General features: G+C 33.1%; 8 protein-coding genes and 1 pseudogene across 20 annotated transcripts in view; 6 read left to right on the plus strand and 3 right to left on the minus strand.

The window, feature by feature from the left end:
- The window catches only part of LOC114415686 (U-box domain-containing protein 62-like), a 5,636-nt gene extending 4,312 nt beyond the window's left edge, over positions 1–1,324 (plus strand). For both annotated transcript variants that reach the window (XR_003667392.1, XM_028380494.1), the window contains exons 7-8: positions 80–150; positions 935–1,324. Coding sequence is in view for 1 of the 2 variants with exons in the window: in XM_028380494.1 (XP_028236295.1) it covers positions 80–150; positions 935–1,058 (195 nt within the window). In the remaining variant the exon portion in view is untranslated. The remainder of the gene's footprint in view (positions 1–79; positions 151–934) is intronic.
- A 4,127-nt stretch (positions 1,325–5,451) lies between these two features.
- LOC114415687 lies at positions 5,452–6,582 on the minus strand. The gene has a single exon (XM_028380495.1). The coding sequence runs from the start codon at positions 6,419–6,421 to the stop codon at positions 5,675–5,677; it is 747 nt and encodes a 248-aa protein (XP_028236296.1). The 5' UTR covers positions 6,422–6,582; the 3' UTR covers positions 5,452–5,674.
- Positions 6,583–12,290: 5,708 nt separating this feature from the next.
- On the plus strand, positions 12,291–14,268 carry LOC114415689 (probable chalcone--flavonone isomerase 3). The gene is made up of 5 exons (XM_028380496.1): positions 12,291–12,609; positions 12,734–12,817; positions 13,093–13,248; positions 13,558–13,784; positions 13,873–14,268. Coding segments are annotated over exons 1-5 (630 nt in total). The 5' UTR covers positions 12,291–12,608; the 3' UTR covers positions 14,035–14,268.
- Positions 14,269–17,047: 2,779 nt separating this feature from the next.
- Positions 17,048–18,864, minus strand: LOC114415690 (RING-H2 finger protein ATL74-like). Of its 2 annotated transcripts, none has more exons than XM_028380498.1 (2): positions 18,648–18,864; positions 17,048–18,194 (listed from the first exon to the last, which is right to left on the minus strand). In XM_028380498.1, exon 2 carries the CDS (start codon positions 17,961–17,963, stop codon positions 17,367–17,369), a length of 597 nt encoding a protein of 198 aa, XP_028236299.1. In that variant the 5' UTR covers positions 17,964–18,194; positions 18,648–18,864; the 3' UTR covers positions 17,048–17,366. The 2 variants fall into 2 exon arrangements, with proteins under 2 accessions (XP_028236299.1, XP_028236298.1); XM_028380497.1 differs by having other exon boundaries at positions 18,330–18,864.
- A 3,124-nt stretch (positions 18,865–21,988) lies between these two features.
- On the plus strand, positions 21,989–26,589 carry LOC114415691 (annotated as a pseudogene). The gene is made up of 4 exons (XR_003667393.1): positions 21,989–23,000; positions 24,871–24,955; positions 25,349–25,511; positions 25,627–26,589. The product of XR_003667393.1 is annotated as a bZIP transcription factor 18-like (transcript).
- A 6,098-nt stretch (positions 26,590–32,687) lies between these two features.
- Positions 32,688–34,555, plus strand: LOC114415692 (expansin-A8-like). Its single transcript, XM_028380500.1, has 3 exons — positions 32,688–32,916; positions 33,261–33,573; positions 33,896–34,555. Exons 1-3 carry the CDS (start codon positions 32,781–32,783, stop codon positions 34,197–34,199), a joined length of 753 nt encoding a protein of 250 aa, XP_028236301.1. The 5' UTR covers positions 32,688–32,780; the 3' UTR covers positions 34,200–34,555.
- A 2,348-nt stretch (positions 34,556–36,903) lies between these two features.
- LOC114415693 (mini-chromosome maintenance complex-binding protein-like) lies at positions 36,904–41,406 on the minus strand. Its single transcript, XM_028380501.1, has 14 exons — positions 41,190–41,406; positions 40,982–41,095; positions 40,755–40,862; positions 40,522–40,644; positions 40,196–40,240; positions 39,786–39,905; positions 39,495–39,650; positions 39,246–39,320; positions 38,998–39,111; positions 38,612–38,814; positions 38,391–38,526; positions 37,947–38,174; positions 37,531–37,598; positions 36,904–37,419 (listed from the first exon to the last, which is right to left on the minus strand). The coding sequence occupies exons 1-14, from the start codon at positions 41,355–41,357 to the stop codon at positions 37,308–37,310; spliced, it is 1,770 nt and encodes a 589-aa protein (XP_028236302.1). The 5' UTR covers positions 41,358–41,406; the 3' UTR covers positions 36,904–37,307.
- A 6,055-nt stretch (positions 41,407–47,461) lies between these two features.
- Positions 47,462–69,273, plus strand: LOC114415694 (exosome complex exonuclease RRP44 homolog A-like). Of its 10 annotated transcripts, none has more exons than XR_003667395.1 (26): positions 47,463–47,850; positions 47,928–48,065; positions 48,151–48,308; positions 48,504–48,559; positions 48,696–48,818; positions 48,970–49,100; positions 49,182–49,422; positions 49,870–50,026; positions 57,512–57,752; positions 58,713–58,869; positions 60,109–60,177; positions 61,268–61,393; positions 61,495–61,547; positions 62,118–62,224; positions 62,692–62,746; positions 62,866–62,965; positions 64,520–64,631; positions 66,689–66,809; positions 67,030–67,089; positions 67,163–67,268; positions 67,351–67,446; positions 67,737–67,818; positions 67,908–67,973; positions 68,172–68,369; positions 68,478–68,569; positions 68,956–69,273. XR_003667395.1 is itself a non-coding variant. In XM_028380503.1 (25 exons), the coding sequence occupies exons 1-24, from the start codon at positions 47,797–47,799 to the stop codon at positions 68,365–68,367; spliced, it is 2,805 nt and encodes a 934-aa protein (XP_028236304.1). In that variant the 5' UTR covers positions 47,463–47,796; the 3' UTR covers positions 68,368–68,369; positions 68,478–68,834. The 10 variants fall into 10 exon arrangements, 6 of the variants coding, with proteins under 6 accessions (XP_028236304.1, XP_028236305.1, XP_028236303.1 ...); XR_003667396.1 differs by having other exon boundaries at positions 68,497–68,569; XR_003667394.1 differs by having other exon boundaries at positions 68,172–68,391; positions 68,956–69,168.
- Positions 69,274–70,904: 1,631 nt separating this feature from the next.
- The window catches only part of LOC114414101 (transcription factor MYB1R1-like), a 1,896-nt gene continuing 1,467 nt past the window's right edge, over positions 70,905–71,333 (plus strand). The window contains exon 1 of the mRNA XM_028378453.1: positions 70,905–71,333. This exon is cut by the window's right edge and continues 164 nt beyond it. Coding sequence (XP_028234254.1) covers positions 71,085–71,333 — 249 coding nt within the window. The 5' untranslated portion in view covers positions 70,905–71,084.

A 71,333-nucleotide genomic window follows, 5' to 3' on the forward strand; every position in this document is an offset into this window, starting at 1 on the left:
GTATGAGCTGGCTCGATTTTACTTACAAGTGTTTTTACCTTTTTCTGAAAAGGAAATAATTAGAGAAAAAATGGTTCAGGGAAATAAAAGGACACCACAACGCTTTGTTGGGCGCGAAGCTATTGTTACAACGCAATGCCTGAATGGATGGTTAGTGACTATATATTTTTTTCCTCAAGCAGTTAATATCAAATCTTTGTTTGCTATGTTAATTTAGTATTTCTTAATATATAACATGTTAATCTATTCATTGTTTCATAAAACTGACCAAATATAATCTAGTGGAAGTGAGTTTTGTTGTTATCAATATTATAAATAATTTCTGATGAAATATTAAGTCATTATATATAAAAACTGGGGTGGCCATGGGTTGGTTTGGGTTTAGGAGATATTCTGATCCAAGCTGATTAATATTGATCGGTTTGATATTTTTTTTAGAATATTGCAACCTGATCCGAACCAACTTAAATGTGATCAGGTTGGTTTGTATTGGGCCATTGGACCACCTAATGAAAAAATAAGGAAAAATAAAAAAAAATAATAGAGAAAAAATTGAAAATCATAATAAAATTAATGGATGATATTATAAGTGAGAATTATAAAATTACATAACATAAAAAATTTCTAAAATAGTATGAGTTTGTGTTGGGTCGGATTTTACATGTTCAAATCCGATACCCAAACTGATGTCATCGGGTTCGTTATTTTAAATCCATACCGAACTGATTATTTGAACTAACAAGAATTATTTTCTTTGGTTTGGTTTGGATTGGACCGGACCCATGGCCACCCCTAAATTAACAAGTGCTAGATATAACAATATATTTCCCATGATTCCAATTGATAATTTAAGTATGGTTGACGTTTTTATTATTTTACTTTCAAGGAAATACGGAAAACTTGCTTCTGTTGTTAACAAAAGACTTGTCTACAGGTATGTGGTGAAGACATTGGACAATGCAGAAAGTGTAAAGTTGCAGTATAGATCCCTTGCAAAGGTTATGGATGATCCTTCAAAACCTGCTGCCTCCAGCAAGATGCCACCAAATTGGCTTTAGATCTGATTCTGCAGCACACCGTCATCAAATATTTCTACACCAAGCTGCTGCCTCGTGATTTTTAGCGTTCAATCGCTGACATACCAACAAAGATTTTTCTTTGTAATTCCATTGTTGTATTCCTTGCGAGAAAACTCTGCTAGCTGAGTTTGTAAATATGGAAACCTTACCATGCTTTGCGCTAGTCCATTTTAGTATCTGCGTAATCATTTTGTTATAGATACACTGACAGAATATATATTCTCTTCCTTTTTTTTTTTTTTTTATCTACGTGAACAGATATATAAGTTGTTTTTTTTGTGAATACAATATAAGTTGTTTATCATAAATTTAAAAATAGTTATTTATTACAATTTAAAATAAATATTTATCTTGTGCCTTTCACAAGCTAATATATTAGTCATCTATATTTATAATTCTTGTAATAAAAATTATTAAATGTGCTTCCTATTTCTCTATGTATATATCAAATACTAGGTTAATTTATTTAAATTTATTTGTTGAAATAAATATTTATTTTAATGAAGTAAGTAGTTTTTTTTAGTGTATTTGTCTAAATTATTTTTATTTTAAAAAAATAGTTTTATGTTTATTTTAAAAAGGAAATTCTATTTGTTTCTTAAAAAAATCTTATATAAAAAATAATTATTTTAAAATTGTTTTTTCAAGTTTTAAAATGTAGTTTTCATCTTCTTATCTCATCAAATTTATGATTTTAATTGACATTTCATTCTTAAGAAGTTCATGATTTTAATTTTTTATTTTTTAATTGAGATATTTTATTTCTTATTTTTTAAAAATTTATAATTATAATTCTTATAGCCAATTTCAAATGTTAATTTATATATTCGATTAATATATGTCTATTTATTATTTACATGACAAATGATTTTTAAAAATTATTTAATTGTTAGCGAGTTTAATTTATTAATTTTTTTTAAAGTACATAATCAAGTTTAAAAAAAAAGAGATTAAAATCACAGATTTTATAATAAGTGTGAAACAAATATTTCAATTAAAAAATAAAGGGACAAAAATTAAAATTAAAATTAAAATTAAAACAGGAAAGAAACAAAAATTACATTTCAGCTTATATTAAAATAACTTATATATACTTATCTTATTTCACTTTTATCCCAATTTTATATCATATTTTATTTATCATTATCGGTCATATAAAGTTTATCGAATTAAATCTTTAGACTCTCTTTGTATATTAAATATTGTATATTAAAATAACTTATCATATTGTTACTTTATTCTACTATTATTTCATTCTTATAGCCTATTTTATCTTATCATGACCCAGCTCCATGCTGAATTCAAATTTTAACTCAATGATATATTTTGAGTTTTTGACTATATCAAATACTACTACTGTATAGTAAAATAACTTACCATACTCTTATCTTAGTTATCTTATTCTTACATAAGAGATATCAAATTATTCTAAGAATAAGAATGACTCTCGAGAGTAATTCTAAGTTATATATTATTTTATCTTAGCATGATTCATTGAATGATATGTTCTGACTCATTTGACCGGCGAGTGTTACAACTTTTATCTATGTTAGTATCCTACCCCGTGATATTGGGGATATTTTTATCTTTATATTTAAAATATAGTAAAAATCATTATAATATAAATCATTTTTAAGTGGCATATTTTGGTATGGTGTTATGGTTTGAAGAAAACAGTTTTGGAGTCTCTTTAAGAGATGGGAAAAATTGAACCTTCGTTCTTCTAATAAGGAATTTGTCCATTTCTCAACTTTAAAATGGAATTCTTAATTAGTAAGGAGTCAGCAATTGAGCATTAAGATTCAGAGCAAGCGTCATAATGAATTAAAAGTGAGGGGAAAAACTGCAGAGCGGATCTGCTGATGACATTTCGTGTTCAAGACAAAATGCAAATCATATCATATGCAAGAAGGCCTGAATGATATCATATCAGCCTTAAGAAATTGAACCTGACAGATAAAGACAAGCGATCAATAAAGCACATTCAGAGTGTTTATTGCAAAAGGGGCACCGGAAGTTTATTTCTTTGTTTTCATCCTGAAACCATACATGTTACATAATTTGCCTTTTTTGAGAAACTGGAAATTGGAATATGAACTTAAATATCGTGTTCGATTTTTACCATGTGTAAAATTCTCTTGAATCAATAATAACTAATAGGAAAAGCTTAAAAGATAATCTGGTTTCGAGGACCAATGCCTCCAGAAGGGAAGAATAAGGAAGTAATAGCTGAATTTGATTCATAATGCTGTTGTTATTACATTGTAGTGTATATATACTAATCCTACATAACGGATTTTGTCTTTTGTGTTATAAAATATCAGAATTAGTTATTCTTGTCTCCTTGGCCATCAGCAACAATCTCTCAGCATCAATTCCTAAGGTAAGCAGGCCTTGCAAACTTCCTCTTGGTTTGTCTTGCTAGTTGCACCTCTCTGTCTGCTTGTTCTGCACCATTCTCTGCTAATTGCACCTCTATATCTGTATCTGCTGTGCTATCAATAACTGAAAATTGCGAGCAGAATTATTCTCTCACAATCTCTTAGGTCCCATATATGATACTTCTAGCTCTATTATGTTCTCCTTGTGGGAAGCTCAACCTCCCCAACTAGCTTTATCGCTTTCGGCTGATGCTTCCTGGGTCCTGTTTGCCAGGCCTTAGTTCGTTGTTTTAGTTTTCTGACTGATAAATTTTTTTTGAAAACGCACAAAACGTAAGTTTAATTTTAAATAATTGAATGGTAATATTACTTTCTTAGCTTATTGAATCGAATTTGAAATTAAAATAATTGAATGATAAAATTAAAAACTTTATGAAATCAAAATCAGATAACTTAATCTTTTTACTTTCTTTTTAAAATCCATTAACCCAATCTGCATTCGGTAGGAAAATCATAACCTTCCTCTCCAATTAACATCTTTGGTAAGGCAAGCAGATCACCCAATATTTTATTGTGCCACAAATGTCAACACTACTTACCTTTCAAGTTGATTTTGGGAAAAAGAGTAAAGGAAGAGATGTTATTAGAATCGAACAAAATTAATAACTAACATTTTTTTATATTAAAAAAATGTTTTATTATATATTTAACTTTTATAATTTTTAAACTTATCATTTTTAGTCTTTATAATTAAATGAATTTTTTAGTTTCAAAAGTTTATATTTTAATTATAAAAAAAATTTATCAGTAAATTTTTTAACTCCGTTATAAATTTTTTTTGAAATTAAAATATAAATTTCAAACTAAAAATCTACTTATTAAATATAAAGATTAAAATGAATAAATTTTGAAATATAAGAACTAAATAGGTAATTAAACCTAAAAAAAACTACTTTTAAAAAATAATCGATCATTTCACATTTAGAAAGTGTATGCATCCTTAGTAAAATGAAAGAAAAAAGAAAAAAACAAATCAATGTGAAGCATATGCACAGTGAGGTGCCGTGATACAGAATAACAACAATATTTTAGGAGGTTGACACCCTAATTAATTTAACTATCAATATCATCATTATCACGTTTGCCATCATAATTCATAAATAACTATTATAAATAGCATCATTGAAATGAGACCAGATTCCTTGTTGCTGTTCAATAACAATTAACAAGGGAGGGCCTTGTAAGGAAAATATAGAATTAATTTATTTTAAATATAACCAGTAAATTGCACAACTTTTCATGGTGCTTTGAACATATGTTAATTATTCCATCAATGCATGACACCAAAGCAACTTAAAAATATCTCAAGCCTTATATTTCTATTAGGAGATACACAATTATTCTTTAAACAGAAACAAAGCAAACATACGGCAAATGATCATCCAATATTTATTTGAGTTGAATGCATATGCATTTATAATATAAAATAGTTTTATAAAATTATTCAATAAAAAAAAGTCGCCAGGAATATTCGCTCTATAGTGCGTACCCTCTACAGAGACCCAATATACTACCATTGCACTACCACAGAACAACATCTATTTAATCTTCTTGAATTGGATCTCCTAATTCCCATTAACCAAATGATTAAACAAACCAACAAATAATGATCAATAAAATAAGATCCACAGGAAAAAAAATACATATCTAGCAAAAACTCCTTCATTAGTTGTGATCAAATGAAGAACAAAATCACATGATCATATATTCACTCTGTAGTGTGTGTACAGAGCCCTAGCAATACTATCATTGCACTACCATGGAACAACATCTATTCAATCTTGAATTAACCGAATGATTAAATGAACCAAACAATGATAAATAAAATAAGATCAACTAGCTACAGGTAGCACCAAAAAATGCATACACTAGTAAGAACCCCTTCATTACTTGTGATCAAATGAAGACCAAATAATAAAATTCAATAAAAGTAAACCCTTCAAGAAACGGGGCAAGGCAGCCTTGATTGATAGTAATGCAAAATAATAATAATATTTGACAGTTTGAAGAAGACGAACTTCCCTTAAAAGGTATTTCACTCTGTACATTTTCACAGTCGAAAATCTATTGGCTATAATAATTGCAACAACCGTGGCACCAAAAAAAAATTACTCAATGAGAAAAAAATGTACAATATTGAATATTTTCATTGATTCATTTATAGTTATTCCACTGGCACTGGCTCTGCAAAAGCCAACAATTTTTTAGCTGCGACTGCACCGTTTCCCTGAAGTCCTTCACTTTCACCAAACAAAAATGGGTCGAACAAATCCCCATTCCCGAACCGGGTCCTGACCCGACCCGAACGGTCTTTAAAAGATAACAAACCGGGCCGCACCCGACGCCCTTCCCCTGAACCACCACCCCCCACGCCCTCGTCGTCCTCTCTCCGCCGCCATCCTCCGCCGTGTCTCCGTCCAACTCCTCCACGAATATGACTCCCTCCGGCACCGGCGTCTCACCGGATTCCCAGCGCTCCTTTACCGCCGGCCAGTCCTCCACCACCATCCTCTTCTCCGTCGTCATCGTCGCCGATTTGGGAAAAACCTGCACCAGCAGAGGCGCTTCTTTCAAATTCTTCACGATCTCCACCACCGACTCTCTCATCCACCTGTCCAGCCTCTCCTGTCCCTCAACAGCGTCGTTTTTGGCTCCTCCATCGCGTTTCCCGAACAGCTCCATTGCCATCATCATCGGAGTGGTAGTCTCTTGCTCCTTCGCCGTGGCCGTGGTCATCACCGCCGTGGCCGTGGCCATCGCCGCCGTGATCCTCCCCACCCTCGCCGTCGAGCGCCCCATAGCGAGGGAGCACGGCGGCTGAAGAACCGAACCACACCGCTGCTTTGGGATCCCTAATTTGGCGTTGTTTCCACCGCAAGCAATTCCCAGAGACGACGCCATCAGGATAAAGATGGCCGGAGAAGGAAGCAAGAAAGGAGAACACTCGGGAGAAAGGAAAACGATAATAAAATAAGCGAAAGGGTTTTTGTGAAGAATGGGGTAAAGAAAGATTGAATAAGAAGCATATATATGGATCACGATTGAAGGTTCAAAATCAAAACTCCAATTTCACCAACGTTATTTCCCTTGCTTCAGGAGCAATAACTGTGTTCCTCTGTGGTTCAGTGTATTATATATTTTACTAAATGACAAGTTCTGATTTTCTGATTTGTGATGGCTTTGTTAAGTGGAATGAGATTGATGCTTTTTCATGTGAGGGTGTATTTAATAGTGTGTTCCGCGATGTACTGGAATGGGTCTAGGAGTGGCACGAGGCAGGGTTGCATGGGAACGTGGCCTAATGGGTTCCTCCACGAGGCTTACATGCGACGCGCGTGAAATGGAAAAGTCCGAAAGTGAGAATTTCTGATGGCCACACGTTGTGATTACTTTTGATCAGAATGGACGGTGGAGATAGAATTGGGGGCAAAAGAGTAATAAAGCGCGAGTGGGGAGGATTCGGTGAAGAGAATCCCACACGAAAAGTGCATGGATTGCGAAGGCGGGCACACAGGGAGCGTTCGCTTTGCGAAAAGCTTGGCCAATAGAGTGCAACGTCGATGCCACGTCGGAATCCTTATTCCACGTCAGCGTTTCGCGGATTTTAAAACGAGAAAAACGTATGCAAGCAACGTGTGCGCCATTATTGTTTGCGTGTTTTTTTAATTGACTACACAATCATTACGAAACAGGATCTAACTAACTCTGTTACGGATAGATATTTGACTTGAATGCAACCGTTTCTAAGCAAGATAACATAACAGCAACAAAGATAAATATTTCAACCTTTTATAGAATAGCAATAAGATTTATTCAGTTTGCCATAATATATATAATAAACTGATGCATACTACTAATTTATAGTACTAGTTTAGATGGATGGCATGAGGAAAATCTATTTATTATCGTCTTTTAGCTTATTTTAAGGTTAGTTTTTATCTATTCATTTTTAAAAACATGGAGCGATATGATATTTGAAAATATAAAAACGAAGCAAAGGATGATGTTAAAGGTTTATTTATGCTTTTTTAATATAAAAAATTATTTGTGAATTTAATTTTCATATATTTTTAATGTAAATTTTTTAACTGTCAATAAATTAAAAATGATCTTACTGGTTTCTTTTTGAATAATTATAAGAAAGAGATATTCAAATCAGTGTAGAATCCAAATCAAAACTAATTTGATCAATTGTGTTTGATTTTAAATATTTTAGTTATGATAAAGGTGGTAAAGCAAGTCAATGTCAATCCCTCTAAAGTCAGGAGGGGGGTGGGTTTGTTGGTTAACCAAAAAAAACTAATTGAAAAAAGGTTGACAAGTTAACCCGGTAGAAGGATGAACTAATGAGTCATGAAATGAAAGGTTGACCTTCCAAAATTCATCTAAAAGAATTCAAAATGAAAAAGAAATGTTGGGAGAATATTAAAAAAATAATTTCATTGTTTTTAAATCGTTACTCATTTTATTATACATACATATACATATTATTATTTTTTATTTATAAAAATATACTTTTAAATATATATGACTTAAACACGTGTGGGTGGGTTAAACATTTCAACCTAACAAGTTCGTAACTCCGCATATTCCACCTCACCTTCAACATGTCAAGTTAGCATGTTAGGATGGATTAAATTATCTAACTTGTTCAGTCATTTTAAATGAATTAGGACTTGGGCAGGTTATCTAATGAGTTCAACTTGTTTTGTGACTCCTAAAAATTGAGAAAAATGAGTAGGGGTTATTTAACTATTTTTTTTTAAAAAAAAACAACAACTCATATAATAGAGAATAACGTTTTTATTTACAAGGGGACCAACAAGACTTTCAAACCTATATTGATTATTGAAGAATTTTTTATATGCATACGTAAAACGTGCGTTTGAACATTCCCAAATTATCGTTGTTTAATTTATCCAATTATATTTTGAACAATTTCTTAATAATTAACTTGACTTTTACTAAGTTTTAAATAGTCAGCTCATTTTCGAAAAAAAAAATGTCAGCTCAAACTTTGTCTTTTGATCACTTCACTTTCTATTGCCTCAAAGTTGCAGTGCGAGATAGAGAGAAGAAAGAAAGAAACGCAGTGACGTTGTGTGTGTGTGTGTGTATTCGGTGAGATTGTGAGAATAAAAATGTTGTGGGAGTAAAATAGAGGGCAAATGTGGAAGCATGGAGACAAGTTAAGGGAAATTACCTTGATTGTAGATGGCTGGGTATAAAAGATTGGGTTTAGTCCCACATTAGATTAATTAGTAGTAGCTAATTCTTTGCCTATTTAAACATAAAATTTTAAAATTGATTTATTATTTATTATATTACATATTATTTAATATTTTATGTTATTTGTATTTTTTATTTTTTAAGATGTGATTCGCTTCTACATGACATAGAATAATTGATTGCAAGGCCCAAAGGCAACAACAGAAAGATATTTATTTCCTGCACACACTCTACAGCTCCCATTAGGGACTTGAATCTTGCATTTCCCAAGTTGAATCTGCATACCTTATTATTTAGTAAAAATACAATAATACTTTTAATGAATTTTTCAGTTCTAAAAACTTTTGGAATGACCTTTTCATAAGTAAAAAATGCTTCCTAAATGATTGTTTGGGAAGTATTTTTGCTTATGGAAAAATCATTTCATAAGCATCTTTTTTACATTCAGAGCAGTATTTCCAAAAGTGTATTTTATATATTCTAAAAAGGGGTTGTATAAATCATTATTGTGCTTATAGAAAGACCATTTTAAAAGTAACAAATGTAATTCGGAGTAGTCTTTTGAAAAGTGTATTTTGTATCTTTTGGAAAGGGCATTTTAGAAAACACTACCGAAAGCAAAAATTGCAATCTAGAATAGCCTTTTTGGAAGTGCATTTTGTATTTTCTAGAATGGTTGTTCCAAAAGCACTATTTTTGTTTATGGAAAAGGTATTCCATAAGAATTTTCCTTCCAAAAAGGTCATTTCATAAGAGTATTTATATCCTTATGAACGTTTGTTCTAGAAACAGATCCAAATCTTAAAATTAGAACGTCAACTTCGAGAAGAAGAGCTGAGTTGAGTCAAGAAGAAAAGAAGAACTGAAAAGGGGAGGGTCTGAACTTGTGTTGACTACGAGAGAAAGAAGAGGTAGAAGGGAAGCAGAGGATGAAAAGAAGATAGAAGGGGTAGGTTGGGGTTTTTAAAATACTGGGAGGTGCAGGATGCAACAAGGGAGGTGCAAAATTCAATTGTCCTCCCATTATAGTGAGCTTTTCCAAATGGACTTTTTAAGATACAATGGAAGGTACATGATATAATAATAAGAGTGTAAGATACAATAGTCCAACAGGAAAAGCTAATAATAAAACGAGGCCTCGAACTTTGGGTGGAGTTTTGGGCCTCCGGTGTTAAATGGGAAAGAAAGCTCAAAACTCAAGATGGTTGTTTTCTTTCGAAATACTTTTTTATTTTTACTGATCACACAATCTTTATTTTTTTATTACTCCAAAATCGTCTTTATCAAATGAAATAGGCTACTTAATGTTTCTTTTAAAAAATAAAATCTGCAATCAAATTTGGGTGAAGTTGGGGTATTCCTCCATTGGAAGCCAGTGATTAATCTTAAAAATACTAAAATCTATTTAAGGGATTAACATTTTTTCAGTAAATATTTTTCTATATCTAGAAACTTAAGATTGAATCCTTAACAAATAGTTAATGAATAATGTTATCAGTCATATATGTTATATTATGTTGATGAATTAATTAAATAATAGTAATAATTTAAAAGAAAATAAAATAACATTCCAATCTTTGATTTTTTTTTCAAATGATACATTTCAATCTCTAAGAAGAGTAAACTAAGAAATTAACAGTGTGCTTGTTTTTGCGTTAGAAACCTTCTAAACGGACGTTCAAAGAGAAACAAGAATTTATTATTGAGTAAAATACTAAATTAGTCCCTAACTTTTAGATGCGTTGTCAATTTGGTCCCTAAGATTTAAAAAATATTAAAATGATTATCGACTTTACATTTCGTTTGTCACGTTAGTCCCCTGCCGTTAGTAGTCTCCTAACACCGTTAATAAATGTGTGTGATGTGACACGTTAAATGTCACCTGGATGCACACGTGGCAAACGTAATTGGAAAATAAGCAATGTCACGTCATAGGAACTAATATGACATAATTTTAAATGTTATATTAGAAGATGAAGAGCCAATTTTTGTATATAGTGTCAAATTGATCCCAAATAATTTTCAGTCTAATTGAAAATGTGATGAATTCTCTCTCACCATTTTCTACTTATGATTACATGATAAAATTAAAAATACCACCACCACAAACCCTACAACTACACCATATATTAACATCCTAACTTCTGTTTGCAGAATCTCTGGTCTCAATCTTAGACCAAAGTCTGGTATTGGTTCTATTCTATCTATTTCAGTTGCACCAACATCAATGTCTTCATCAACCCACGAAAAGAAATTACATTGATATGCATAACACAAAATATTCATGTTCAATCTTGCACAAAAATTAGAATACAAAAAACATCATTAATATTACTTACTTGTGGTAATGGACAGACATAAAATAGTCTTCCATTATTCCCGATCGTCCTTGTTGTTCGAATGATAGCTCTTCTATGACAATAACAAAAATGATTTGACGTTTTAACATTTTGGGGAAAAAGATGATCACTTAAATTATGTCATTTTAGTTCCTTTAATATCAATTTAGTCCATTTTTACGTGACAAGTAGAAAAAACTGATGTGGAAGTTCCACGTGTGCGTTTAGGTGCCACATTACACATTTACTAACGGTGTTAAGAGACTACTAACGACAGAGACTAACGTGACAAACGGAATGTAAAGTCGATGATCATTTTGACATTTTTTAAATCTCAGGAACCAAATTGACAACGACTCCGTGAGAGACTAATTTAATACTTTACTCATTTATTATTTTTCACAAAACTGTGTTTTGAAATGTGTGCCCATATTTGTTGAAGCAAAATATAAGATCATAGGATGTTCGTGAACGAAGATATTGAATGTAGAATTGCTCTTCCCAAGTCCCACCAACAATTCGTTTACGAAGTTAGGTAAGACAGGGCAGATGGCTGGATTGAAGAAGCTAGTGCAGTTGTTAATAAATGTATAACCATTTTTTTTGCTTTCTTGTTCTTTTGGAAATGTTAAACAGGGGTATATAGCTAAAGGATTTGACGGTAATCAGGGGAAAATGAGACATGGATTCATTGAAGGCAACATAGTAGTAGTAGTTTCTTGTTTTTGCACTCACCAACCCAACTTGTTCCCATTTCATTCATTGTGTTATTATTATTTGATTCGAGTGTTTGCATTTTAGGGCCATGATAATGCAAAAATAATGGAGTAGAAGAGTACAAAATTGAGCAGGACAAAATACACTTGTTTATAGATGGGTTGGTACAATGAACGGTGGCGCTCGTGCCACCTACCGCATGGGTGGCCTAGGCACTTCCCATGTAGTCAAAGGCATCGAAATTGACTGGAAAATAACACGTGTCAACATTCTTCAACTCAACTATTTCAACTTAGGTCATTTTATAATTTTTATTTCTTGGACAAATCTAATTTTACACCATAATTTTTTTTGTACGTTATGTCATTAATTGGAAGCCCTCTAAAGCAAATGGTATATATATATATATATATATATATATATATATATATATATATATATATATTCAGGAAAATAAAATAATAATATTCACTTGCTTCTGGCATGCCACTGTAAGATTAAACACTTGAGAGATTCATATTCCTGGTCTTACTATGAACTATGATGTGATGTTCAGATAAAAGGTTTAGGTAGTAGCCAACCTTAACAAATGAAAAGAAGTTAGCAATTGATAAAACTCACAGGTGCATCAACTTGCTCTACCTACCCACCTTATTTTCGGCCTTGTCAGGAACAAAGGGTCTAAATAAATAGCCTTACATAACGACTCTAATTAACTCACCCTTTTTGTAAAAACCTCTCTCAGAGTTTGCTCACCCCTACTCTTCTTCCAGTCTCTATCTCAATCTCCATCAAATTTAACTAGTAAGATCTCTCTCTTTCTCTCCCTCAATCCAATTAGTTGCCAACTGTTCTTTATTGATTTTAGTCTCTAATTAGGTGCTTATATCTAAGAGAAATATTGTTTGTTTTGTGAATTTAATTTCAGTGGCTACTGAAGAGGTTTTGGTTGATGAAATCACTTACCCTACCAAGATCACTACTACCAAGCCCCTATCTTTGCTTGGCCATGGTAAGTTGCTTAAACTAGGTTCCTACCGGCTCTTCCAATTTCTTTCTTAATTTTTTTTTGAAGATGGGATGAGGTATGGATTTTTTAGTGTTCCTGTATGCTAATGTTTCCATCCAAGTTAAAAATTGAAGTAATAAACTTAAGGCAGCTAGGGATCTAGATCATGGACTTGCAATTTTTGTTCCAACGAATATTATAACTACTGGGGTATTTGCTATGATTTGATTCATTAATGAGTAACAAGTTGACACAACTTGATTTCCTTGTTTGACCAGGAATCACCGACATGGAGATTCACTTCATCCATGTGAAATTCTATTCAATCGGGGTTTATTTGGAGCCAGAAGTAGTAGGCCACTTGGACCAGTTCAAAGGAAAATCTGCAAAGGAGCTGGAAGATAATGAAGAGTTCTTCAATGCTCTCATTTCTGGTAAGTTGTGATCCATAGTAGCCCTAAATACTGTCAAATATCTCTTTAATCAGAACCCATATCTATTCATTAATTGGTATCAATGGACTAATAATGATATAGTAATATAATTTAATCGGCATGCCCCCATCAATATAGTTTTTTTTTTTACACTATCAATTAATCAGAAGTCATTACAAACTTATGAAACAGTTTGTAATTAAATGACAGTGTAATAAATCTTAACACCGTTAGTGCATGTATTAATTTGTTCATAATTACATACTACTAAGTGCTAAGTTATTGAATGAGCAATGTATTTATGTACAGCCCCGGTGGAGAAGTTTATTAGACTTGTGGTGATCAAAGAGATCAAGGGTGCACAGTATGGGGTTCAGATTGAGACTGCGGTGAGGGATAGGTTGGCAGCTGAGGACAAATATGAGGAGGAAGAAGAAGAAGCTTTGGAAAAAGTTATTGAATTTTTCCAGTCCAAGTACTTCAAGAAACTTTCAGTGATCACATACCATTTCCCAGCAAATTCTGCCACTGCTGAGGTAAAGTAGCAGCATCAGCTTATTGCTGATTACATTGGAATTAACTTAAGAAAATGGCTTAATTGTTTATTGTGCTTATTGTGTGCAGATTGTGGTATCTTTGGAGGGGAAAGAAGACTCCAAGTATGTGATAGAGAATGCCAATGTGGTAGAGGCCATCAAGAAATGGTACCTTGGTGGCTCAAGTGCGGTTTCTTCCTCAACCATTCAATCTCTGGCTAGCACTTTCTCGCAGGAGTTGTCCAAGTGAACATAACTTTGTATGGTGTAATAATCTTGGGGTCTGTGTTTTGTGTTGCTAAGTTGCAGTAATTGGAATTTTTCTCCACACAATGTTTTGCGGATTTCTGCTTTTGAACTTTTCGGAATAATGTTAATCTTGTGACTTGCCAAATTCTTAAGTGCTCTTTGTATGGTTATTCTTCATGCTGTTGGAACACATACATAATAAATCAACGCCCACACTACAAGTTTGAGTTTTTTACTTTTGATGGTGAATACATTTTTTTAGAGGGAAACAGAGATAACTTTATTGCTAAAAAGGGCAAGTTTATGCACAAGATGTGCCCAACCTCACCCCACACAAAAATACATGAAACAAGTTCAAATAAAGCCCAAAAGAAATAAAAGAACAAAAAAAAAAGCCTAAACCCCGCAATTTGTGACATATACGCACACAGCCCAGCCGTTGCTTCCTGCACTTCACAAGTTGCTACTTGTACTCTTTCTGGAATATTTGTTTGACCTTTCGGATTGATTATTCCGAAAGTCAAAACAGGAAGTACATTCTGGAATATAATTTTACCTTCTGGATTGATCATTTCATAAGCCAAAAAGAAAGTGCAGGAAGCAATAGGCTACGCTCACAGGGCACACAGCCAGGAAAAAATACCGTAAAAAAGCCGCCACACTTCTACAATAGAGCCACAAAATCGCATCAGGGACTAAACATGCTAGAGGTCCATGCTATAAGATCAGACAATTGCTTCGTGCACTCTAGTATTTTCTAACTGGACCTCCTTGTTTTTAAATATCCCAAAACTGCCCTCCATGAAACCTCTGTCTGCCCTTCCTTCCTTCCTTGATTTTTAACTTAAGCATTGAAATCTTTGGGTGTTGTCACTACCTCCTTAAACTACCTTAATATGAAACAATGAAAATCATCTACTAGCTTCCATCCGACCTCGGTCAAGAGCCGCCGCCGCGTAAACACTACATCAAAATAAAAGATAAGTTTAATTATTAATTTGATCATTTTATTTATTTAGAATGTTCAATTAAGTCATTTTGTTTCCAAAAGTTTCAATTCTTTGTTTTTTAAAAATCTCTCAATGTTGTCCTTTGTTTCTTTAAAATGTTTCAAGGTGATTCTTTTCATCCAATTGAGGTTGACGATGTTAAATTAGAAATTTTGATGCAAAGAATCACATTAAGACATTTAAAAAAAAGAAGTTAAAGAATCATGTTGAAACATTTTAAAAAATAAAGGACATGATTGAAATTTTGGAACACAAAGTTTAATTGAACATTTTAAATAAATAAAGGGGCCAAATTGATAATTAAACTTTAAAAAATATTTTTTTCTTCTATTCCACTTGAGAAACCCAACTTTCTAATATATCGTAAAGAAAATATATGTCATCTTTATGTAGTGCGGAAGAGTAAAAAGGTACATCACACAACAATATAGTAGTATTAACTATAAAATATATTAGTTTATATTTTTTCAATTTCCAAATCGAAAACATGGGGTCAAGGAGCAGTTAATTTTCTAATTGGAGGCGCTCGTTTCTTCAGGGATAGTCTTGCATTTCAGCATTTGTATAAAAAAAAGAGAAAGTGTTTCAGTCTCAATGTTGCACTTCAGAAGCAAAAAAAGTCCCAATCTTGCACTTAACTTCACACATATGCAAACAAATATTACCTTCGGGTGCAAGTGCAACTGTCTTAGTCATGTAAATAGTTTAATTACCTACTTAATGCATTTGTAGCTATACAAATTGTGTGCTTAGTGGACCAACACGGTTAATCCAGCCGTAGGCCATAGGAGCAAGGGCTAAGAACGGAAGGAAACAAAGGAAAGCTTGCAAAAAATGAAAAAAAAAAAAGAAAAAGAGAGAAGTTATCCAATAATCTTCAAGTTGAAGGAAAAAGAATATAGTTAAAAAAAGCGCACTTATTAATTCATTATCAAACGGGAACGAGAGGAGGGGAAGAGAAACGATGGTGAGTGGTCCATCTTTGAATAATGCCTTAAAAAAAATGTCAATTTCAAGCTGCAGAGTATCCTCAATTCCCATTCATTGATTGCAATCCACGGGTAGTGCTGAATGAATGTTTATTTTCAAAATGTGGGCTTAAGAAGAAGCCCACAAAGGATATTTAGAGGAGATGAAGAAAGAAAAGATTGAGATTCCATTATGTGACCAGAAGAAGAATCATGATTAGATGGTGTTTTATATGCTCTTGTACTCAAATTGCCCTTCAAATCAAACATGGAAAGGAAAAAGACTAATTGGGCAAAATTAAGTCTCCCTTATCTAATGACTAACTTGGCCAATGGTTCTCTTTTCTTCTCTTGAATCCTGACTCATGAAATGGATGTTGTACTTGGAAGAATGTTGGTGTATGGAAGCTTGACTAGATAAGTAAAGTGAAAAGAAAAGAGGTGTTTCTCTCTATGCCTTGTGAATTGTGATCTACATTAAAATGGACAGAAGAGAAATTTTGAACTTTCTTTTTTAAATATCAAATGTAAAGTAACTTCGAAAGGTGTAACAACTAATCTATCTATGCAAACACTTTGAATAATAATTGAATAGAGAGTCTGGCACATGCCTCCCACGTGGAAAGATATAAGTTCTCACTTCTGTTTTTATGCTTATTGCTTATTGACAAGTTTTTTATTTAGATTTGAATCAGATTTCCAACTCTGTCTTTTTGAGGTGCTTATTCAGGACTTGGTTTAATCTCTGTACTAATTAAGGTTATTTCGATTGAAATATTTTGGACCATGTGATTTTCCCTTTATCAAAGAATATGAGACTCACATGGAAGGGGAAAAGAGCAATGGTGTTTGCTTTGACATGCAGAGCAAATAAATGATCTTTCATGGGATGTCTGATTGAAGGTAGATTTTTTTTCTCCTCTACTTTATGGAGACAATGCCATCCTAGTATCCAAGTTTGATCTAGTCATTCATTAACAAGATTTTTTTTTCTCTTCTATTTTCTGGAAATAATGCCATTGATCCAATCCGAGTATCCAACAAGTTGTGCATCACTTGCTTTTCAATCTATTTACACACAACAAGCATTCAAGATTGATGAGCACTATTTCTCATTTCGGGAAAACATGCAAAAACACAGAATGGTCTATGAAACCATAATCCAAACATGCACTATTCCCACACTAATATCTACCTCAAATATCTTAAAAAATTTCATACAATTACACAAATGCAAGTTAAACAAGAGAAGAAAAAAAAAGTTCCAAACTCAAGGCTAAAAACTCTCTAGTCTCCATTTGTTCATCCATTCCTTCTTTCTAGTGAACTCTGAGGGCGGAGGGTTAAGTTTGCAATTAGCCAATCACTTCCACAGCCACATATAAAGACTCATGTTGATGTCTTCCTCCCAAGGCATTCCCTACATGATGACTGGTTCCTGCAGCTACAGCTACAGCTCCAGAAATAGTTGGATGCTCAAGCAAAGATTGTCTGCAATTAGGACAAGAGGAGTGTGAGAGGAGCCATGTATCTATGCACCTTACATGGAATCCATGGTTACATTTTGGCAACACTCTAACTTTCTCCCCATCCACAAACTCCCCAAGGCAAATTGGACAGTCTGTGGCTGCAATACTAGCACTACCTGAACCATAAACAACTATAGGGATCTGATGCAATGCACTCTTCTTTAGGCCTTTCGCCACCAAGCGTGCCGCGGTCTCCTCCGGTGTCTCGAAAGCAAACCTGCGGCTGCATCTTAGAGCACATCTCACAATTGAGTTGAGCCCCAAAGCACATATAAGTGCACAAAGCAACGCGGCCAAGATAATCACCATGTTGGTATCAAAATTTGCATCACCAGTGAAAGTCTCTCTTGTTCTATTCATGCTGCTTGGTGCAGGTGAGCTTGAATTTGTATCAACAAGCAACAAGCGGTGGTGAAGAGTCATTATCTTGTGTCAACCACTTCAAAAACACTTACAATTCCAATTTTCAAGCTTAGAATTCTTGTACCCTTTTGATGTAAGATGAAGCACCTAGCTCTGCTGCTTGAAAAGCTTGGAGAAATGAGTTTGGAAATTTAGAAGCAAATAGACCCACATAGAGGCTTGAATCATCTTCTGGCTTGTGAAAACTCAAAACCTTTCTGTGATGTAACACTTCTTGCACTGGATGGTTACCTGAGTGTTGTTGAGGACAGAAGAATTTTGACGCTTGTCAGAGAAGTGTACTCCTACTGAAGCAAGCAAGAAAAGTTCTGAATTTTAAAAAGTTTTTTTCTTCTTAGCAATAAGAATTAGGGTAAGGACCTAAACCTTTTTGAGTTATGGCAATATCTGTCAGGAATCCCACTAGATAAAGGCTCTCAAAGAAGCATTTTTTGGTTACAAGGGAAAAGGGAACCAACCACAGATGGGGTGGTGAACACTGAATTCTGAATAGTATCTGAGACTTTGGAGGATGAAAAATGAAAACCAACACAAAAACTTTGTTTATAGATAGTTTAGATACTATTATAGTACTATAGAAGCACACAAGCTCAATCTCTGACTCTCAAATTCACATAATAGGCCAAAGCCATCATCATGCAAACCGTGACTATGTAGGCTGCAGAAGATTTTAATTGGTCTTACCAGCTTGTGAATTGTGATGTTTTCCCAACAGGAGTGGTTGGAGTTTTTTCTTCACACTATTGAGAGCACTAAATATGAGATTCAAAATTTGTGGCAAAATACGTTGTGTGGATATTATTATGTGGTGTTGTTTTGTCTTGGAGTGGTTTGTAGTGTTGAGGAGCTGCAGAAGAAGCAACTGGGACATAGATATTATGTTAGGAAGTGAAAGCAAGACAGCTTCTTTCTTGTCCCCTTGCATTTATTGTTTATTGCAAAAGAGGTACTATATGTATATGACATGCAGATAATAATAATAATAATAATAATAATGATTTTAATCTTAGAATCGGGATAGCGGGGGAAAAAGCGGTTGGGAATTTTGATTATGGTACCTGAATTGATCCATCCTAATCAAAAATTAGCTTATTTAAAGAAGCACTTATTCTCAGCACTAAATCCTTCCCCCACTCACCATTAATTTAAAGTTGAACCAATCTGTTGCCTTCGTTTGTTATGTTTTCTCATCCAACGTTCAGTGTTAGGTTGAGATTTAGTAGTACTGCTGATTATGGGGCCTTTAATTATGAGTTGTGGTGTATCAACGTACGATAAGAATAAAGTAAAGATAATTAAAATATGAAACTTGTTATATATTATGTTTTTAAATTTAATAAAGAAGATATTGTTGAAAAAAAATCTGATAAAGTATAAGGAAAATATATACTTGTAGTCAGAAAATAAGTATAAATTATTAAGGAAAAATGTAAGAGTATTAATAATTATAATATAATTGACAAAAAAATTATGATTATCACCTAATTTAGAATAAACATTTCATATTTAACATAATTTACAATATAATATTTAAATTTATGTTTTAAATAAAAATTTTGCATTTTTCATTTTATCATAAATAAAGTCTAATAATAACTTTTAGAGTAAATTGTACTCACACCCCCTGTATTTTTCTCAAATTACATTTGATATTCTTTCTTTTTTTTACATTACTTTTACTCTCTTTATGTTAATCGTTAATTAACGTCAATTGAAATATGTAAGTAGAAAAAATTATCCTACCATCTTTTGTTACACTCACAACCCTTGTGTTTTTCTCAAATTACACCAAATACTTCTCTCTCTTTTTTACATTACTTCTACTTTCCTTCTCTTAACGTTGTTAAATAATGTCAATTAAAATATGTGAGTAGACAAAATTGTCTTAATATTTTTGTTAAATATTTAATAGCAAATTAACAATTGATCCTCTGAATGGACCTTTCTTAAGCCAATAATAGTTTTCCTTTAATATTTGACTCTTACTTTATTGTTGTTAACACTGGAAGAAGATGTGATTTTTGATTGAGACATTATATTAAACACCTAGCCATAAAAAATAAATTTTAAAAAAAGGAATTAAAAACACAAATGCAAGAGCAAAAAACTAAAATTTGAAGTAAATGACCATATTCAATCAATAGACATTATTGGGAACACGTCCAACAAAAAAATAACAACCAAACAATCCAACACACACAAAAAATTGAACTAAAAAAAGAAGAAGAATGAAGGGTGTTAACACATAGTGTCATGTTTTTTATGGAGTTAAGAGGAAGAAGATAAAAGTATTTTAGATATAAATTTTCATTAAAAGTTATCTGACCAACATGTGCCTACTTTCTATTAAATTATTAAACAGTGTTTAGGAAGGAGGGAATATGGGTATAATGTGAGCTAAACAATTCAACGATTTTTGATAGGGTGCAATTTGAAAAAAATATAGGGAGTACGAGTGTGAGGAAGAAGATAAGTGGTGTATTTTAGATTTAAATTTTCATTAAAAGTTATATGATTAACATACATCTATTTTCTATTAAATTATTAAATAGTGTTTAGGAAAGAAGAAATCTTTATAACTAAACAATTAAGGAGTTTTTTTTAGGGTGTAAAAAAAGAGAAATGTCAAATGCAATTTTAAAAAAATATAAAAGATACAAATGTAATTTAGTCTAACTTTTAACTTACATATAAGTATATATGTCAAGAAAATAAAAAATATTTATTATATTAAAAAAATATCCTTTTAGTTCCTATATTTTTCATTAAACATGATCAAGGTTCATACACTTTTCATATTAATAGATTTGGTTCTCAATTTTTTTTTTAAAAAAATAGTCCTTCTTCCGTAGGAATTCATTGTATTTTTTCAAAGTTAAGAAGGATTAAATTCATATCACTTTTTTAAAAATTGAGAAACAAATTCACCAATATAAAAATACAAGAACCTTGGTCACATTTGGCTAAAAGTATACGTGACTAAAAAAAACCCACTTTACCCTTTAAAAAATATTTAACATTTATTTTTAAGTGTTTAAAAGTATGTATTTAATAAAAATTAACTTATGTACAAAATAAACAAAATAAAAAGGTATAAATTAAATTTGTAAATGATTGATTGTTGAAGAAAATTGCAATCTTAAAACTTAGAAAAATATTTTTAGCATTTTTTAAGTTTATATATTTTGAGAAAGAAGAAAAGGGTAGGAAAAGAAAAATAATAGATGTAATAAGTAAGCTATGGTAAAGAAACAAAGAGATGAAATTTATTAAGCATTTAGGAAAGAAAAAAAAATTATAAATAATGATTTTGAGAATTTAAAAATCATTAATGATGCAAGTAAATATGATGTCAATTATTATCAAATGATAAAGTCGAAATCCACATGATAAAAAACATAATTTACATAATAAAATTGTGAAACAAATTCTTTTATAAATAATGTATCAATACATCCTATTAATATTTATTATTTTTTTTATCATATCATATCACTTGTTATCCATACACTTTTTTCTCTCTCTCTTTTTATCTAAGTGTTGAACAGAATCTGACATCTATCAATTTTTTCGAACAATGTTATATGTTGTTTCGACAAGAATGTTATATGGCCAGTTAAAACTGCTTTCGATTAGTCCATTATTAACCCAAGAAGCTTAAAAGCTGAGATCAGTTTGGCTTGTTATCTGTATTGAATGCAGTTTAGATTAAATTTTGTTATTCTTATCTTAAATCCATAAATAGCAAACACCACACAGTACGCCATTAATTTATGGGAGTGTTTGATATTTATAGTTTCTTAGAGCATACTTATCTTCGGCAATAATGCATTATTATGTGTTAATACCAAAGACAAGTTTGATGGGCTAAAGAAACTCCTTTGTTGTGTTTTATCAAAGTAATTAAATAAATAATCCCCAAATCAGATAGGGACATGTCTATATCACGGTGAGGAGGGTGTCTATGGCAAATCCACAATGAAGCTTAGCAAGTATGGTATTCGAAAGAGTGGGCACATGGGAGAGGTAATGTGGTTCAGATTTCTACATCAAGGGCCATTCTCACCCCCCCAATGGCAAAGCAAAAGGGCCACAAGTGTTCCTCATCATTCTCAGAGAGTGCCACATGTCCCTTGGATTGACTTTACCCCATACACAAGTTCCATCATTGCCAGCAGCAATATATTCTCTCTCGGCTACTTTACCAAATTCAATTGTTAGCCTCTCTCTCACACAATCGTGTCACGGGAAATTTGAGTCTAGATAGATATACATAGTTGTATAGCTTGTGTAATTGACAATTTAGCATACTAATCTAATAGTTAAAATTTCTCATTTATATATATATATATATCGAAACCATTAATTTATTAGAGAAATATTAGACTTTAGACCGAATTGAAACGACCCAATGACAAATCGAAATCATGAAAAATTAAGAGGGATGAAAAGGAAAACAATAGGGCGGGTGGTAAACACCACTACAAAATCTGACGGACAAACGATAACACCAGCGATAACAGAACATAGAGAGGGGATGGAAACGGAGCGGTGACCGGTTTAAACCCATTGCATGATCGGAAGCTCACTCTCATTCCCCCCCTAAACCAAAACGATGTCGTTCTCTCACCACCGTCGATCTCAATCCGAGATGCATTTCCGCATCCCCAACGACTTCGACCTCGAGGTGGATCTCTCTCCGCCGCATCATTTCCAAGATCCGGTCCCGTTCCATACCCCAATCTCCGCATCTGGAAACCCGTCGCTCCGGTCACCGGAGAAGCAACTCCCCCGACGCCTCTTCCTCCTCGTTGGTCGACGCCATTGATGCCGAGAAGGCCTTGTCCCCCTATAAGCTCGCTCAATTGTGGACCGTTGATCCCAAACGAGCCAAGAGGTACGTACGTTTCCGCATCATCATCATGATATATCGTTTCCTTGCATTCTCAAATTAACCTTTTCGATTGAATGGTGCGTGTGATTCAATCTCTTCAAACGGAAGCAACCGCTCTTTCCGCTCAATTAAGTCTTTTCCAGGTTCATATCTGCATTGCTTCATTCATAAGGCATCACGTTGTTCAACAAATGTTATTAGCTGCATTGTGTCTAATTTAGGGTGTGTTTCGGGATACAACTTTATTTTGATAGAGTTTCATTTATATTCACTATTGTGAGTATACATTTTATTACACTGACATCCAATTCACTATATGGTCACAACTCACATCATCTTATATGACGTGACAATAAGATGAATTCTTGTTGGAAGCTTATTATGTGAAAAAAAAAAATTACACTAATGGGGCTTATGAATCAAACTCTATTCAATAAGCTTTTATCACATGAGAGCTTATGTCATATATTCGACCAACCAACATGGTGTGACTTAGTTGACAGATAACTTTGTCTTTTAAGCATGTGGTCATGGGTTTGATACTCGGGTCTGTGTGTATGGAAAACATCTGCTGGGAGATATCAAACCCTTAGATGAATCCTAGTATTTCAAATTATTAACCCTTCATTTCCGCCTGGGGTACACTGAATTCAACCAAAAATATATATTTGACCACATATAGAATATTATTTTGATAATTTAAAAAGAAGTTATGATTCTCAAACTATTTTCATAAGCTCAAATAAGCTTCCCATAAGTTCTTCAAAACGTCCCCTTAGTTGTTTCTAGTGATACATGTACTTTTCTTGGTTGTCCTCCTGTTTTGTTTTTGGAATTTATTGTATTTTTAAGATGTTAGTATTATTATGCATAGAAGAAAGGCTTACATATTTGCATGCGAAAGAACTCTTAGATCTTGTAGTCAATATGTAATGCTTGAAAAGTCATACTCCCTTTCTTTAAAGTCAGGGAAGGAGAGAATCAATGCAAATAATTACTGATTACTGTGCCATGAGAAATGCTAGGGCTCTCTCCGCATGTGAAATGCATACAGGACCTATTAAATGTCGATTAGAGTGTGTATTTATCATTCTTGTGTTATTTATTATTCCAGTATCCCACATTCAGTTATATATATGTCACATCACTGATCACACATTCGCATCTACATGGTAGCTAGCTGTTCACACCTAGTTTTATTGCCTCGTGCAGGAATTTGGTTGCCTGCACTCCAGATACAAACTGCATGTGGTGCAGTTTGTATTTGGACAGTATAAATATACTTAAGATTATTCATGGATGTGGAACTAAATAATTTGGATGAATGAGATCATGTCTATTTTGTAAAAAAACATAGACAATCTTGATCCCCTCATACATATGCAAGGCGTTTGGTTGTAATGTTCACTAAGCATTGTTCTATACGTGCGTATATGAGGAATGCTAACTACACTCTTTTATACTCGCCTTTTGTCACTTTTTTTTGGGTGAAATGTCACATGGGTAAAGAGTATGTTGCCTAGTATTTCTTATATATATATATATATATATATATATATATATATATATATATATATATATATATATATATATATATATATATATATATATATATATATATACATATATAAGATACCTCTTGTATTTTTTCAAATTGAAACACAAGGCTTTTAGATGTCTATTCTACATCCTGTCTCATCAACATGATTGTCTTGTAATATTACAGGATGCGATTCCTATAGGATTTTCTTTATTTGCTTGCTTTGAAGTTTGAATAGGCTGCCTTTTGCCAATGTCAGGAATAGTAACCTACCCTATTTTTTTTCTGGTGATTTTTTCTTTGCAAATTGGTTTACTTTTGATTCTTGAGGCGACTTTTTCTTTAAATAAAGATTCCTTTGTTTCCTGTATTGCACTTTGTTTCCAATTCATTAAATTAAATTGGATATATGGAATGGCGGCATTCATATTATTCTACCTGAGACTTATTCTTTCTGAAACATCTTTTTTCAGAGAGATACAACTGGTCTGACTACTGAAAATACGGAGTTGAAGCTTAGGTTACAAGGCATGGAACAACAAGCTAACTTATGTGATGGTACGTTTCAACCATAGTAAATCTACAGATTTTAGTCACTGTACATGTTTATCTTTGACATCAGTTACATATATCTTGATTATCTTTGATATCAGTTGCATTACATATATCCTGAGAAATTTTGCTGGTTTTTGCTTCAGCAGGAGTGGAATTATTTACCTAGAGGGAAGTTATTGGAAATTGTTTTCAACTTTTGATGCTTTTCTAAATGTCATTTTATAATTGTTAGACTGCATCATTCCAGAAGACGAATTGGTCCTTGTGATCAATAGCCTACTAGTAGTGTTTCTATTTTGTTAAACTTTCAGCTAATATATTGTTATTTACAACTCATTTCCATGACTTCAACCCTCCTGTCTCAAAAAATTATAAAATATACGGCTCTAAATGAAGCACTGAAGAACGAAGTTGATAGGCTCAAGATTGCAACTGGAGAGATAGTAATGCATACCGATGCCTATGGTTTGGGACTGCATCCACTTACATATTCTCAAGCTCCATTCTTCTCACATCAGTCACAACATGGGCAGAGAGAACTTCAGGCCATGAAAATGTGGTAGTTGCATTCACTCTCATCTAATGTGCCTACTTCCCATGAGCCTCTGTTTGATCTAGACATTCCCTATGATTTGTCAGAAATGTTGTCAAGTGAATCCATCGGCCAATTTCAGGGACTGGACATAGGCAACGGGGTTTCTCATAATCTGATGCCAGATTGTCCATCCATTTGTGTTAATAATATCAACAATGCCTTTTGATGCAAATTAGACTGACCAACATGTCACCAGCCTTTTTATTGGAGTGTTCATAGACTGACATGAGTGAGACCTAAAGGTATTGATTTTATTTTTTTTTCTATTTAATTAAGTGCAAATTTGGATTAGTTCATCTTGAAAAAATAACTTTTGCATTTTTTAAAGGAAAAAAAGTATTTATCACCCCAAAAATAAGTTGAAACAATAAATTTCACATCTTGTGTGGCTTGGTTAGGCTTAAATTAATTTATGTAGATAAAAATGTGAGAGGTTTTTTCAAGTTATATAATCCATTCTGGTCCATTTTTTACATTACTGGGAGAATTTGTACTTAATTGCACCTTCCATGCACACAACTTTTTTTACTTCAGTCTGTGTGTACACGTTTTTTGCACTTAAGACAGACTAGCAGGTGTTTCTGACAGTTCTCATTTTCTACCATGTTGCGCAAAGAACCATTTGTCATCAACTTTAATTGCAACTATTCATTCATATGGACATGGTGTGCCATGGATGGACCATCATATTTATATTTTTGTGGAAACATAAGTTAGACCTGTTTTGTTGGTTTACTCTCCTGTCAATTTTAAAGAAGCCATTTGAATGAGGGCCTCAAATGTCCACAGAGTTTACTAGTTTGGTATCGTGTTAGGCGAGAAATAAATGGCAAGCACTTCTAGTTATCATGGTCCCTTCTATCTTCTCTGTTGTCTTTACTGTTAGTTTTTCATTTTAATTTTCCCCTTCTCAGGCATTTTATGTGGCAAGTTTGCTGATAAGATTGCAGAAAGAGTTGTATATTGTTAAAATTATCTACATTTTGAAAATTAGATTGGTCATTGAATCACTGGAAAATATGTAGTTCATTTGTTTGTTTTAGTTGAATTATTGATAACTAAGTATAAATATCTTAAAAGTTGCATAATATATTAAGTAATAAATTAACACTAAATCCTTAAAAAGGTGAGATTTTATATTCATCTTATTATATATTTTGTATGATAAAAAGAAGTCAATAGCAACTAGCAAGTGGTTGAATAATTTGTAAATGAACTTTATGTAGTATACTTTTGTTGCTTGGCATTGGGTCTTAATTGACTGCAAAATGTTTATTTGAATAAAAAAATAACAAAAAATAAAATAAAACAGTTGATTTAATTTAGTTTTTCATCATCAATTTTGTATCAATTTTCAACAGATTCTAAATCAACCGGTTTTTCGGTTTAAGTACATCGAAAATCTAATTAGTTCTTCAATTTTCTGGTCGAATTGACCGATCGGAATCGTATTTTAAAAAAAAAAAGATTTATTCAAAGAGATATGAACTAAAGTTACAAAACAAGGAAAAAAATAAATTTTGCGCGATATATTTCTGAGTCAAGTCAATGACCGCTAACGTATTTGGAAACCACTTTTATAAGGTAAATGATAACTTTTTTTTTAAAACAAATCTCTACATGAGTAAATAAAAATAATTAGTCTTTTTTTATAGTAAATTGAACTAAATACACTTTTTTTATTTATAGTTTTAAGACAGACAATATATTTGTTTGGTTTTTTTTCGGAGAAAAAAATGAACTCTCTGACCACTCGAGTTAAGACATAGTTACCATATAATCACAAATAAAAAACTTTAAAAAAATAACAACACAATACTTTCAGTAAGAAAAAAAAAACTTATTAGTCAGAAATAAACAAAGTCATTTATTAGTCCAATACTATTAGGCCTAATTGGACAATCGTAGACACAATGTCCTGTACGAGTTTAGAATCTTTCGACCCCACACCAATGTCCATGCAGTCGCATAACATGTGATTCGATATGTAATTCATCAACAACTTGCAACACAAATCATAAGATTCATCCTAGAGACACTTTACATTCGCAAACACTAACTTGAGCATTAGAGTATGTCCAGGTACATCATCAAAGTTCTAGTCATGCAGACTACAGGGAATTTTGCTTGAATATTCTGCCCTAGACTGGTTTTGAACAAGTATAATACATTCTCAATGTGGTACTTAAACTACAAGACTCTTTCATCTAATAAACAAGTCTTTTGAATTGGGTTCTTTGTATGTGCTCAAGTCATAAATCATAACATAGTCTTAAGTAAAAAATGATCAGAAAGGGATGCTTGAAATAGAATTATTGCCATGTAATCATCATTGCCAGAGAAATGAAAAAGTTATAATGTAAATTTTGAACGAGAGATAATTCTATATTCAAATTGGATAGAATTATTGTGGGTGTTAAACTCTTCCTCCAACTTCCCAATTATATATATTATATTTTGATTATATTATTAATCAATGTGAGATCTTTAACATATTTTTTTCATATTAAGGACTCGACTTCTCAAGTGTAAGATTTGTAGGATTAGATATTTGCGAGTCTAATGACTCAATATGCTCAACATCAATCCATTGATTGTACTTTAATATTATCTTAAAATTTAGGTTTGAGTTAACCAATGTTCTCCATCCTCAATCCATCCAAACGTGCGCTGGTTCTTCTCAGACTTGTTAACAGAACAAAGTTGTCTAATAATAACTTCTCTGTCCTTTTAACTCAGTGATGAGTAATGACTACCCTGGATTACCATGGTTCAAAATAAGAATTTCATTTAAGTTCACTAGCATCCCATCCAATCGGGAAAATTAATGCACATATTCTTTTTCTTTTTACCTAACTTCAACTAAATAACAACCTCTATACCTAACCGAACTCTTGAACAACTAATATGATCCAAAGCAGTTAACCCTACATCAGATTATATCATCTAATAAACCCAATGGGACACGTCATTTCAACGGATACACGGGCACCTAACTTGTAACCAAAAATAGTCTCACTTCTTATGGTTATGGATGGCCTATTAGGCTACAGCCCCCAGCATCCAATTTCAATGCACATGGTAGGGTTGGGAACATGTTTGAATTTGAAGTTTGAACAACACAAAAGAAACTAACTTTTGAAAGACTCTACATATATGACCATTGCAGTTAACTACCAGTGACAAAGCAGTTCTCCATCCTTTGTTAATGGTTCAACTTCAGTCCATATTATGGGTTTTGCATGTTGTCCAAGTGGAACTAGGAGACAAGCCTTGTGAAGGGCACTTTCATATGGTCCCCAGACAAATTAACAATGTATGGATTTTATCCACATGCCCTTCTGTGGATCTCATTTCTAGTGTCCTTCATCCATTCCCCTTAAGGAGATTCTTTGTTTTTTCTTTGTTCGATCTATATGTCAAGCATTAACAAGAATTTTTCTCATCATTTTTAATTTCATTTTTGTTGTCATTATTATCATCCCTTTTTATTTATTTGTAGATATACTCGATTTTAAGAAGTGGTGGAATGTTGCATGGTCATAAATGCACAAGCAAGGAACTTTATTGTTTTCCCTTTTGGTCTTTTGTCTTTTGGACACAAGTTTTTCCACTCCTCTATCAAAATCTGACACTAGTTTTGACATGCCCTCTTCATGTTTCCTTCTACTTTTTTTTTGGTTTTGTGGTATGGCCATTAAATCTTGACACATTAGCACCGAAAATCGGTGCACTCAAATGACGTTGGCTCTTTTATCAAAAGTTTTTTTTTTTTTTGGGTTAATTGCTTTTATATATCTACGGAAACTACCCTGATAGGACAATGACGAGAAAAAACAAAAGGTAAATACATCCTTCACGAGTATGGGCAGAAAATGTTGTTCCAGTGCTTCACGGAGTGATTAATTCATCAAACCATACTCTGATATTATTAATTTCAATCCCCTAGCAAGACAAATTAGCTGGCTTCATGAAAAGATGTTCCTACGGTGATTTAAAAGGGACGTTTAATCGTGTCCTAATAAAAGATTGCCACCACGTAACCAAATGATTTGATACTAAACAGTTGCTGATCTACATTTGTCCTTTTGTTCTTGCTATCTATTAATTTAATTTTACTTTTTCAAGTCATACTCGGGAGGAGATTTCCTCTTATTATATATTCTTACAAACACTTTCATGTTATTAAGATTCCATATGCAATGTGTATATAATATACATCAGAAATGCTTCAGCCAAAATTTCAAACCAATTAATCAATCTATAGTGAAGCAAATAACCAAAACACCATATCTCAGTCTGATTACACTGACCTTATTTAATATGCCATTTTTAATTTCAATAAATATAAATTAAACATGTTCTTAGTGAGCATTTTTTTTCATAAATTTTTTCTGCACCATGTAATAATTAATCAAAGTAGCTTCCAGTTGTAAGCAAATTATATAAATCCACGCCTCATATTATAATAGTTTGATCACTACTGATATAACAAGCCACTAGATGATTAATTTATTTATAAGTAAGTCATTATACAAATTTGTTGTAATTGCTTTCCAGTTTTCTATCGTCAATATCCACAGAAACAAAACAACCCAATTTTTCTTATTTTTTCTGAAAATGACACTTGAATGAAATGGGCCGTAAAGAACGGGACGGGCATGTGCTCGTAACGTGGTAGGGCCAATGTGAGATCTTAACACTACCTTTTTTACAAGACACCGTCAAAAAAGGAACGTACAGAAAAGTAGCACCGTAAAATGAAGGTTGGAAGCATCGAAAGCTTAGTTTCATTAAACAAAAAATTAACCACTCTCATTTTCTTTGATTAAACTACAAGCCCTTTCATTAAACGCCATGTAATAATTTATATGCTTTTTGTTTAAGCCCCAAGACCTTTGATTAAAAGCAATCACATCTACCAAAAGAATTTGGTTCAATTAATTCAACAATATGTATAAATTATTGTAAATTGTTTTGTATCTTTTTTTTTATTTTCCTGTGGACAAAAAGAACGCAACCACGTGTCCGGTGGCACATTCCAAATTGTACTAGGCTAGTTGTTCCGTTTAACAATTTGACTGTGTCACTGTAATGGTTATATCAATTTAATTAACACTGCACCCAAAGTTTGTTGTTACCTCCTGATTCTTGATGTAGGCTTCTAGGCTTAATATTGAATCTCTTCTAACCAAACTTGCTTTATCAATACTTTAAGTTTCCGATTTGCAAAAGAGATGTATAAGTGTGAGAAAATATTAGAAAAAGTTATTATTGCACTTGGGGATTTGCCTCCTAATATGGAATGTGGTCCTTGTGATTCAAAGGAAATTAAAATCTTCACAATAAGAAAAATTTATGCCCCTTTGATGAGGTAAGGAAAAAACGGATGAGTAAAAGTTTGTAATTAATATTTGATATGGGTGAATTCGTTGGAGAAAAATGGTCCACAGGACCACAATAAAAGTATACTACTGTTATACTCACTACTTGGACATACATTTCACATATTTTTAAATTTGTTAAAAACCTTAAAAGTATATAGATATAACTCTACTAAAGTAAACTATACATGTTTCTTCATTTTAGAGAAGTCAAGACAATGAGTTAGTTTGATATGACTGTTTTAATTTAAATTTCTATGCAATGTGGTATAAAGAGTGGGTAACCAAACTTTGATTCACCATATAAGTGGACATATATAGGTTAATTTATTTTGACAGCAGAGACAGTCACATTAGTGCCTTCTCGTTAAATTATAGTGTACTTTTGCTTAATTAGAGTATCATTTGTCATTGTAGCCGACAAATAAAATATAGGATTCTCTCCGAGTAATAGTCATCTGAAGTGACTAATATATGCGAGGATTGTAATTAAAAAGTTAGGCAACCGAAAGAAAAAGACAGAGAATTTGTAAGTTCTCTTTTTTTTAGTTTTGGTCATCATTGTTCATTGTTAAATTTAAGCCGTACCGATTTTTCAAATCTCGTTAACTTGAGCATGCCACACGTGTAATCAGAATACTTGAGCTCTTGGTTCTGATGGAGTGCTACAGTTTCATGTCGGTTATTTGCTAAGATACTATCCAATATTAAATCCTTCTGCATACAAATTTCTTTTAAAAAAATATTGTCCTATTCATATGTAATAGAGCAGACCCATGCAGAATATAGAAAGGGCAATGTATCTCTATAGACAGGAATGGAGAAACGGAGGATTGTAGCAGCATTCACAAGATATAGTATATTTTAATTTTTCTTTTTAAGGGCATTCACAAAATAGTTTTTTTTCCTCACACATATTCTATACTGCTTCTGTTAAAGACAATTTTATACTGCTTCTCTTTTAAAGATAATTTTATTCGAAACACGGAAAATACTTTCTTAAACTTCTAAGGAATATTTGGATTACAATTTGATATGTTGTGACAGACTAATGCAAATTTCAACATATGAACTTCAACTCTCAAAGAAAATTTCAAGATTGATTCAATATGATGGAAGATACTAACCTCTTTAACTAAAACCAACCCCTATTAGCAAATAAAGTTACTGACTAGAACTTAGAATGGTCGTCCATTGAATGCAAATAAGAAGAGAAGTGAAAACGGGTTATACATGCAATAGTAATTAATAATAACACTAGCAGTCTAGAATACCTTAACACAAAGAAAGTCATTAATTCTACACGGTTTGGTGCGGCCCTCAACAAGAGCACACCATGTTGGACACTGACCCAAAATTAGTGGCCCTTTTGTGCTATAGGCCGTGATTTAAGGGAAAATTTTAAGAAGAGAATACATACGTAACGACCACATGAAAATTAACGTTCAATACTAATCACACAAAACGATTGATGAATTAACGTTAGCATATAATAAAATTACAAGAGAAAAAATGCATGTGCCAAGTGGGCCCGTAGATTAAGTAGTTGGTAGTGTGACCGAAACATGAGCATGTGCGCCTTGATTCTTGCTCGACGTTCCAAAAAATGTGAATCCGTTTTTGTGGCTTTGGCCTCTCTCTTTAGACCTGAGAAACGCTATGTTGTCTCATTCGGGCATGGGACCCCACATCTCACACTCTTTACTGCCTCCAACCTATGCTTAAACTTTCCTATATAAAGCAAACCAAACCTTCGCTAAGCATTAAGCACCAACGAGTAAACCACTCTCTCCTACTATCTTTTAAATCCTTTTGTACCCTCAACTCCATAAGCCACTAGTACCTCACAATGCCCATTGTAGCAACCTCTCTTCTCTTCTTTCTTCTTAATTTATGCCTCAGAGGCACTTATGCTGACTATGGAGGTGGTTGGCAAGGTGGTCATGCCACATTTTATGGTGGAGGTGATGCATCTGGCACAATGGGTAAGTTCATTCAAAGTGTTACATTTTTTAGAGTATTTCAAAAGGTTTTTAGTCTCACGTTACCTAATTTTGCTAATCTTCAAGTGTTTACATATCAACAAGGCAATTACATAAGGTTCAAACAAAATGCCTAGCTTTTTTCATTTGGGCACACATGGGGTTAAAAAGTTAATGGGTCTTTAAATCTTTTTATATTATTTTTTATTTCTACATATAAAAAAAAAACATAAAAATTGTTGTATTGGACTGCCCATAACTTTATGTCACGGGCTACTTATATATTACTTTCACTCTCTCTCCTATTATGAGTCAAAGCTCATGAAAAAATTGTTGTTTTTTTACAGGAGGGGCTTGTGGATATGGAAATTTGTACAGCCAAGGGTATGGCACTAACACTGCAGCACTCAGCACTGCTCTATTCAACAATGGCATGAGTTGCGGGTCTTGCTATGAGATGAAATGTGACACTGACCCCAAATGGTGCCTCCCCGGTAGCATAATCGTTACTGCCACAAACTTCTGCCCCCCTAACTTTGCATTGGCTAACAACAATGGTGGCTGGTGCAACCCTCCTTTGCAACACTTTGATCTTGCTGAGCCTGCTTTCTTGCAAATTGCTCAATACAAAGCTGGAATTGTTCCAGTTTCCTTCAGAAGGTAATAAATGAAAACATTACAAGACAAACTCTTCAAGTGTTGTTATTTTACTCTCTTTTTTTCTCCACTTTTATACTTATATACCTTAAAACATGTCTTTATTTACTCTCTGCGAGATTTTAAGAGCATGGATATCCGTTGCAAAATTACATTTGAGGCAAAAGTAATTTTGACAACGGATTAAGACTCTTGCTTTTTATTCATTTTGTTTTATATGTTGAATTTACATTTAAATGTACCTCACAACATTTTCAATTGCAAATCAAACATGCACTGATTCTCTAACATAGCTTAACATACTTTTGTTTTTGGCCTAAAACAGAGTCTCCTGTGTGAAGAAAGGAGGGATCAGGTTCACCATCAATGGTCACTCTTACTTCAACTTGGTTCTCATCACAAATGTTGGTGGAGCTGGAGATGTTCATTCTGTGTCCATCAAAGGGTCTAGAACTGGGTGGCAAACCATGTCTAGAAACTGGGGGCAGAATTGGCAAAGCAACTCCTACCTGAATGGCCAAAGCCTCTCTTTTCAGGTCACTACAAGTGATGGCAGGACTCTCACTAGCAACAACATTGTGCCTGCTAACTGGCAATTTGGACAAACATTTGAAGGGGCACAGTTCTAGGAACCTTAATGATTTTTAAGTACACATTAATTTGTGTGTAATATATGATGGCATTGTTCACTAGTTTTTGTTATAGTTGGAAAGGGTGGGGAAAGAGAAGAAACGAAGGTAGATTAGGAGGAGTTTCTGGCCAACATGGCCCCTAATGCTGTGGTGGCTATATGGCACCCGCTAGGCCTAATATAATATATAGTCTTTTATTTTATATCTATCATCTCATTGATAAATGCCTTTTGATGAAGTAAAAGGTGTTGATGATCTCAATTGCCTTGTATATTTGATCCCCCACAATATATGGTACAAAAACCAATTTGGGGGCGATTTAATATCAAGTTGATTATGCTTTTTGATTACAAGTCACTTCCAACTTTTGGATCTTCAGTGACTAAACTAAATTTGATTAATGAGTAATAAATCCTCCAGGGAACACAAAGAAAATTGCACCGACTTCATTTTACTAGTATTTTCACTTCAGTACTCCTTGTCCTGCGCTTGTCATGATGTGAAAAAAATAAACCAGTTTCTTATACCATATTATTTTAATATTGAATTGGTTTGTTGCATCTAATTATACGAAGGCTAGATTACCAAGTAATATATGATTCTTAAAGTCAAGAATTTCGAGAAGTAAAACCATTTTATTCTTCTTCCTTTTATTTTTTTTTATTCATTTTCCTTTTTTTCTAGTTTTGCAATTTCTTATTGCAATGGGACGAGGGCTTTGGGATAGCAATAGCAACTATAAAGAATAAAAATGCAAAGTTTTTCGCATCCCAAAAGGTAAAAGACTGGCTAGCTAACTTCTCGGGCTATGCAATTGCGTCCCAAAAAGCTCCTCAAATTTAAGAGTTGTTAATCTGTTATAAAAAAGACAATGCTAGGAATACATCTTCTTTTAATATATTTTTCTATTATTGTTTGAGGTTTGTTATAACTCACAAGATTATGTGTGAAAATCATCAAATAAAAACTGAGAATTACATGACTTTTTTTAAATCTCTAATAAAACTCAGCTAATAATAAAAAGTTAAAAAAAATGTGTAGTCAACTTTTTTCTTCGTAATGATTCTTTTCAGTTTTCACCGCAGGAATTATTATGTCTTGTTACAAAAACGAACATCGTAAATGCTTCCAAAAGTGGGTCGGTTATTGAATCGGTAAATACTGATTCACAGTTTATTAGTTTAGCGGTAATTGAATCAGGATTGAGCGAAAAATCATTAAACACTTTTCATAATTATTATTATTTAATTAAAATGCATTTATAATGTCAAGATTTTAAGATTTTTTACCTTGTCATTTAATTATATATATATATATATATATATGATTGACTCCGTCGTTTAATGATAATATATAAAATAATCTCTGATTGATTTATAATATAAAAACTTTAATACCAATAATATATGAAATTTAAATTGTTATTGCTGATCATACTAGTAGCGGTGGTGTTCGTCGTGTCTAGATGGTTGTGATTTTTAATAACAATGAATTTCAGAACATGCCATATGTATATAGACAAGTTTCAAGGTCAAAATTTGATACCATTTCGAAGTTTAGTGATGCTTTGTAATGAAGTCCTATTTTAAATAATTTTTTTATATATAGATTAGAGCTATTTTAAATTAGTTTTAAGCTAAAGAAAATGGTACTCAATCATTTATAACTAGAACCAATGATTGAAATTCGATTATAAGATCTTAACTTGGCTTGTGAGATAAAGCTTAAAATTGCTTTCTCAGCACTGATTTTGACTCCTCCTGAAGTTCTTTTCGGTTTGCTAGCTGGTCAGCTACTAACATGGTTTTATTTAAGACCACGATATTTATACATTAATTTTCTTTTTTTAATTAAAAGCTTAAGTTGTCATGTGTAATCCATCTATCTATAAACTTTAGAAACTTGTCCTTCTACCCATCTTCTACGGCTACCATAGATTACTTTTTATCAATCTCTTTTAGCTTTTAGTTCTTATTTAATCTTTCTTTTTTTCAATCATTCAACTACAAAAATAGGAAATAGAACAAATTTTATTTTATTGTATTTTTATATAATTATATTTACATTTTGTATTAAAAATAAACATAAGATTTTATATTCCAACAATATAAAAATAAATAAGTAATTTGAAAAATAGATATGATTTGCTTTTAATTGGATGATAAATTAAAAAAAAAACTGATTTCCTTTTCAGACTAGCTGACCTGATAAATGAGTATAGAGAAACAGGAAAAAGAACTTTTTCTTTAGTTTGATGTATTTTTACCGTTAATTAATTTTTCATATATTAAAAATGACTTCATTTGGGAATTTCCATCTATAAAAAATATTTTTGAAGGAATAAGTCGTTATTGTTTATTTATTAAATAAACTATAACCTATTCTTCCAATCACTTGAAACTTTTAAAATAGGTTCTAGTGGTTTAAGAGTATTTCAACTTCTGATAAAAAAAAAAAAAGAGTATTTCATCTAATAGTGTCGAAACCCTAACTTTGACACCCAATTAAAAATGATTTTTAGTTAAAGGATCTTTTAAAATAAAATATCAATTTAAAATTCTTAAATAATTGAGAAACTAACAAATTAATTAAACGAGTAAAATAATTTTAAAATTAGTCCTGAAGTAAAAGTTAAGGCGCAGTTCCCCAGCCCACCTCCCCCTGCTGCGCAGCCTCTAAATGACACCTTGTTCTACGGATCTTTACTTCAATCTAAGCTTACTTTTCTATGTTTACAGCCATTTCACAATTTATGGCTGGAAAAACGCTTGCTGCACTCGCTTCCATGCACATACTATTACATATTTTTGTGCATTTATATGTAAACATAATATCTACCTGAATACTGACATAGAACAAGGCAAGAAATTCGTACAAGGATTAGTGAAATGGTCTTATATTGCATTTTACTGAATGCACAACTTACGGAACCGAGTATCTGTTCATAAGACAATTCTGGTAATCAGAACAACTAACCGCCAAGACCCTTTGAACTGCATTCATTTCCTTGAACCGACAACACAATTTAAGACGTCAACACCATAACTTGACTCATTTAAAACCTTGTACAAATTGGAACCACTTGTAATTCCATGGTGTTTTTCATTATAGCCTCTCTCTTCGCAGCCTTTCTAGTTCCTTGACCATTTGCCAATGTTCTAGTGACAAGCTGGTCTCACCATAGCTCAATGACATGAGACGGCCCATTGTTACCAATCTGTCGGAGAAAGGAAACAGGTGTAGAGGGTAGGGGAACAATGATTCAATAAAGTTGTGCTATGAAAAAAGAAAAATGCTACCAATACATGTAGAATAGTCACTTACTAACCTGCTTAAATCTTGGGAGCTCAAGCTCCTGTCTGCTTGTCTTGCTGCAACTAGATCACTTTCTATCACCTGAAAACACACAAATGCCCAAAGGCACTGTTATGCATTCTCCATAACATTTAATTATGCACTAGAGAAATCAGCAAAGAGGAACTCTTAATAATAATGCCCACATTATGTCCCCCCCCGGAATGTATTCTTGTAAATATAAATAGTGAATTATATGTGTATCTTCAGCTGAGATATTTATGGACTGAAGTGGAAATGGAAGAATAAACCTAAAATGCCACTTCTGGTGAGCTTAGAAATTTGTTAGTTGCTGAGTATGTGTAGGCTAACGGCTAAATAAATTATTCACAACTAGTTTGACCCAGAAGAACACTTGTTTGTGAATACTAGTGCCAACGACACTCATACCTTCTGCATTTCTGGTTCAATAGTGTGTGATAGCTGTCTGACAGTGGCCAAATACCACCTCCAGGCCTCCAAAGCTTCTGCAGTCACAGCTCCAGAGCAACTGGTTGCAGAAGGTCGGAACGGTACAATTACATCGGCTGGCAAGATATTTGATTTCCCCTCCGACAAAACTAGCAGTTGGAAATCAGTTGTCATATCCACTTTATAGTACTTGAAATCATATTCAACCTGAAACACATAACAAGTGCATGTCATCTTTAATTGTAACTCCAAAAAAAATATTTGCAAACAATCAACTGTAAATAGAGAAAGTGTTTCTACAGATTAGCAAGTTCACATATAATGGTTGATAAAGGTTCCCAACAGTTGCACAAGGCGCAGACAAATTTATCCCTCAAAACACGAGTTCAAGAAAATAAAAGAGCTAGAGAAGCAAACAATTACCTTTTGCAATTCCATTAAATTTTTCAGTAGCCTTGTATTCTCTACCCCTACAGAGTTGAGAGTTCCAGCTTCTAGTTTGGTCTCATCAACAATCAAGTGTGAACCTTCAGCTAGTTGTAAGACTCCAGTTTCCAGTCTGGAGTATTAACACTAAGAGATGTGATTATATTTGTATACTGGGAAGAAGTCCATGTTCAGAAGGATTAATAAAATGTAATTACCTATTAGTATCGTAATTCTTTTTTGGCGTAAGTGAAACAGAATTCAAGTATTCAACTGTAAGGGGTATGCAAAATGTGAATGGCAGGAGGTTCTTCAAAGCAACGCTTAGTGGTTTTCCAAATACAGACACGGTTTCTTTGCTAAAACAAGTAAGATTTAATGAAAGCTTTCCCACAGCAAGATCATCTGCTCTAGCATGCACCTGTTCAATAACAATACATCAAACAAATACTCTCAAAATGGAGGGTGGAGGAGAGGAATTAGGAAGCATACGATGAAAAAGTAGGAGTAGAATTGGGAAATAAGCAAAATGTGAAGAACAATAACTAGAACATTTACAGTGCCTGAAATGACTAAAGAAAATTATCTATTAAGAACCGCATACCTTGGATAGAAGATGCAGCAACATGAAATGAGTAGCCAAATCATCATTGCTAAGAACAGCCGTGAGATGCCTTAGCAATGCTTCCCTGATTCCTCTGACCAAGTTGGGCCTTGGCTGTGAGATCAAACACATAATATTTTCAGCTAGGTGTTTTCAAGTTGAGATAATAATCCAACTCAATAGCTAACCAACAACACAAGTATTTTGGTCAGATGAATAAAAAGCATTTAGGTGCATAAGAAAGTTACCTCTACAATAGGATTGTGCTGAAGGAAGTCGTGAACCGCTAATTTCCTCTGAATAAAACAATGAAGGTGTGGCACCTGCAGAAGAGGGAGAAAATGCAAATTTAAAAACCAGATGTGGGGTGGACATAGACATGATGCACAAATGTATATTTATGCCTCTTTGGTTGTTCCTAAAAGAACAATATAGTCTCTTATTATTTCCCATTGATCAAGTGGCCCTTGCTCAAATGCACATCAAAGTGCACATACCTTGCTAGGTGGGAGATGACGCAAAGGATCTTCAGAAAATCCATCTGATAAATCACAATCTTCATCGTCCTCTTCAAGCTCTAGATCAGATGTAAGGATACCCACAAACTCAAAAATGTCATTCAGTTTCAATTCAGAATCTGGAGAATCATATATCTAGCATAATACAGAGGAAAATGAGGAAATAGATTAGTTATAATTCCGAAATTAGAATAATAATCATAAATTCATCTTAAAATACCAATAAAATATATTCCCTAAGAACTTATAGTAAAAGAGACTAAGTCTTACCTTCACAAGACAGGGAGGTGAATTGCTATCAAGACCAGACACCAAACTGGTACCAGAGCTGGCAATCTCAGTTGCAGCTCCCTGAGAATGAGAAGCAACAGAAGAGTGTTCACCTTCTCTCTGTAAAACAACCATGAAGATCAATTCTCAGAAGAACCATAATAGAAGTTTGCAAGGAGCAATAAAAATTAGACCATCTAGTAAACACATTCATATCATAAATTGAAAAAACACAACTGGACCTAACTGTCTCTATAACTTGTAAACTGCTCAAGACCTCATAATTTGTCATCTAAATATGATACTGGCAACTTGGATGAAGGTCGGCTTTACTCAGATTTGGATCGCAAACAACTTAGTTTGAATAAATAGAAATTGAGGAATAAACTTAGAAGCAAACCATAGTATACCATTCTTTTACTATTTGGGGAATTCTGAACCTCATCACCAGATACCTGTGAATAAACATAGACCAGTTAGAACAATGAAAAAACACTAATTTCCCTGTTTCCCTGTATCTAGCATTTCCAAAATTTATAATGAAAACCTATAGATTCTAAAGCATCACATTCAAAACAACCAACACATCATTCTAAACCTATTAGGAGACGGACCAAAATGGCTAAACTATACGAATACAAGGCCCTAAATGTTTCAGGGGTTCATACACCCATCACATGATGATTTAATGGAAGCAATATATCAATATAGGCAGTAACACAAGGCCAGAAATTACAGGCATATCAGAAGACTCGCCATCTTCTCTCCTCCGCTTTTCTCTATTCTCCGATTTGCAATCCATAGATAGATCGCCAAATTCTTCAACTGAAACTTGAGTCCATGGACTCAGTCCTGGAACCTACATACAAATAAACAAAGCTAATCCTTCAACAATCTACTATTTAACCAAAATCATCAACCATTTATACAACAAAAAAATAGAGAAAACAGCAAACTCAAATGCCTCACCGGAACACAATAAAGCAGTCGACGTTCCCAGATTCGCATATCCACCGAAGAAGCCATAAGAGATTGAGAAACATCCATAAACTTGTTCGTCCTCCACACCGAACCATCCTTCAATAATCATACACCCAGAACAAAATTTTACATTTTCCCCTAAATTAAATCTTAATGCTCAAGATAACTAATCTTGAAATTAAAAACTCGATAGAAAAGAGAAAGAAAAAGAAAACCTTATAAGCGCCAATGTAAAATTCGTTCCCGAGCATGTCTTGTATCATCCCGCGAAACCGAACCAGAGTATTAGGCTTCACCCATTTGATGGTGGCAGGGGTCAGAAGTGGAACCTGTTCCATTAATTGATCGAAAATTGAGAAATATTAGTATTATAATTAAAGATTAAGGTTTTGTTTTTCTTTTCTTGGAATTTGGAGATTGAACCTGAGAGAGACTGGACTGGTCGGAGAGGAAGTGGTGGAAGAGCGGGAAGACGCCCCAGTCGCGCCCGTCGAAGGCGGAGGGATCGGAAACAGAGGCTACGGCGGCATCGAAGGTGGATCTGACGACGCCCAAAGGGTTCGCCAGAAAATCGTACTGTGGGCCCACCATCGCTGAGTCGTGACTCGTTCGCTTCACTCTCTGAGTGTAGAAAATAGAAATCAGACTTAGGAACGGTTTTTAGCCGAAGGCACCCTTTTTATGCTATCGTTTCCCGCCAAATCTTCTTAGCCGGTCCTTCCCGCCATTTTCTTCTATCATATATTTTTATTTAGGTTAAAATATAATTTTTGTTTCTTATTCAATTAAAACTGTAATTTTAATTGTTTTTTTAATTAAGATATTTTATATTTTATTTTATATATATATATATAATTTTAATTTCATTTTTTTAGTTTTAGGCTTAATTATGTATTTTTTTTAAAAATAAACTTATTAGTAATTAAATAATTTTAAAAGAAATATTTATCATATAAATAATAAATAAACATGTGTCATATAATGTTTATAAAATATATAGATCAATGTTTAAAATTAATTATAAAAATTGAAATTATATATTTTTAAAAGTAAATAACAAAATATTTCAACTAAAAAATAGATTAAAATCATGAATATTTTAAAAGCTAAAAATGAAATATATTAATTTAAAAATAAGAAACTAAAATCATAAATTTAAAAAAAATAAGAGGACAAATATTACATTTTAACCTTTATATAAAAATTGTTACTTTTGCATTTTACATCTTTCCCCTAAAATTCTCATCATTTCTACCATTATTAATATACCACATGAGTAAAATTATTTTTTCATGGAATTTAATTTTTTAAATTAAATAATTAGTTATTATTTACTGACGTTTTTTAGCCATAATTTAATTAAATGTTTCAAAAACTTAATTAAATGTTTCTGCCAACAAATTCATGAAAACTCATTCTTTTAATAAAATTAGTCATGATTTACTAACGTTTTTAGTCATAATTTAATTAATTGTTTCAAAAGCTTAATTAAACGTTTATTTTTATTCTTCTCCCTCTTTCAATCTTAATTAAATGTTTTTTAATGGTTATTTATTGGAAACCTAATTACTTTTATTTAATAACATTTGATTTGCACAATTTTTGTTTGATTAGTATGCAAACATTGAATAAGGAGTAGATGTCTTTTCATTTTCATTTTTTATGCAATTTAACAGTGTAACAATGTCTACTTATTTTTTAAGTCCTCTCTCACGTCAAACAAATAAAAACTCAATTTTTATTAGTTTCAAAATTTACCTTAAATTTATGTTTCTTTCTCTCTCTTACGTATTTTTTACTATGAAAGTTTATGTCCTTAGATCTTACACTTGCAAACTATATTTTTTAATCCTTTCAAACCTTAATTTCTATTTTCCATGTTCTCAAAATCTTTCAACCCCTCTTTTGAATCTTTATTTTTTCCTTTTAATTTTTTATTTTCCTTGAATGTCCTTATTGATTATGGAAGATACTTGTTATGAAAACACATGCGAGACATGTGACGGAAAAAAAGAAGGTAATTATAGTTAGTTAAGCTAACATGTTATTAATATAAGTTTCCAAAAAGTGTTTTTTGAGGTTGGGTGGGGGAAGGGGCTTATTATATTTTGCTGATAAAAAATAATAAAAACCAATGATTAATTATGTTAACTCAATTTGGTTAATTTTGGGTAATAACATTGATAATAAAAACATTAAAAGCTTATTTGCATCCAATTTATTTTATTTGTAAATTAATGAAAATACAGTTTAAATTAAATTTTAGGATATTGGATTTTGAATTGATTATAAACTTATGTTTTCAATTTAATTACTATTAAATATAAGTTATATTAAAAAAACTTTGTATCGCACGGATAATTCGACTAATTGCATATAATACTCAATAGTTTATCTTTTAACTATTATATTTAATGATTTGACTATGTATTTATTCTTTAAATATTGAACTTAATGTCTCTAGATAATCAATTTTATTAATAATATATTAGTTACGATTGTTTTGAAATATATTATATTTATGAAAAGATAATACATGCACGGACAATATAAATATTTACATTATCTTTCAATCATAAACTTTTATTTATAATAAATTTGTGGTTTTTATAATGTATATCTTAAAAGTCATATAAAATATTACTTTTTATTTTTATTGATTGACCGTGTAAATTATTGTCTTTGATTTTTTATATATGAAATAAATAACTTATTCATCAACACCAATCAAAATACTTAGGTTGATTAAATTTAATCAATAATGTCATAAATTTTAATTTTATTTTAAAAAATATCTTTTAAATTAATTGGTTAAAGTAGTGATTATATTAATGCTACTACACTTGTATCTAGTTTTTTCTTGATGGTTTTTTTCATTTATATGTAAGGGTGGGTATATAAACCTAGATCCGCGCATCGACTTGTTAACCATGTGGATCTTGCAAATAATATGTCTTTTTTTTAAAAAAAAATCTGCATACTTATATCGAATTTATGAGTGTGACTCATTAGATATACGGATCTAACATATTTAATCTGCAAAAGAATCGAATGCATTAAATGATATGTAAGAGTAAAAATCAAATGTCCAGGATGAAATATTTTTTCATAATATATTTTTATGATTAATAAGTATCATTCATTAATTTAAAATTATTTTTATTCATTTGAAAGGGAAAAATCAAATATTTTCAAAATTATCTTAATTTTGCATATTTGATCAAAAGTGACCGGTCTATATGATCGATGTTACCGGGTTTTAATATATATCCTACATGTGGCTGACTTTCAAACTCAAGATTTGATTTAAAAAATAATTTTTTCTTTAATTTTTTTCCCAATATCTATCCTCAATAAACTTTGGTCACGACATTTAATTTTACTTTTTTAGTTGTTCCGTCATTATGTTAGTTGCAACAACGTGAAAGGAACATAAGAAAAATAAAGAAAAAAACTAAAGAGAAAAAGAATTTGAGACCCTTTCATCAATTAAGACTATTTTTGAGCTAAATTATTCTTTATTCTAATTAATGTTAAGAGTATCTCATATTCATGAAATTCTGACTTTTATAATGCTTTCGTCCAAAGATTATTGAGCAAAATAAACATGTCTAAAGCAATATGAGAAATGTTTATTTTATATATAAAAAAACTATTTTTAATAATAGAAGATTTTTACTCACTTCTTCACAATATTGTTGGAAGTAGTCTTTGTTTCCTCATCATTGTTGGGTTAAGTAGCAATTAATTGCTAACACAAGTATAATAAGAAATAGTAAGAATAATATTGAAAAGCCGTAAGAAGGAAATTTTAATGAATACGAAGTTAACATATGATATTTATAAAGTCAATTGTGATCATCACCTTTTTTTGGGACTTTTTTTTAATCATTATTGTACAGTTACAACATTAATGAGTAAATATATCAATGATAATCGTGATTAAAATTAGTAAAACCAATCAACAAATATTGGTTGTGGGCAAAATAAAATAATTAGTTTTATTTATAGGATTAGATTATTGCTAAAGGAAAAAAAAAAGTGAGACGGGAGAGAGTAGAAAAGCAACCGTAGAATTAATATTGTGCTGTTAAAGTAATTAAATTAAAAACGTTTCATGAAAAATATAATTAATAGCAGAAACACGAACACTACAAAGTTCATGTATCCATATTTTTATTATGTCAAATTTGATATTTATATGTTTCTCTCATTATCCATTGACAATCATATTAATTTTAGTCAAGTGATTATTTTTTTAATACATGACTATCAATATGTTTTTCTTTTTTCTTTGTGTCTGTTTTATTTTTTGTAATATGGTAATTTAATATATTATTTTATATAGTGAAATATACGAAAAGAAAAAAAATCAATAAAACAGATTTTAAGATTTTTGAAGTTGAAGTGTTTCTTTTTTATAAAACATATTTTCAGATTTCTAATTATAAAATGCTAAATTAGAGAAACAAAAGAATTTCAGAGCTAAATCCCTAGGTTCTAACAAATGTAAGTTTTTTAGATTTCGCTATAAAGTGAAAGAAAATGATAAAGGAATTTTTTTTTAAAGCTAAATGAAAACTCACATAAATAAATAAACAAATTATATTTAAGGGAAATCACAAGCAATCATTTATAAAAGGATAATTTTAATCCTTGGCAGTTTCCATAAAACTTTTTCTTCTACGTGTATCACAACCTACATTTCGTGTCACTGCAGTTTCCAACTTTCCATATAGTTGTAGTTTCTTATAACTTATCCATCACCATCCAAAAAAATAATAAAAATCCACGGAAACTTCACATTTGTGAAAAATATTACCTTTACTTTTAGTATACCATTTTTGCCAGCATAACCTTGGTTAAACTTCCCAAATGGGTTGATTGGTCCTGCACACTGTTCCAGTGATTAATTCATAAAAACATGTTGCCCTGCCCAGGATTGCTTCGTTGTGTTTGTTTTCTTAGGAATAGTTAAACACACAAATCATATTATATATCAGGGAACAAAGGAGAACATCACATATAGATAAAATAATATCGAGTGAAAAGAGAAAATGAGATGCAAATTTTTATATTTATACATATGCAGGCTTACACTTCTAATATACAAAGGTATGTAAATTTTCTCTTGTGGATGTGCCATAAGCTTTCTTATCCTTTGAACAATGTCAAGATATGAAAAGTTGATTAACATCATTACATTAAGCAATTGTTGGGTTCTACTTGAAGATAGCATGAGCAAGAACAAAAGTAGATGCATAAGCAGTATCCAAAAATCTAATGAGCCTATATATGTTGGATAACAGTGAATTATCTTCATCGAGGGGTTTAAAAAACATGATACTCAACCTTCTCTAGAAGAAGTATGCGCATGATATGCGTTTCTTTACCATCTGTAATCATTGAGAAATTTTGTTAATTAGAAGTGTGTTTAAATAATTTTAACTACAAATTTATGGGGAGTGTGTTTAAATTAAGAATAAATTTAAACAAAAGGACAAAGAAGACATCCAAAACCATGTTGTTTGGGACCCTCAATAATAAAACAGAGGCTAAAAAATATCAAAATAAAAATTGTCATACCACATGTCGTTAAGATGAATAATGAATGTGCTATACCATTGCCCCAATGCTACATACTAACGGAGAAATATATTATGGTATTTGGATGATAATAATAGTCTAATCTATTACCGTAATAGTACCTAAACCATCAAATAAATTTAACGAAATTAAAATATATACATCAACAATGGCTTGATTAAGCAAAGTAAAAACATAATCAGCAAGATATAGAGAATTTCTCCAGCTTCATTCACCACTGAATAGACACAGTTTGAATTAAAAAAATAGAGAGAATCTATGAAATAAAAAAGATAAGAAATAAACACATAGAAACGAACCTAAAATGACGTTAGCTATATATGATGTACCTCTATCACTCTCTTCTTTCCTCACCAACATTGCTTCTAGAATTCAAATAGAGTAGGGATTAAAAATTAAAAAAAAAAAACACAGTGAAAGGGAAGAACATTATTGAATCATACTATAGTGGCAGAGAGAATCGTGTAAAATACAGACCTCGGGATCAACCTTGAGAACCCACTCACCCTCGCTATGATTGTTGTTATTGATTTTGAAGAAGTAGCAAATCAATGGGGAGAAGAATGGTTGTGGTTTGGCAGAAGAAGGGGGAGAGATAGGAGAGAGGTGCAGTTACACATGAGCAATTTGTTAACATAATCAAGGGGAGTGTGTATTGTTACACATGAGCAATGCATCAGCAGTTGAAGGGAAGAATAAATGATAATTTTCTAATTAATGTAAGAATAAAACGTCAAATAATATGTATACCAAAATTAGATATTCCCTTTATATATATATATATATATATAGTTATAGATTATAGGTTATATAACTAATAATAGAATTAAAGATATTTTTCATGAATATAAGTTATATGATAATTTTATAAATATATAAAAAATAAAAATTAGTGATATTATAAATTTATGAATAAAATTTTACACATATATAAGTTAGGTGTCGATCAGTTTCTAAAATTAAATAAAAAATTGGATCATATCTAATAAAAAAATTTGATTTTTCAATTTTTTTATCCGTTTGATTTTGGTTTTTTAAACCTAATTTTTTGGGATGGGATCGGATTATGAACGCCCTTGAAATATGGCATTTACTTCCTAACACCTTTTGCATCACTTAACACTTTTATTACAATTCTCTTGAACTGCTTGCCCTCTGCTACCTTCACAGTACCGCCGCTACACGCCCGCACCTGCTTCCTGCTCCGACACTTGGGCGATTGTGATCACCGCCGGCAAACACCGCGGTCTCACTCCCAACACTGGTTCTTTTCTTAGGCGCTAAGGACTAAAAAACAAAAAAATCCAGCAGAATCAACCTTTTCTTTTCGTTGCCTCTGTTCCAAAGTATAGAGAAAGCTTCGAAACAAGCACACTCTCCAGGTAGGGTTACTCAGCGCAGAGCAATCTCCTCCGCCTCCAACATGCTCCACAACAAGTCCTTCGTCAAGAAAACAAAAGGTGGCAAAGTCATGAAGGTACACACTTCTTCTTCCTCTCCAACCCTAACCCTAACTAACTCAACCTCTTCTTTGTTTTCTTTTTTTGGGAGTAGCAAGTGCGGGAGCACTATCTGCGCGATGATATATACTGCGGCGCACCGTTTTGCACAGTTTGCGATTCTTCCGGTGCTCGCCTCAGTGCTTCTCCTTCCACCATTCTCGTCGTCGACACCAATGTCGTTCTCAACCAGGTCCGCTTCCTCCATCATTTTTCTCGCCTTAATTCAACTGAGACTTTTTTTTTTTTTTGTGAATTGGAATGTGTTGTTGCTGCAGATTGATTTGCTGGAGAATCCGGCGATCGACGATGTTGTGGTGTTGTCCATTGTGTTGGAAGAGGTTAAGAACAAGAACATGTCTGTTTACAACCGTATAAGAGCTATCTGTAGCAATTCCATGAGGAAGTTCTTTGTTTTTTCCAATGAATACCACAGGTGGTTTTTTTTGCCCCCCGCTTTTTTGTGACCTGCTACTAGTTTGTATTTTGTAGTTAGCGTGAGATTATGTTACAGAATTAACAAGGAGAGTATGGGAAAACTAAGGATGCAGCAGGATTGATCAGTTTCTTCATTTGTTGCATATCCAACAACTACCTATATTGATTTGATATTTTGTCTCTCTATTGGCAGGGATACATATATTAAGGAAATGAGTGGGGAAACAAAAAATGATAGGAATGATAGAGGTTTGCTTTTCAAATGAGCTTTGATTTTATTCTTTATTTTTATATGCTTTCTGGTTCACCAGGATGGTTTTTTTATATGAGTTGCCAATAGAGATAAAATTGTTTTGAGTTTTAACTTCAAATAGTGATAATGCAGCTATTCGAGTGGCTACTCAGTGGTATCAGAATCATCTTGGTGGTGCAGTAAAGGTTTTGCTGATAACTAATGATAAAGAGAACAAAAGAAAGGCTAGTGAAGAGGGCATTTTGGCTGAAACAGGTACTTATCCTCTTCACGGTAATTGAAATGTATGTTGAATAGCTAGACATCCGTTGTACTTCAGCTGTGTCTTTGAGGAATATAAAAACTAACAGTTTTGTTGAATGGAGTCATCCTAAAATCTTATTAACCAATTTGTCTTTTGTTTCAGTTGAGTCATATGTGAAGTCTTTAGTCCGACCTGATTTACTTGACCTGCTTGTGCGGCCTGCATCTGAAGATGTGGACATGGAAGAGGTTGAAGATCTTAGACCATCCAAGAGGAAAGTCATCTATTCTGAGGTATTAAGTTATCTAGTAATTTGTGTATACGCATTTAGTTAAAATGACAGGATGGAATATTTATGCTCTATTGATTTTCAGCATAAGCCGATGTCAGAAATTACTTCTGGTTTGCATCGTGGAATATATCATCAAGGGAAACTTCGTGTAAACCGTTATAATCCATTTGAAGCATATGTTGGGAGTGAGAGCATTGGTGATGAAATAGTTATTTATGGGCGCTCAATCATGAATCGAGCATTTGATGGGGATATTGTGGCAGCTGAACTTCTGCCTCAGGACCAGTGGCAAGGAGTCTCGTCTCTATCTATAGCCCATGAAGGTATGTTAATTGTTAGATTATTTGTACCCTGCCATAAGGCAGATTTGCGACTTGTAAGAATTTATTCTTTGCAAAGTTATCTTATTACTTAATTTCAGTTTGAACATGGTATTGTTTATTATGGGAGAGAAGAAATACAAGGGAAAGAGGGGATGAGTTGTCTTAGGACCGAAAGTACAACAAGTCAACAACATTAATACAAAGAGCTTTTCATTAATGCTGCATGTTCATATATTTAAGTTATTGAGAGATGCATATTAAAGTTGCCTTAATATGAGCTGGATAAGTGTGAAAATATGCTGCTTTGTTTTCTTCTCTTCTATACCGTATTTGACCTGTGCATGGTACTTCTTGAGGCTGAAATAGCTTTGGTCTTTGTGTATGCACATGCCTGTAAACTTGTTTTTCTATTTGAATTCTCCTTCAAGTAATATTATTTGCTTGCAGAAGACGAGGATGAGAATGAAGATGTTCATCTAGCTCCAAATAGTGCTGATGATGCACCTAGAGCTGTTTCTCAGCAGGGTTCTTCTGAACAACTAAATGCTGTACCCAGTCGTCCTTGTGGTCGTATTGTTGGCATTATAAAGAGAAACTGGCATTCGTAAGTATCTTTTTAATTACCTGGAGCATGTTGGAAATATGTAAATAGGTGTCTAAGTTCATTGTATAGGCTAATGAAATCATGTATTTATTTTATTAGGTTTACAATGATATGTTCATTTACGATCGTTAGTCATAGTTGAGCTCTGCTGTATAGTTTAGACTTTAGATGCATGGAATTTATCCAACCTTTCTTGTTTTCCTCTTCCCTTAGGCCTTAACAAAGCATTTCTGTTTTACTTACGGACTGATATTCATTTGATTGGAAACTGAATTCACTATTTTTTTTCAGTAGAGCAAACTAATATCTCTTTTATCTCCATTAATTACGGTGATGTTCTGCTATTGTCATTGTTTTATATCAGTTTTTGTGTGAATTAGTAAGAAGTGGTAGAGAAATGTAGAGATAGATCTGAACTTTTCAAAAAATATAAAAGGTGAAGTGTACTGAAGCAGTAATGTAATTTTGGATTTTTGGGTGTACCTGTTGGCCGTTTTTTTTCTTTCAAAATGCTAATTGCACCATGTGTGAATGAGGTGCATTCATTTTACTTGAAAATGAACCTATGTTGCTTCCTACATCATTTTAGCACCAACCTATTTGGATTAAAAATGTTAAAATGCCCATAAAGGCCAGCATTTTGCAGCAATTTTTTTCTGAACATTCCTTATTTTTTAATAAAGTTTTTTGCCATGAGGATGCATGTGGAAGGACTGGTGCAAGAAAGAATCCCACAAATATAAAATCAGAAAAATTACTCATTTGGTCTTTATAGTTGTACAGACTTTACCTTTTAGTCCCTACACTTAAAAATCATCATTTTTAGTTCCTTTACAAGCACTTTCAGGTCCTAGCCGTTACAAAATGACAAGGACTAAAAGGTAAAGTATGTAACGGTGGGGATCAAAAGGGATTTGAAAGTGCTTGTACAGGGACTAAAGGGGATTATTTTTAAGTATAGGGACTAAACTAAAATTTGTGCAACAATAGGGACCATATGAGTAATTTTTCCTATAAAAACAGAAATAGGATAAAAGGAAAGTGTTCTCATTCTTTTGAGGGATTTTGGCATTTAAATGCTTTAACTGGATGATGAGATCTATTTTATCCATTCTGAACAGCCAAAACTTTGTATAGGCTCAATCTTGAACTAAAAATTCCTTTGAAGATAGAAATTCTTAGAATGTGGGTTTGGGTCTAACTCAATCCCAAAAGCTAGCTCATGGGGTGAGGGTTGCCCCTCCCCCACTTATATATATTCTATCTTTGCCTTATCTTTAGCCAATGGGGAACTTGGATTTTTCCCAATAGACTCCCTCACGCCGAGAGCACTTTTGGGCTTGGACCTCAATCCTCAACTTTGGTAAGTTCTGGTGATAAGGGAAAGTGCCTTCGCTAAGTTTTTTCATAGCAGAATATGAATTACATCGCCCTTTTAGAATGTAGCATTGTTCAAAATCCTTAATCATCTCGAGTTTTGTTCTATCAACTAATCCTCTAAGTTAATAAAAAGGCAAGTTGAATTGGAACATCTAGGTCTGCTGACTTTTTGTTAGAGGTTGGGTGCTCTACACATGCATACAATTTATGCTTGTTTAGCCGAGAAATTCATTTTTTTCTTTCTAATTTTATAGTCTTTGTCAATGACCAACTATCCCGAAAGCTTACCCACTTTGGCAAAGGCCTCGTGAATGCTTTTTATATCTAATAGGCCTTCTCAAACAATTGTTCTTCTTTGGGCCTTGAAGTGTGAACAAGGCACAACCCTGCCTTCCTTGTATTGAAATTTAACTTATATCTAGATTCTAGAAAAGTAGGAGCTGTAAAGGTATAACTCTTGACCACTTAGTCATAGAGGCTATGATATGAAGTCAATTAATAGAGTAACCTACAGTTCTGCTTGTACAGTTATAACTCTGTTAGCTGCTGAGTATTTGATAAAACTGAGTGATAAAGTGTTTGAGAAGATGAGAAAGTTGAGAGAAAAGACTGATATTATTACTAGACTGAAAAGTTAATCTGAGTTGGTTACAATGAGAGGTATATATAGACCTCTGAACCTTTACACTAGCAGTAACAAAATCTAACTAACTAACAACAAAGGCTCACTGGTCTAGCAATCTACCAGCAGCTTTTTGCAATTAGGATAGATGGGCTGTTTTGACTATTGTAACTATGCACCTAGCTTAGACCCTAATTGTGGACAAAGTATCATATCTGTCTATTTTTTGTACTTTTAGTACCTCTGGTACTTTCCCCATATATATATAAATATTACTTTTGCTGATAAAAAAAAAACAACAAAGGCTCACTGAATTGACTAACAGTCTAACCGAATTAACTAACAAATTAACTGAACTAACTAACAGACTAACTGAACTAACTAATCAGTTATCAGACTTCTAATGCTAGAGAAGTGCTGTTAGGGAAGGCTAACAACCCTTACAAGTACACAAAATTACAAAACTGTTTATACAGTTATACAACACATGCTCTAATATTCTAATATCCCCCCTTAAACTCAAGGGGGAGAGTTTTCAGAAGAAATACTCTTCACATTGACTTTGTCTCTGAGTATCTCAAATCTTGTTGAAGAAAGATGCTTGGTCAGCACATCAGCCCACTGATCTAAGGCTGGAATATGTACAATTGAAAGCTGTTTGGCCAGAACTTTTTCTCTAACGAAGAAGACATCAACTTCCATGTGCTTTGTATGACTGTGGAACATAGGGTTGTGAGCAATGGACACGACACTTTGGTTGTCACAGAAAAGAACAGGAGTAGTGAATGGTACTTGTTATTCTGTTAAAAGAACATGAATCCATGTTAACTCAGTGGAAGTTTGAGTTAAACTGCGATATTCAGCTTCACTGCTGGATCTGGTTGTGACTTTTTGTTTGCGGGACCACCAAGATATTAGGTTTGAACCAAGAAATATTGCAGCCCCAGAGGTGGAACGCCTGACATCCACATCTGATGCCCAATCAGCATCACAGAATGCATGGATAACCAAGGGCCTTGTAGCTAGAGCAGGCTGAAGAAGTAATCCTTGAGATAAAGTGCCCTTGAGATACCTTAGTATTCTTTTCACTACTTCCCAATGAGAGTCTAGAGGTGCAGCCATAAATTGACAAACCTTATTGACAGCAAAGCTGATTTCAGGCCTAGTGAGAGTAGCATATTTTAAGGCACCAACCACTGATCTGTATAAAGTTGGGTCATGAAAAATATCAGCACCATGTCGAGATAGTTTGCAATTAGATACCATTGGAGAAAAAATATAATGAGCTTCAGCCATGTGAGTTTTGTGAAGTAAGTCTTGAATGTATTTACTCTGAGTCATCAATGTAGAGTTATTAGGGAGATATTTGATCTCTAGACCCAAGAAATAATCCAAATGACCAAGTTGTTTGAGAGAGAATGCAGTGTGAAGTTTGGTTGTGAGCTGTTGAATTAGAGAGGTAGAACTACCTGTGATGATTATATCATCCACATAGACCAAAAGATAAACAGTATGAACCTGCTGCCTGTAGATGAAAAGAGAAGTGTCACATTTGCTCCCTTCAAATCCAAACTGAAGTAGAGTAGATTTTAGCCTATCAAACCACTGCCTAAGTTTTACTTTTCAACAAAGCATCATATTCTTGTTGCATGGCAGCAAGCCAATTTGCATTTTCCAGGGCCTGCTTCACAATTTTAGGTTCAGAATGAGTAAGAAATAATGTAGGATGTAGTCTAGGATTGTGAATTCCAGATTTGGATCTTGTTTGCATGTGATGTGTGTTAGCTGGTATAGAGCTTGGTGCTGAAGGAGACTCAAAGGAGGATGTATTAATGGTTGTGGACTCTAAAGTTTGAGGATGAACAAATGTGGATTTAGATGGGGTGAGTGAATGATATTCAGGAAGAGGAATTATAGGTGAATGAATTGGATTAGTGGAAAAACCAGGAGGAACAAGAGGTGCAGAAGTAAAATGAGAGGGAGATGGTTGAGACAATCGAGGTGTAGTGACTACTGAAGGTGGAGATAGATTAGGATTAAGAGTGAAATAAGAGTCAAGATTTTTGACCAAGTTAGAAGAGGAGGAAAAAAGATTAGAATAAGGGAATCTCAATTCATTAAACAACACATCTTTGGAGATGTATATTCTTCTAGAAGGAGACAAACATTTGTAACCTTTATGAGATGAAGAATACCCTAAAAATAAACATTCTTGAGATCTAAAATCAAGTTTATGTGCATGATAAGGTCTTAACAAGGGAAAACAAGCACAACCAAATGTTTTAAGGAATTGAAAATCAGGATCCTTGTTAAAGAGAGAGACAAAGAGTATGTCAAAATTTAGGGAAGCAGTAGGAAGTCTGTTGATTAGATAGACAACAGTGGTAAAAACATAATCCCAAAACTGCAGGGGTAATGATGCATGATGTAATAATGTAAGGCCCAAATCAACTCTGTGCCTATGTTTCCTTTCAACTACACCATTTTGATGATGAGTGTAAGGACAAATAAGTCTATGAGAGATGCCATAAGAATTTAGAAGAGTAGTAAAAGGTCTATATTCACCACCCCAATCAGATTGAACACTTTTGATTTTAGTATTAAGTTGTAGTTCAACCATTGACTTAAAAGCTTGAAAAACAGAGTGTCACCCTTAGATTTGATGGGAAATATCCAAGTGTACCTAGAAAAGGCATCAATGAAGGACACATAGTATTTATAACCAGCATATGAAGTTAAATGTGAGGGTCCCCACAAGTCTGTTAAGATAAGTTCCAAAGGAGAATAAACAGAAACAGAAGTGGGAGATGGTAATCTGTGAGACTTTCCCATACAACATGAAGAACAAAAATCTGAGAAGTTTTTATTTGATAGAGAAATATTACAATGTTTGAAAACTAGCTGCATTACATGTCTATTAGGATGACCTAATCTAGTATGCCAAAGACTAGCAGTATTAGCAGAAGGAACAACAGAATTAGGGATCACACTAGAGTTTTTATTAATAGTGGTATCTGTACTAAGCAGACCGTTATCTGAAATTGAAGTTGAAGTGGACAAAAGCAGAGGAGAATTGTCTTGAAGCTTGAGGTTATGGAAGGAGTAAAGACCATCAACACCAACAACTCCTTGAAGAATGACTTTATTGGTCTCTTTAGATTTCACAAGACACAAGTGAGGATGAAATTCAAAGTAAACAAAATTATCTTTAGCAAACTGACTCACACTTAACAAATTTTTTGATATTGAAGGAACATGTAACAGTTTGTGAAGTTTAAAGGTTATGTGAGAATCATTAGGGGACACAAAAGAAGAAAAACCAACACCAGAAATATTCAAACCTTCCCCATTCCTTATGAAGTTTTGGTCAGGTCCATCAAAATGAGTGAATTGCTTGATGTTCTGTGATTCTCCAGTTACATGAAAGCTGGCTCTTGAATTTGGAATCCAGGTTGAGTTTGCAGCACCATTCCCATGAGAGGAAGAATTAGTAAGCATAGCACTGGGTTGATTGGGAGCTGATACAGTAGGCTTAGAATTAGGATTGACCTATGTATTGGAAGATCTGATAGAACCAGAAGAGTAAGGAATTGCTTGGAGTATGGCAAGATCAAAGAAATTGAGTGATTCATGAGGTTGGAAGCTCATGTCAGACCGAAAATGACTCACATTGACAGTGTGACTGTAATTGAGACAGATTTGACATTGAAAGTTGGCAAATTTGCCATTACCCCGTCCTTTACCGGAACCACCACCATTGCGTTTGGCACCACAATTAGAAGGACCACTACGACCTACAACCACTGCCACGGCCAAAAGATCCTCTAGAACCACCAAAATCACCAGATTTATAGGAATTCAAGTGTGAAAAACCTTGAGTGTAGTTCAGAGATGGAGAGCTTAACATTTGAGCTTCTTTATTGTAACGAACCAGATGTGTTTCATGGCCATAAAGCAAGGCCTCAATTTCAGCTATTGATGGAGTGCATTTCTTGCTTTCAATTACAGAGATTACTGGTGCATAATCCGATGGGAGCCTTTCAAGCAATGCATCATCATATTCCTTGTGTTGCACCGTAACTCCAACTCCAGCAAGTTCATCAACATAAATTTTGGTTTTCCGTAAATATTCATCGGCAGATTTGCCTTCAAGTGAAACTGCTCGCATCATGGTTCTCAATTGTCTAGCACGAGATTTGGTGTGCAAGCTGAAATACTCATGGATCTTGTCCTAAACCTGATATGAATGATTCAAGCCCAACACGGGCGACAAGACTGATTTCGAGAGTGTGGACTGTAGCCAAACAGGAAGTGTTTGGTCTTGAACTTCCTATGGTTCATACTCATTTTTCATGCAATCTGCAATACGATCATCCTCCGTGAGATAGCCAGGCAGAACAACAGGATTGATGACGAAACGTTGCAATTTATGCGCCTTGATCACTGGTTCGACATGCTGTCGTCAGTGAAGGTAGTTTGAATCATCGAGCTTCTCGGCAATAGTGTTTGGGAACAACTGAGATACAGGATTCGAAGGTACGGAAGCCATGGATACACAGATCTTGAATGATAACTACAAAGGATAGGCTCTCGATACCATATTTGATAAAACTGAGTGATAAAGTGTTTGAGAAGATGAGAAAATTGAGAGAAAAGACTTATATTATTACTAGACTGAAAAGTTAATCTAAGTTGGTTACAATGAGAGGTATATATAGACATTTGAACCTTTACACTAGCGGTAACAGAATCTAACTAACTAATAGCAAAGGCTCACTGAATTAACTAACAGACTAATTGAACTAACTAATCTGTTATTAGATATCTAATGCTAGAGAAGTGCTGTTAGCAAAGGCTAACAGCCCTTACAAGTACACAAAATTACAAAACTGTTTATACAGTTATACCACACATGCTCTAATATTCTAATACTGAATTAGCAGTTAGTTAGTTGCTTCTATGAGAAGGTTTGATGTACTATATATAACTCTTTTTGTAACAACACAATTAAATCAATAACATTTTCTTTCCCTAAATTCTCTCTCACTCTCTCTGTACTCTGAACTCTATTATCAATGATTAAATCTACCAAAGTTTTAAGGGTGCAATTGTTTTCACATTGAGGACTTCTGCAAAATGAACAAATTCTAATGGCTACCTATGCTTTCATAGTTCATACTTTAGCTAGCTTTAGGTACAACATATAAGGTTAAAAGTTAAAGTAAAATAAAAAATAAAAATTGACATTTCTTTGAGCATAAAGATGCATGTAGATTCTTTCTGTAAGATAGATTTTCTATTTGTTCTAGAAACGTTAAACCTTGTTAACTGATCAGAATTTTTGTTTCTTAAGGTTTTGTTAAACTTATCAGTACTTTTTGTTTGTTGAAATGTTAACCAATAAGTATGGGTCTGTGTATTTCATTTTCTAAGTGTATATGTTCTGTTGTTTCATTATTGGTATATTTAAATTGTCTTTTCAGGTATTGTGGATCTTTGGAGCCAATGCCTATGCCTGCAGGGAATGGTGGTATTGCCCATGCCTTGTTTGTCTCCAAAGATCGCAGAACTCCCAAGATTCGAATCCAAACCCGTCAACTTGAGAACCTTTTGGATAAGCGGATTATTGTGGCAGTTGATTCTTGGGATCGTCAGTCTCGATATCCATCAGGCCATTATGTGCGAACTATAGGGAAGATAGATGATAGAGATACTGAAACTGAGGTATGGAATATTGGATTTTGTATGCTATTTCTCTTTGTATTGATATTGGGAAAAACAATGGATGAGTATGTGGCAACTTCTGCTTGATTGCTATAAAGTTTTTGATGAAGCTGATGCTTATAATGTTGTGTAGGAAGTGATTTCTTTTCCCTTCATCTCATCATCTTCTGATGATTAGAATGTGAGATTTTAAAGTAAAGTTGTGAAACGAAATTAATCATCAGTCTCTGGAGCAAATCATTAGGAACCTGGATACGTGCTTATGCTCCCTTCAACTTACTCAGCTTGTTCCATCTTGTTGATGATTTCATTAACTAGAAAGGAAACCGAATTGCATTTCCCCTTCAATACATGCAAGGAAGCACAAAATTGAAAATACCTTCCATAAAAGCAAGGAACATTTAAAATGTTTGCCACACTGTTGTAGGATGGTACTTATTGGATACTGTTGACTTCAGAGTGCAGACATCATTAGATATTACTATCCTGCTCTGTCTTCCATAATGTTTATTTATTTTGATTTGATTTTCAATATGGTTTGGTAAATAATAAGAATTTGATAAATGCTGGCTTTCAGTGTGTCTGTAATGACTAATACAAAATGAGGAAACCCCTACACTTTCCCCACTTATGGAATGAACCATTTATCATTTTTGTATTTGCGATATATTATGATGGTTTGATATGTTTTCTTGGTGTTTCATGACATATTATTATTTTGAATCTTGCTGTACCTGAAATCTAATGTTTTAGCAAATGTCGTACCTGTGTCTTGCCAGTTGCCAAAATTGTATTTGATACCTATACTGCTGTACTTCTATGATTCATGCATAATTGAATACTCACTGTTGCACATTTTCATATATCTGAATTCTGAATCTGATAATGTAACTTATATTTTTTAACCAACTAAACCATATTAATTATATGGCATCTCTTATCCTTTTTGTTACAAAATAGGTGGTTTTGATAGAAAATGATATAAATACACGGCCATTCTCTTCACAAGTGCTGGCATGCTTGCCACCATTGCCATGGGTAGTCTCTTCTGAAGATTTGTCTAATCCAATCCGGAAGGATTTGTGTCATCTGTGTGTCTTCAGTGTGGACCCTCCAGGTATGGGTCTTATTTAGTTTCCATCTCTATTACTCAGCAATGGGTGAAATATTAATACAACATCTATTATTGAAAATTTAATATTTAATTATTTTATATTTCGAAGATTGCTGAGAACCAAGATCCAAGTGGTTTGGAAGAGTCCGTTGATGGATAGTTATTTATTGGGAGTATGTGATATATAATAACTTGTATTAGTAATTCTGTGTTAGTTTTGTATTAGAAACTGCACGATAGCAGTTATTCATAGAAAATAACTGATGGCAGTTATGTATTAAGATTATATATAATAGTAGGATGCGTAATTAAGATTATATATAATAGTAGGGTGTGTAATTTTGCAAGTGTGTTGTTATTTGCAGTTTGTAGGCCGAGAATACTCTCTGTAGGAAACTTTGGTCTCTAGGACATCAAGTTTATTGCTGTATTATGTATGGTTTCTGTGTTCAGGATTGCATTTTATCGGTTTATCAATTGCTGTTCTCTATCAAAGATCTATACTAAGAAAATTGATAATGAAAAGTGCATGGATTAGTTATTCATATTGTTTATTCCAAATCCCAATCATTAAATGATATGACAATGTAATAGTTTTTATGAATAGAAAATTAATGACAAATTTACTTCGCAATTTCAACATGCCTGAGATGATGCAATGTTTAAATACAATTGAAACTTGGGGCAACCTGACCCTGTCCCCCCAAACTTTCTTCTACTAAAAACAAGAATATATGAAAGATTATGAAATGTTAACCCAGCAAGTGGAATATTGATAATAAAACAATATTACATACAAAGTATATAGAAGGATGTCTAGGAAATTTAAATGAAATAAATGATTATGACTATGTTATGGGAAGCAAGAGTTTGGAATGATTTTGCTCTAGTTTTTATTTTATGAGATAACAAAACCATATAATCGTGTTGTAAATGATGCCTTTTTTCTGCTGCTGAGTATTGTTTTCTTCTTGAATGAGTCAACTTTTCTTTTTTTAATCAAAATGGAAGTGCTTATGTCTACTGCTTTTGTGTTTCTATTTTTTCTTTTTCCTTATTCCTGACGTGTAACATTTGCATTTTCAAAGAATCTTATTTTTATTTTTACCAATTTCTGTCATTAGTAGTTTCGCTTAACTTGATAAAGAACCATTTGAAGTAGCTGCTTTACTTTGATTTAGAAGAAAACATGGTAATGGTATATAAGGCTGTTGTTGTATTTCTGCTGCTTGTTACATGCAGGCTGCAAGGATATTGATGATGCACTCCACTGTCACTCTCTTCCAAATGGAAACTTTGAAGTTGGAGTTCGTATCCTTTGTTTGAGGCTATATGTATTCAAAATTCAAATTAGCATTTGCGGGTTACTACAACTGGATGGATGTTATGGTTTCATCATTTATTTGCATGCCATGGGAATTTTAGTTTGGCATATAGATGCCCTTGCTGACAATTTTAATTTGCATGTATGCTTTGCTATTTTGCTATTTTTCTTCTAGCGTGCTTGAATTTTATACTAACATATGCAGCATAATATGGGATTTGGCTCCTCAAAAGTGAGGGAGGGTAAAGTAAAATTCCAATACATTCATGATTTGTTATGCACATGCATGTAATATCAACTGTTGATTTTCCCATGAACGACTGAGATTATTTACTTTACCCTCTAGAGTGAATTGCTCACTTTAGAGGAGCGGGGTCCTATAACATGAGGGGGTGTTTGTTTCACGTCATTTTCTATTATACCCGAGAATATGAGGGTGGGAATGAATATTCCCATGTTTGTTAGAATGTTATGATAATATATTCCCGGGCATATTTTTATTCCCAGAAAAGTTGTGCTTTCACATTGTAAGCAGTTTCTATTCCCATGAGGAGAGGGTGGGTATGTGATATTCCCATGGGAATGAAAGTTATTGCCTACAATTACTACCTATTTCCATTACATTCTTCTACCTTTTTCTTTCACTTTTTTTTTTTAATTAAAGAAAATTTAACTTCTTTTCTTTCTAAAATTACTAATACTAACCAGAATTGATTCTTGGGAATAGTATTCCTAGGTATAGTATTCCTGGGAATGTGATTCTTGGGAATGCAATTGCAAAATTATACCGAGAGACAAACACCTCCTGATACTGCTTTGTTCGCTCTAATTTTACACAATCTGAAGGTTGTTTTTGTAAGGGTTTGTTTTCTGATTTCCATGCCTCAACTGAAGTTATCAGATGATGCCAGCTAAGAGCTTGCATGTCTGAACAATTCATTAATGTCCATCCTCTATGGTGCTACTTTATCCTCTTGTCCTCTTCAACAGCCAAGCTTCATTTGTTTTTCTACCCTCTTCCCCTAGCTTATGCTATCTAATCCCTCTATAGGTTCATCTTTAATGAATTTCTGTCAGATATTGCTGATGTGACAAATTTTGTTCATCCTGGCACTCCCCTTGATGATGAGGCTGCACAAAGGGGTACATCTGTCTACCTTGTTGAGCGGCGGATAGACATGCTTCCCAAACCTCTTACAGAGGGTAATATCGTTTGACCATCTTTTAACTGGTTTGAAAAAAAATAGATTGCTGTGGTTGTAGCATTTTCTTTTGCCTTCATTGATAAACCTTTTATCTGGCAGACATATGTTCTCTTCGTTCTGATGTGGAAAGGCTTGCATTCTCTGTCATATGGGTAAGTGCAATCATATATTTTTACCATGATTAAATTTATTGTGATCTACTACTACTATATGTTCTCTTTGTTCTGATGTGGAAAGGCTTGCATTCTCTGTCATATGGGTATGTGCAATCATATATTTTTACCATGCTGCTACTACTACTACTACTATACTATATCACATTAACACAGCCATAATTCACAATCTCCATTTTCTTTTCTTTTGTTATGGCTTTTTTTTAAAAAAAAAAATCAATTGGGACAATACAAGATAAAAGCAGTTATAATTGCAGCATTTTCAGATGCTATTCAAATAGCTTCTCAAAATAATCAGAAATCTGATTTTCTTTATTCTGGTTTTTTTCCCTAAGGCTTAAACAAACACTAAAAAAAAATTTCGAAAGTGATTTTTTATCTTTAAAATGAGTGATTTTTTAATTTTTTTTTTAAAAGATTAAACAATTGGGCTGACAATCAACAAGGTTATGAAGCAGTAAGCAATAGCACAAGGAGTAGCAAGCACTTTATATTTAAGTACCCTCCATTTTCTTCACAGGATTGAACTTAAACTATTTATGTGTTCAGGAAATGACACCTGAAGCCGACATTATTTCTACCAGATACACAAAAAGTGTCATAAAATCTTCTGCAGCATTGTCTTATGTTGAAGCACAAGCAAGGATGGATGATAGGTATGCTTTTATTTCTCCTAACATCCTTTGTAAAATAAAAAATTATACGGATTGATGTGTCTTTAATTAGCACTCTTAGTTATAACCTAGACTGGAAAAAAATAATGTATTTTTATTTTCTGGGTTTCTGTTATTCCAGTGTATATGCCTGCTATAATTGCTTATGAAATAGCTGTAGTGCTGTACTGAATCTAGTGAATCTTGCAAAATAAACAAAATCATGAGTTAATGGGGCTTTTTTGACTGTATTCTGACAGTTTTCAATCAAAAGCCCATACTGAATGATTGGGCTCATGCTCACGCCGTTCAAACTGATTGTTAGTTGATCAATACTTCAATTTTTATGTGCTTAGATGACCATGTTAGTGTGAATTGCTGATTTTTTTATTTTTTGTAGCTTGTTACTGTCTTGCAATGTTATTTTCATGAAGGTATTTATTTACTTTATTTTATCTCTCTTTGTACAGTCGTTTGATGGATCCAATTACTGCTGATTTGAGGAATATGAATAGTTTAGCTAAGGTATGGACTTTGTGAATGCCGGCTTAGTTTTGATCACGTAACTATCAGTATGGTTGTATTTGCTTGCTAATTGCTATATAATGAAATTGAAAAGCATAGCTTTGTTTATGATCTATCAGAAAATGAGATTAAGGCGTATTGAGAGAGGAGCTTTGACTCTTGCATCTGCTGAAGTCAAATTTCAGATTGACACAGAGACTCATGACCCCCTTGATATTGGTATAATCTTCTTACTTAATAACATTTCCGTACTACTATTTCTTTAGGTTGTGGAGGGTGAGAAGTTGTGTATTCTTAATTTCTTATTGAATATGAAGTTCTGCTGGTGTCATTAAATTATTCATTATAGGAGGAATGAGTGAATCTGTCATCTATTGGTTCTTGTCACACTTTCCTGATGTGAGACCAAATATGTCCTTTATGATTCTTACATTCTGCATATCATTTAGACAAACCGATTGTGAAGTATCTCCTAGCTAGTGGCATCATTTAAGCCTTGAAAGCTGTCCATGTATATGCTTCTCTTGGATATTAACAATGAAGTCCTGAGCAAAATTAGCTGCTTTTTTGGGATGCTGGAAGTTTAGAAATTTTACATAATTTGGTTTCTGTTTGATGTTTGTACACATTTAGTGGATTAGATAGTATTAATATAGGAAGCTCTGTTATTATATGTAAGCACGAGCCATCAAATGAAGAGATTATGTGGTTAATTGATTTTAAAAGGTTTGCTAATAAAAATATTTAGGGCTTGTTTGGCATGTGTATAAGATATGATACTATAAAGTAAAGTATAAGATAAAATATAATACAATACATATGTTAGTTGTTGGTGTGAACATTTTATTGCATGAACTTATCCATCAAACCTTTCATATATGTCAAAATGATTGATAATTTAATTCAAGCCATAGGAAGTAGGATTAGGCCTGGTCGGGTTTTGATGTACAAGCTTTTGCTAAAAAAAATTCAACTATTTTACCGTAAAGGATTCATCTATTCTAAATAGAAATTTATTTCAAATCTTTTAATACCAATTAATTTAAGCATTTGCATTTCAAGGGAATTTTTGTCCATTAAGTGAAATCTAATGGCCCCTCTTTCTAAATAAATTTTGGGTAGTTCTTAACAATTTGAAGTTTTTATGTTCCATAGGATTAAATATTTCTTATTAGCAGACCTTGAATTAATTACCCCTAATTATGAACTTGTGTTGCTGATTATCTGCTGAAGGATGGTTGATAATTCAATATATGTTCTGTTTGCTTCATCATGCAAGACTTGCACTTCAAAGCTTTTGTTCTAGGTGCTTGTTTTGGGAGAATGGTTTATGAACCGAGTTTGTATATTGGTGAGACCTCATGAATATAGGTTTTGGAATTTTTGATGTTTCAAGTAACTTTTATGGTTTGACAATGTAATTGTAATCCATAGAATGTTAGGGTGACATGTTAAATAGTATTTTGGGGTATGTTGTTAGCATTATTGATCTATATTTTGTGTATAACAATTCAAAGTCTCATTTCATTATTGAAATATATTTCTCTTATTTCATATTTGCATCTAATCTGCAAAATTTTAATAGTAATCTATTTGCTTTGTCTTTAGTATGTTTAGTTATACCTATAGTTAAATTGGATATTTTGTAGGAGAGTGATTGAGTTGATGGTTTTCTTTTAGCTATCCCTTCATGGAAGGAGAGGGAGAAAAAACAGTTTTTTCCCGCCCTTTCTGGTTTTTAAAATTATTTCTAGTATTTGATTTTATTTGCAGGAATGTACCAGATCCGGGAGGCCAATCAAATGGTGGAGGAGTTTATGCTTGCTGCTAATGTTTCCGTTGCACAACAAATTCTTAATAGTTTTCCATTGGTCTCATTATTAAGGTTGTTTTTTAATCTGACTTTTAACTTCAGTTTTGATATGGCGTTTTTCTTGGGAAGGCTTCCTTTTTATCTCTACTAATTGGTTTACAGTATATCTAAACTCTTGCCTCTATCCTATTATTTTGCATGCCTTCCCTTACGGGCTAGTTCAATTTTTTATTTTTTTTTTTAAATGAAAGGACAGAGGCATATTGTGACTGTAAACCGTGTGTCGGAGTACACAACGGATGTGTGTTTATATAGGATATTAATGTTACATAAATAGAGGATATTCTACTTCCTATAAATCAAAGATAATGTCCCTATAAACTACAATAATTAATAGAATCAGAATATTAATTCTGATTTCAGCAATTTTATAAGAATTTTGGTAGATGTAGTGGGTGAAAGCAGAATGAATCTTATAAAGAATAACTGATGTAGCACACTCTCACCTAGTGGTGTCAAATAGCGGCTATCGTGGCACTATCACGCTATGGTGTAGCGGGTTTTAGGGAAAACGCAATTGCGATGGCGTCGCGTTGCGGACTCCACGAAAATCACAATCGTGGGCGCCTTACGCGTCGCGGAATCTCATTGCGTTGTCGGTTTCTGACAAGGTTGAATCTGGGGAGAAATTTCGCCGCGGCTGTTGCATCGCCGGCTTCCGACAAGGTTGAATCTGGACTCTGGAGAGAAATTGCACCGCGGCTGTTGCGTTTAGGGTTCATTGATTCATCCTTCTGAAAGAAAGGAAACCGGGTCAGGAGCGGACTGTGGATTCGGGTTGCATCTTTAGAGTTGTTTTGGGCTTGTGGACTGTTGCGTTTTATGTTTTTACTCTATTCTTTTTACCTTTTACTTATGGACTTGGGTTTTCTTCTAATAGGCCCAACAGTAGCACTTTTCTCTATTCTTTTTACTTCATGCAACTTTTCAGTTTTTCCGACCATTCTAGAACCTCTTAGCATTTCCACTTCTACTTCATGCAACTTTTCAGTTTTAAGGATCATTCTATAGTCACCATGTAAACCCTTTCCTCCTCTGATTCTTAGTTACAATGTTAAACCCTTCAACCCTTCCCTCCTCTGATTCTTAGTCACCACTCACCACGTAAACCCTTCCCTACCAAAACTTTCCAACCTTCTTCGTCCAATGCCTTTGTTTTTTAACAGGTAGCGCCTTTTTTTTTCATTCTTTTTGTTTAATAGTCCCCCTTCTTCGTCCATGTTTTCTTGATGCTTTTAGCTTTTTTTTATTATATGCCTTATTGGGACTTGTTTAGCTATTTAGCTTTTAGGTTATTTTGATCGTGTGCCTCACTAGGACTTGTTTAGCTAATTAGCCTTTAGCTTTTTTTGATTATATTGGGGAAGGGGCAGAAAAGATTGAACATATTTTGTCGTGAACAATTTAACTTTTGAGATAATATTATGTTAATGTTTGTTCAGCTTATTTTTATTTGCATATAGCATGCTTTTTTCTACAATATTTAATTGTTATATATATATATATATATATATATATATATATATATATATATTCTATTTCAACTGCTATGCTGCTTCCGCTATTTGGCCATGACGCTATCCGCTATATTCTATAGTGGATTTTCAGCTTTTTGCGATTTTCCCCGAACCGCTATTCGACACTGCTCCCACCTAAGAGAGCCAAGAATACACCAGAAATGACCTTTATTGGCTAGATGTTCAGTCTTGGGTGTGTGTTAAGATGTCCTATATTGACTAGAAATATGACCAAAATACTCCTCCTAAGACACCCACAAATGTTTAGTCCCGCAAATTTCATGCTCTAATTGTTCAGTCTTGGGAGGGAGGGCTACGTGTTAGAATGCCCTACATTGGCAAAATACTCCTCCTAAGACTTGGGCAATACTCCCTCTTCGAGCTTTTGGGGTTTGAGTTAGGCTCATGCATTTCTAATACGAAGCATGCAGGACCATTCATTAAAAGTGTTGAATGTTTCTACATGATTGAAACTGTTAAAGCATCTACACGTAACACGCAGCAAGACTGTGTAATTGCTATTCTGGTAATTGTTTGTTGGTTCCTGTGTAGGCGTCATCCAACACCAACTAGAGAGATGCTTGAACCCTTGTTACAGACTGCTGCTGCAGTTGGCTTGCACTTGGATGTCTCATCATCAAAAGCGTTGGCTGATTCTCTTGACCATGCTGTGGTAAATTTTATCTTGCATTTATTATTATTATTATTTTCATCATTATTGTTTGTTAGTTGTTTTCCATCAACCATAATTATATATATGTTTTATGGATGATTATTAGCTATAATGATGCGATGATTTTGGCTGTGGCTCTTTACTAGCTTGCTAGCTTAAGCATATTTTTTTAAGGTCTTATTTGGTTTCATGTTTCTCTTTTACAAAATACTTTTTTCAGGGTGATGATCCTTACTTCAATAAGTTAATCCGTATACTGGCAACTAGGTGCATGACTCAGGTAAATTGATTTTGAATGAGAACCCAGATTTAGAATTTACAAAAATAAAATTGAGATTTTGTTTTATTTTTAGGCAGTTTATTTCTGCAGTGGTGATCTTAGCCCTCCAGAATATCATCATTATGGGCTTGCAGCTCCTTTGTATACCCATTTCACATCACCTATAAGAAGATATGCAGGTAGGTATCCTATAATTATAATAATATGTTTACTTGGTCAATTGTGCACAATAATGTGAGATGAAACTTTTTTTCCCTGCAGATGTCATTGTGCACAGGCTACTTGCTGCTTCTTTAGGAATATCCAAGTTACCGTCTGTATTTCAAGACAGACTCCAGCTCACTAGTATTGCAGACAGTATGAAATCTCTTTCATGATCTTAATAGGAATTTGATCGTATATGTTTTTGTCTTCAATTGTATCAATGCCTTGATGGAAGTTTTCTCTACACTAACCAAACCATATTCATTAGGAATCAAATAATAAATTTTTCTTCATGGGTTTTATTCTTTTGGTGTGGTATATATGTTAATAATGCTTTTTACCCATATATGTTAGGAATCAAATAATAATTTTTTTCTTCATGGGTCTTATTCTTTTAGTGTGGGATATATGTTAATAATGCTTTTTACCCATATTTGGTTCAGATTTAAATTATCGGCACAGGAATGCCCAGTATGCTGGGCGGGCATCTGTAGAGCTACATACTCTAATTTATTTCAGGAAGAGGTACTCGACAAACTTCTGCTTCCTGTTACAGTTATTTTTATCTACACTTTGCAGCCTATTCTAACGTATGTTGATCCTTGTTCACACAGGCCTACAGACACCGAGGCTAGAATAGTGAAAATAAGATCTAATGGATTTTTTGTGTTTGTTCCCAAGTAAAGCATCTTATTCTTACCTCGTCTCTTTCCCTTTTATTTTGCTTTGCTATAGAACAGAAGGAAACATGAATATGGATAACAAAAAATAAGAGAAAATAATGTTTTGATTTAATGTTAAACACTGAAGCAGCTATTTCTGTATACTTTCAGTGAGTTTGTCACTTATAGTCTGTGTGACCCTTTTTCCCCTTACAGATATGGCATAGAAGGACCTGTATATTTGACAAAAGCAGAAAAGGGAAGTGGAGAATGGTATGTAGATGATCAACAGCAGAAGATTAAAAAGATGGACGGTAGCCTTTCATACAGTGTTTTGCAGACAGTCCAAATTCACATGGAGGTTGTGGAGCCTCAGCCAAACCGACCAAAACTTCAGCTTACCCTCATCTAGAGGTACATGAGCATTAAACAACAGGCATGCCTCAAATATAACTCCTATTCAGATTGCCATTTGCATCTCTGCTCTTTTCAATTAAGGTTTCTGGTATTGGAATTGACCAGCATGAAAAAATTGTCGAAGGAACCAAACATTGATGGAGATGTTGGCTGGAGAATTTTTTTGTAGATGGAACAAAAGATTTACGGTTGATGAGGTAACTTTTAGTTAGTCCTTTTACAACTATTTACTTTTAAATTGTGAAGTGGGACGTGGAATTTTTATACATGTGATGCTGTAAGCAAGTGTGAACAGCTCAGGTAAAAAAAAAAAAAAATTACGTTAGCTTAAATGTGCCAATATTGTATTTTTTGAAAGAATATCAGAACTGTTATGTTAAGAAATGTGGAATCATTCAAGAGGCTCCACCTAAGTTTAGTTTCTTAAAGAGAATTGCCCAGTTTATTTTTTCTCACCAGCGATAGGTTACCGAGTTTGGGTGTTATATTATCAATTTATCATCAATAATTGAATCTCATGTTTGTCAGTGGCACACCGCTCTTAGGTGTGCACGAATGATATACATAAGAGAATTATATGCAGGGATACTGTTGGCGAAGCGTTTGAGCGAGCAGCTTCGGCAAATTAGTGTATACTGTATTTTATTTTATATACAAGGTTGAGCATTTTTCTTTTTGCCAAAACTGTAGCAATGTTGATTGCCCTGATTAGATTGAATCAATGTTTTAGAAATTGGAATCGAAATAAGCTGCAATTCTTGAAATATATGTAGAAATTATAGTGTGCTTGAAATAGGAATAACCAGCGCTATAGAAAACGGCCGTACTTGTAATATTAGAAAATGTGAACTCACGTCACACAGACCCGAGTCAAATTTCTAAATGACTGGCTGTCAAATTTTGGTGAGTACACTTTTTGCGACAAACTAATGGAAGGCAAAGCCTCTCAGGCTTCGAGGATGAAACTCATAAATACAATTAAAAATAGATAAACGTAGTATTTTGATGGGTTGATTGCAACTTGAAAATTCGTATGTAATAACATGCCACCTTCGTTAGATCCGCTTGGGTTTACCTATGATTTTAAACAAAGTGTTCATGTCCTTTAAATACTTATTCCATCAATCTAAAATGTATATCCAAGGCTAATCCAATTTCATTTGCTTCTGATCATTGTATAAGGATTGAAAGAGGACACATTATGTTCTACGCAACCAAAGTAAATTCCCGCTTAATGGTATAAAAGATATTATCATATCAATCTAAAATGCCTATTTAGAACCTTCACTTCAAATTGCTCTAGTATAATGTTTAGGTGATGGATTGCACTTGTGGAATTCATTCTCTTGAGTTCAGTTGCTCAGAACATGATAACGAAATAATAAAAGTAATCGGGGTGAGGACGAATAAACATATGTACTACAGATTAATTTTGTAGAGAAGCTTGAACCACGAAAAGCATGCAAGCTGTTGAAGATATGCAATTTAATTTTTTGTTTTATTAATGAATCATAGATGTTCATCAGTTGATAATAATTTAAAAATTGCATTGCCATTGCTTTATACCTATTAATTACTTTTAATATTTTTTTCTGCTTAAAATTTTCTTTTACCATTCTTCTTAGCCAGGCAGAAAGTTATATTCAAACTATTAAATTCATGTATACATTAAGAGTTATTCTTACATCAAAATCAATTCATATAATCAGCATGTCACTGTATAATAATAAATATGTTGAATTTCCAATATTTTTAAATCAATTTATATTCTAATCAATACTTACAAAATCATTATAAGCTTTTTTACAAAGAATCAGAGAAATGTTATTGCCGTTCAGAATAACAACGGTTAAAGGAAAATAGAAAAACTTATAGAGATTCAGATATGAAAAAGACAACATCGAAACAAACTATTGCAGAAATTCGGGTAACCGATGAAGAGAGAGATAGTAGTATCATCCAAATAAACCATTGCGGAAACTCTGGTAACTGATGAATAGAAAACATCGTTGAAATGCATGGATGTATAAATGAATCATGGAAAGTGTCATGGTTCAATCAATTTCGCTCTTTGCTGTTGAAAATGAAATATTCCACGTGTAATAGGAAGTCAAATTTCATATATAGTACTCCTTTTTTAGATTAATAAAGCTCAGTTCAGTATTTTTTAATTTTAAAAAATATTAGTTTTTTTTTTGCCTATTTACAAGTCTTTGTTGAAAAAAAAAAAAGAGACACTAATTTAACTATTACTTTCCTTAGTCTAGAAACTATCATATATTAGTTTAGCTATCTAAATTGGTGGTGCTGCATATATGATGATCAGGGTATTTAGTGTCAACCTAGTTGGAATCGTTAGCTCTAGATTGATGTTTTGCACAACTAGTTTTCTAAAAAAAATAAAATAAAATAGCTATCTAAATTTAAGCTCTAGATGATTTAAAGTCGAGATGTTTTAGTTAAATTAATATACTTTCTTAAAAAAAAATCTTAAACTAACATCTTTAATAGATAGGTTAGACTTAATGTAAGTGAGCTCACGCTCATAAACCCTTGATTATCTAATCTCTATGTGTGATGATACAATGAGTTCTTCTCTGGATATTCTGGTAAATGTAGTACGTGTGTGGAATTCTATAAATCAAGACAGTAGTAGTTTCATTTCATCTTTCAACACATACATAGTCCAAACATAGTTTTAGTAACCTTTGTATGATATGTCTTCCACCGCTATCTAGTTGCTCTCTCTCTCTCTCTCTCTCTCTCTCAACAATGGTGGCTGAAATCATTGATCTTTCAGACTCCCCTCCATCATCACCCTGGTCATCTCATAATGATGCAGCAAGAATTCTCAATTTTGATTCTGTTTCTAATGAAAAAAATCAATTTGAGAAAGTTATTCCTATATCCTTAATGGCTTGCACAAATCCCAACCAGCCACAAACTAGTCTATGGCGAGCT

Source organism: Glycine soja, chromosome 6 (genome assembly GCF_004193775.1).
Source record: "Glycine soja cultivar W05 chromosome 6, ASM419377v2, whole genome shotgun sequence".
Taxonomy (NCBI): Eukaryota; Viridiplantae; Streptophyta; class Magnoliopsida; order Fabales; family Fabaceae; genus Glycine; species Glycine soja.

Coding starts and splice junctions, on each gene's coding strand:
- LOC114415687 (XM_028380495.1), bottom strand. CDS start 6,421: ATGGCGTCGTCTCTGGGAATTGCTTGCGGTGGAAACAACGCCAAATTA.
- LOC114415689 (XM_028380496.1), top strand. Junction 13,249..13,557: donor CTTCAATGCTCTCATTTCTG/GTAAGTTGTGAT, acceptor ATTTATGTACAG/CCCCGGTGGAGAAGTTTATT. Junction 13,785..13,872: donor CAAATTCTGCCACTGCTGAG/GTAAAGTAGCAG, acceptor TATTGTGTGCAG/ATTGTGGTATCTTTGGAGGG.
- LOC114415690 (XM_028380498.1), bottom strand. CDS start 17,963: ATGACTCTTCACCACCGCTTGTTGCTTGTTGATACAAATTCAAGCTCA.
- LOC114415692 (XM_028380500.1), top strand. CDS start 32,781: ATGCCCATTGTAGCAACCTCTCTTCTCTTCTTTCTTCTTAATTTATGC. Junction 32,917..33,260: donor TGATGCATCTGGCACAATGG/GTAAGTTCATTC, acceptor GTTTTTTTACAG/GAGGGGCTTGTGGATATGGA. Junction 33,574..33,895: donor GTTCCAGTTTCCTTCAGAAG/GTAATAAATGAA, acceptor GGCCTAAAACAG/AGTCTCCTGTGTGAAGAAAG.
- LOC114415693 (XM_028380501.1), bottom strand. CDS start 41,357: ATGGTGGGCCCACAGTACGATTTTCTGGCGAACCCTTTGGGCGTCGTC. Junction 38,527..38,611: donor AAGAATTACGATACTAATAG/GTAATTACATTT, acceptor TTAATACTCCAG/ACTGGAAACTGGAGTCTTAC. Junction 37,599..37,946: donor TTGAACCAGAAATGCAGAAG/GTATGAGTGTCG, acceptor GTGTGTTTTCAG/GTGATAGAAAGTGATCTAGT.
- LOC114415694 (XM_028380503.1), top strand. CDS start 47,797: ATGCTCCACAACAAGTCCTTCGTCAAGAAAACAAAAGGTGGCAAAGTC. Junction 49,101..49,181: donor GGAAAGTCATCTATTCTGAG/GTATTAAGTTAT, acceptor ATTGATTTTCAG/CATAAGCCGATGTCAGAAAT. Junction 62,966..64,519: donor TCATGACCCCCTTGATATTG/GTATAATCTTCT, acceptor TTTTATTTGCAG/GAATGTACCAGATCCGGGAG.